The sequence below is a fragment of the Primulina tabacum genome, chromosome 16, assembly GCF_025594145.1.
Source record: "Primulina tabacum isolate GXHZ01 chromosome 16, ASM2559414v2, whole genome shotgun sequence".
Lineage (NCBI taxonomy): Eukaryota > Viridiplantae > Streptophyta > Magnoliopsida > Lamiales > Gesneriaceae > Primulina > Primulina tabacum.
Window position 1 is genome coordinate 4824301 of NC_134565.1, and position 72089 is coordinate 4896389.

A 72089-nucleotide genomic window follows, 5' to 3' on the forward strand; every position below is an offset into this window, starting at 1 on the left:
GTTCTTGCATGGGCTCGAGTTTACGTCTAGAAAATGATTATAAATATGTTTTGAGGTGTTTTAATAAGTTCGGTTGGCTTCGGGTCGAAATTTTGAGGTCCACGAGTAAAATGGTCAATTAGGGTTTTCAGGGACAAAATGGTCAATTTGCACACGGGTCGAGCTAGCAGTCCTGGCAGCGCTCTGATAACCAAAATTGTGTTTTTAAAATGTATATAATTAATATGAATATGAATTTTTATGAAATTATGTTGGATTCTTGGTTTTAAGAAAATGTATGTATATGTATGAATTTTATAAGTGATGAATACGGTGACATGTTTTTGAATGAGGTGAGTTGGTTGTGACAAATACGAACGCAAACATGTAAGGTCAAGGCTCAGTGGATGGGTAAAAATGTCTCTGATATCCCCAACGCCGGATTCTATGGATATACGTAGATGAATCCATCGACTTAGAGCTGATAACAAAGTCACAACTAATGATCTGAATTCAATTTAAGAAAAGAATATGTATATGATTTGATATGAATATGTTTACGTTTATGTTCATCTTTTGAAAGATCATGAAAGTTACTTTGTTTACAGTACTTTTCACTGTTGCATGATATGTATATGTATTTGTTATATCGATTCACGTGTGTTGAGTCTTTAGACTCACTAGGTGTGATCGATGCAGGTAATCATGTGGATGAGGAGACTGGTGGCGCTAAACACTGAGTAGGCTGGGTTGGGGGTGCACGTGAAAACCCGAGGACCTTGCATTTCTTCTGCATAATATGATTTTTGAGACATGGGTTTAAAAAACATTTTTAAATGTGTTTGAATCTTTATATACGTTGTTAATTTGTCAGACTTTTGGTAGTGTGTTCGAGATTCTCTTTTAAAACAGTAGACTAGGAGATTGATTCCATTTTAAGATTTAATTAACTGTAATTATTTTTATTTAGTGGATGGTTGACTTATTTTTATGTATAAGAGTACGTGTGCATTTTCGGGCGTAGCTTGTTTTTTGAAAAAAATAATAATAGACGTTTCAAAAGCATTACCAGATTCCAAGTTGCTCTTGAAAAACTAAGTAGAGCACAGGTAGAATTTAGCCAAGGTTTAGGTCACCCGACTAGGGTCATCTTGCCCGACCAGGGTTCATATTGCCAGGCATGGTTCAGATCACCTGACCAAGGTTCATCTTGCCCGACTAGGATTTAGGTCGTCCAACCAGGATTATCTCGTCCAACCAGGGTTCATCTCTTCCTCAACCAGGGTTCATGTCACCCGATCAGGGTTCATCTCATCCGACCAGGGTTATCTCATCAGGCTAAGTTTCATTTTGGCCGACAAAGATTCATGTCACTCAAAATGATTGAGATACCATATGACTCAAAGTTATCAACATTCATAACTAAAGACACCATTAGAGAACTAGAAAGCGAGATAAAAGTTAATATTTAAAATGTATAAATGTAATAATTTACTATAATTTTGCAATATAAATTCATTTTTGTAGTTTTTTTTCCAACCACATATTTATTATAATAATAATTATTATTATTATTATTAAAAATCTCTATAATAAAGATAAAAAAATGGTGTTTGAGTATTTTTGATTTTTTTCTTTTTAATTTTATTATTTGAAATTGTAGTTTAGTCTTTTATTAACTTTTATAATTATGATATGACTTTTATTTAAAATAATAATTTCAAATTACATTATGGTCTCTCAATTTCCCCTCATTAATTTTAACAATTATGATATTAACCCTATATGAATATAAATCAAATTGATTTTAAAAAAAACATAGTACAAGCACATATATAACACGTGCACAGATATACAAGTGTGTGTATATATATCAATCACAAACTATCATTTTTTAAATTTCATTTGTTTTAACCCAAAATAATCATAACTACTATAAAATTGGAAGTATATCTCATGTAATCCGACAATATTGTTAAGACATAACCATTGATTATATCATGTAAGTTAAGAAAATGATAAAAATATCTCTGATATGGCCAAAAATATAATCATATAACTTTTCATCAAGTATATATTTTGGCATTGAATCAAATTTCTGCACGTTAACAAGAAAAGTTTCAATAATTAGAGCATATATTCAATAGATAGTAGAAACAAATAGCGCTAATTTGAAAATGAGGCCATGTAGTTCAGCTAAGTAGGCTTCATTTGTCAGCACTGAAATAAATTGTAGCCATCAGAAGAACCAACAATTGGCTTTTCACCTTCAGCCTCACTTCGGCATTGCGAATTCCAAATCCCATAATGCTCGGTCGAGGCGCTACTGTTACTACTGGAGAAGCTAGATAAACCCAGATGTAAAGGCAGAACAAAGAATAAGATAGCAAAATTTATAAATCTGAATAAGTTGAGCGGGAATAACTTGAAGGTTAGAAAATTTGCAAACCTGCAACTGTTGAATTCGGTCTTGCCCCGAGGGAAACTTGAGCACCAGGGGAAGTAGATGGCAAGGAAGCTCCTTGAAACAAAAAACAAATTAATAGAGTATCAAAATAAAGCTTATAAAAGTCGCTTGCTGATTTTTCTTGCTTCATTCTTTGCATTTTTCATTCTAATACTGTATGCCACTGGCCTTTTTAATGCATCAATTATCTTTTTTTTTCCTTAAGTTTAGGAAAATAAATGTTGCATTAAACGTTTGGTACTGCATTAAGTTTAAGAAAAAAAAAAGAATGGAATTAAATAATTTGATTATGAAGTGGGCATTGAAAAGCAATCCAAAATCTTAGATTTCAAGATGGTGCTGCATCTTCTTTTCTGTAAATGCGAATGGACTGTATGGTCCTTCATTTATAGGAAGGAATTAAATAATAATTTAATAAAAATTTGACATACATACCTCCGCAAATAGAAGGGTCTATTTGGAGATTGCACAGCTGAGGCAACTCTAGAGCAAGCGTTGTGTTGATAGGAAACGAACTCAAGGCAGACGGGTCATTGAGGAATGGACAAAGGCAAGTATGCTTCTGGCCGTAGAGTTGGTTAAGACTATCACAGCATGACTGCACTTGTGAAGCTTCCACGCCTTGCACGAACGGCGCACATGGATGGGGCTAAAGTTAGCAATGGCCTTTAGGGAAACACAATGGAGAAACACAAGAAATTAAAGAGCGATGTGGGGAAAAGAGGGAGACGAAAATGCATTGCACAAGTTAGGTCGGTAATGCGAGTTTTTCTTGTGAGTTTTGAGGCGAATTCGCCATTGATTTTCATGTTAGCTAAATAGACGAAGAGTGCATTATTTGGGCATGAACTGCAGAGCCATGCAATACATAGGTTTGTGATTCCTTGACACACTTTTGTATGACCTCTCTCAAGCTACTGTCTAGTTTTCACTACTTTTTCATTTCTCTGTTGTGTCTATCATTCATATTTTCAGGTAAAAAAAATGTGTGGGACATGAAGTTTAAAAAAACCAGACAGCTCATTTAAGTATCGGTAGAAATATTTTTTCAAAATTTTGTGTATCATCAATAAAGATTTGTCACGCGTATTGATTATGAGAAGTTCAAAAAAATCACAACTCATTAAATTTGTTACAACTTGTATATAATTAAGAATGTTACGAAAAATGATACAGAGAATGTCACGAAATATTTGGACTCTTAAACCATACACATGTGTGATTTCATGATGTTCTATTTCCACCTCAACTATTTTATTCTACAATTATTTATCGATAATAAGAATTTACGTGTTTATCAGGATAATGAAATTATTATAATTATTGAATAATTAAAAAATTTCATGTTCTATTAAAATAAAATAAGGGCTTCAGTATTTAATTAATGATTTGTATGATATTTTTAATTAAAATTTTAATTATCGAATTAAATTTAATAGAATAATGAGCATTTGAGGGAGCAACGAAGGGCTTCAAATCCTTTACTACACTTCTTGCTAGGCCAATAAAACCTATTTTTTCCTAATTAGTTGTTATTTATTTGTCAACCTTTATAAAATCTTCCTATTTTTTAGGGATTTAAAAAAAAATGTGTTCCATTAAATATTAATAATCATCAATAACATAAATTATTTAAATTTTGAATATTATACATAAAGATATTAATATCTTTAATGCAATAAGAAGATCATCTGAAATAAATAATTGTTCTGATAGAACCTTTTATTCTAATACATAAACTGGCCATAGATAGATGAACAAATCATAATTCTTTTCTATTCTTTTTATTTTATTTTGATTATCACCATTTTTAAGAATCATTAAATCCTATAAACGATATATCATATCGTCCGAATTCCAAAAAAAAAAAATTGTGGGCTGTCTGTGTTTCTGGGAGGCTTTATTTTATGCTTTGGATCTACTGCATGATGTGTTAAGAAATAACATTTTAATATATTTTGATCTTTTAAATTATTGTTTATTAAGCAAAAGATTTTAAGATATGATTTTTAAATTTTCGATTATGCAGTAGATTTTAAGATATGGTTTTACGTAAGAGTTTAAATCTAATAAAATAGTCATCAAATAAATATAATAATATCTTACGAGCCAAACTTTGAAAATTAAAAAACTGTAAACCAAAAAATTTTTTAAAACTGATCCAACAATATTCTTTAAGATATAAAACTTATCTTTAATTTATCTCTAAATTCGAATAGAATGCTTTTTATATATCTCTATATATATATATATTCTTCTATTGATTTTTCTTTCTCTCACGAACTTGGCCTAGATCAATAACTTAGTTTCAACATGCAGCAGCAGACGATGATTAATCCGGTCACGGTGGGGCTTCGTTTCAATCCCACAGACACAGAACTCATGCTCCTTCTAAACAAGAAGATCAATAACCAGCCACTCACATGCGACTATATCCGCACCGTAGATGTTTACAAGTATAATCCGTGGGAGTTGGCCGGTACTTTCTTCTTTCTTCAGTCTGTATTGGATTAGATTATAAAATAGATTTGTGATATATTGTGTGGTGTGTGCATGATCGTGATCAGTGGGTGGATTGTAGAAATTTTGTTAGAATTAAGGAGGGCGGTTTACTTTGTTATATATGCTTGCATGTGTGTTTTGATGTTTTTTGACTAACTAATAAAGAATTTTATGTTTTCAAAAAATATTTTTATCTGTTGCAGATACTAATACAAGTTGGGGGGATGATGGATTAATGTACTTTTTTACCCCGAGAGACCGGAAGTATATGAATGGCAGTCGACCGAACCGAGCCGCCGGTGATGGATTTTGGAAGGCAACGGCGATTGGTAAAAAAATATTTGATAATAATGAATGTATTGGATTGAAGAGGACCTTGGTTTTTTACCAAGGGAAGGCCTCCAATGGAAAGAAGACTAACTGGATAATGCACGAGTACACTATTAACCAGCCTCCGAGACATCCGACGGGATCCATGCGGGTAAGAACTCTCTCAACATGTTTTTGTAAATATGGCCGGTCCTTTTTCCCGCAATTTTCTCAAGTCCGATCCATTCCGACATGTTTTTTTATGCCGTGTTTGTTCGCCACTTTTTCAGCTAGATGACTGCGTTCTGTGCCGGATTCGTGAGAGAAAACCGGCCGCCGCCGCTTCTGATTCTTGTAAAACCATACGCGAGACTTCTGAAAGTGAGAACCTGACATCCCACAAGCGTTCGAGAACTGAATCTGATCAGCAGCACGACGTTCCAGCGCAACACCATCTTCACCTACGACAGCCGGATCTTCCATTAATGCACCAACAGTTTCAGCAGCGACAGCCGGATCTTCCATTAATGCACCAGCAAAATCAAACTGCTCTGCAATACACGAGTCAGCAGCACGGTAGTGTTCCACAGCAACAACAAAATCAGCCTGGTGGAGAGCTCGATTATTCTGTCCAGAGAAGATTAGAAGAAATAGAACATTTTCTTATGGATGATCTAGAAAACGACGACGAAGGTGTACTGATCGACAACTAGTTTGAACGACTCTATCTTCGTGATCAAATCTTGGATTTAGCATTGCTGCCATAGTGCCCACTTCATAATTATTTTATTTGTAATTTTAAATTTGGAGTTATAACAATTTGTAAATAAAATTTTGCTTATATTCATATTATTTTAATATTTTAATGTGATTTTGATTAATGTAGTTTGCTTAGTTATACGTGTGATATTTGCATAAATTTTAATGAAACAATTGAATTTTACGAGAAGTGTTTCTTTAATCGTGTTTTATCAATTGCTCAACATTAATGATATTAGTTGAATCTTCGATTTTCTTGTCTATCTATATATATTTCATTTTCTCTTTGTTGTTATTGTTTTCCGACTTATTGATGTTCATGTTTTATGTCATTTTTGGAAATAAATTTAAATTATTAGTTTCAATCAAATTTTAATAACTTGACTCATTTTCAATTTTGGTATTGAAAATTTTAATTGAATTTTTTTTCACTTAATTTTTAGGCATGCAAACTTATTTATGTATTTGTATGTAATAATAACTTCAACAAAAGTTAGTGTTATCTAGTGGATAAAATAAATTAACTGTTTATCATGCTTTCATCTCTATTACTTTATTGCGATAAGCGTTTAGTAGTATTATTGTTGTCACCATGATCATTTCATAAAATTTTATTTATATTAATTCAATGTTTTTGTGATAGACCTTAAATTGAAAAATACAAAAAGAATCGAGGAGTTTCTAACTAAATTTTAATAGTTATATTTTTTAAAAAAATATTATTATATTTATTTGTGAAATAAAGATATTGGAAAGAAGGAATCATGCTGGGTGTCATTTAGATTACTTTATATATATATATATATATATATATATATATATATGTATATATATATATGTATATATATATATGTATGTTTACACGTATGTGTGTAAAAAAAGAATAAGCAAGAACAAGTCTACATAAAATTCAAGTGAAAAAGCGAAAAATTGAAAGGTAAAGTATTATCTTGCCTTAAGTAGTGAAAAATGCTACAATATAATATATTAGGAGATAAATAAATTATCAGTTATTATATAGTTGGTGGTTATAAATTATTAATGTATTTTCCAATTGAAGGTTACAAACAATTTTTCTGATTAGACATCTGCCCATGCATTATCTTTTGAAGGCTGCTCATGTAATGTCCCGAAAATTTGAAAGTCCACGTGAATCACATGTATGCAAGTTATTAAATTTCTTTGGTATTTTATTAAATTGTTTTAAAGCATTAAATGCATGTTTATTTTATTAATTCGTGATTAATTATTTTTATGCATAATTATTGCATGGTAGAATTTAATTCATGAAATTTTAAAAGTTCATGCATTAGGGTTTCTAAGTGTATTTCACGTTCGATCGAGGAACGGAGACCGGAGAATTCTCAAAAAAATTATTTCATTACATGATTTATTTTTATAAATTAATATAAGGTGTTTTTAAGGGTATTTTTCAAAATGGGATTTGATTGGGTATTTTTACCCGCGTGATTTTATTTTTTAAATGTACGCAAATTTAATCGAATCGGGTGACGTTCTGAGGTTTCGACTTATATTTTCAACGCGAAATATTTTTCGGGAGTGCGTTTGGATTTAACGGGCCTACTTTTAAGCTCATTGGGCTTAAACATCTTTTAAAATTTTAATTAACATGATTATTGTCCACTAATCTTCTAATTAACAATATCATTTAATCCTAAGCATCTCTTTACCTACCCGTAATCCCCCCATCAGCCGATCACCCCTTTTTCCATTCAAAAGCCTCTCGGTTTCATCAAATCTCAGCTGAATAATTCGGTCATCCTCCATTCTTGCAAAGGAAACTTTCGACTACACCAGTCTTGGCAAAGGATAAATCCTCTCGGGTCTCCCTCTTCTTGCTTTGTTCACCAAATCATCCCCAGGCACGCTTGTTACTTTGTTTTGCTTCATACACGTCAATATTACTGTTGTGTGTACGAACCTTCATGAAATCATTTGATCTAGTTAAGCACATGGATAATATTTCGGTTTTTGCACCATTTCTATGCATTATATGTTATGTTATTCATATTTTCACGTTGAGTGCAAGGGGGCTGTCTCATGGCTTGCTGAATGGGTCCCTTTACTTGTGAGGTTGCTGTCTTTGGGTTGGGAACGATCTGTAGGGGGTGGGGACTAAAAACCGTGAGTTTACAGCAAGGGGGTTTGGATGGTTTCGGTGGATCGCGCGCAAAGGGGTAAGATCGGGCTGTGCATGTGCTCAAACCCAACCCAGCCATGTTTCAGACGGTGTAGAGCCTAGTGTGTTGTTAGGAGGGAGTCATAGAATTTTGGTTGAGGGAGAAGCTCGGTCTTCAGAGGCTTGGTGTGAGTTGGGAAGAAGGTGATAGTTTCGGCCGTTACGGGTGGTGCAGCAGCTGGTTGCTTGGGTTAGGCTTAGTTAAGAAGAGTAGTTAGGTCCTAATGGTGAGTGTTATCGGCTGAACAAGTGGTGGAGTGAGAGAGGACCGAAAGAAAATATGGTTTGGGGTGACATGTGTTGAGATGAGAGCAAGGGAAGGGGATGGCCGAGGGTGGCAAATTTCTTGGAAGTTTGAGCCGTGGTTTTAGGAGCTTGAGTACATGTTTTAGGAGCTTTAAGTGTATTTAAGATATGGTAAACAAATTGGGAAAAATTCGGTCAAGTTTCGAGTCGATTCGGGTTAAAATCGAGACCTCGGTCCAAGTTTTAATAGTAGGAGCAATATTCACCTATGTGAGCACCGTTGAGGTATCAATCACCTATTGGATGTGATGAAATATAGAAAAATTGTGCATCCAATGGGTGAGTGACACCTCATCGGTGCTCACATAGGTGTTTTCAAAGTTTGGCTCATAAGATATTAATTATTATATTTATTTGATGACTATTTTATTAGATTTAAACTCTTACGTAAAACCATATGTTAACATAATCAAAAATTTAAAAATCATATTTTAAAATCTTTTGCATAATAAACAATAATTTAAAAGATCAAATTATATTAAAATGTAATTTCTTAATACATCAAGCAGGAGATCCAAAGCATAAAATTGGGCCTCCCAGAAACCCAGACGTCTCGGCTCACAATTTTTTTTGGAACTCGGACGATATGACCGATTGTTTATAGGATTTAATGATTCTTAAAAATGGTTTTGATAATCAAAATAAAATATAAAGAATACAAAAGAATTATAGTTTGTTCATCTATCTACGACCAGTTTATGTATGGTAGAATAAAAGGTTTCATCAGAACAATTATTTATTTCAGATGATCTTCTTATTGCATTAACTGGAAATTAACAGTATCTTCTAATACGAAGATATATAGATCCAAAGGATTTAATTTTAAATCTGACTATATTATAAAAACTATTGAAGAAGCTATTCCTCTAAAAGGAGATTATGATTCTTTTAGTCTGTTATCTCAAAATCTTATAAATATTCATATGAAATCTTATAGATTTATGCATTTGGGTATGATTCAAGTAGGTTTAAAACCACTCACCAGATTAGGTTTAAATACTTCGGCCTTAATTTTAGTAAGAGATCAAAGGCATAACAAATTCGAAGATTCCTTATTAGGAATAGTAGAGTCCTCATTATGTGAAGGACCAATACATTTTAGTTGTTTTCCTAATTTTTCGATTTCTCTTTCTGATCCAAATATCATGAAAGCTCTCACTTTAAACATAAAGACTGAAGGCTTCGACATGATAGATGGAACAGAAAATGTTGTTCTATTATATAGGATATGTTATAAAGTAATGAATTCTACAATCTCTAATTTTAGAATTAATACTAATCAAATTAGTTCTAAAAGAGGTGAAACTACACTCTTTATTACCGATATTAATAAAAGTAATATTATGATTCCCAAAACAATAAATTGGAATCAAGTTACTTTACCAGAAATCTGGAAAATGGAGAATATTGCTCCTACTATTAAAGAAGAATCTAGAAAGGTAGAAAGTATAGTTCAATATGTAGATGGTGATGTTGAAATTAAATTCTCATCCCAACGACATTTACGAATTAAACTTCCAGAAGAAAGTAGAAATTCTACTTCTTCTATATCTGATTTTGAAAAAATTAGTACATCTGGTCTTCAAAAGACTAATGATAATATATCTCAACCTGAATATAAGGTTGATCTTCCTGAATCTAGTACTTCTCGATTTCAAAGAAGTTATTCTGTTAATAATAGAAAATCAGATTCTCCTACTTTTTCAGATATGGGTTATAATGTTATGGTTATTAATAATAACAATTCTATTCAACAAAGTTTAGAAAAGATTAAAAATCTAAATAAGAAAAAATGGTTTTTAAGTTGTTTAAACTCAAAACAACAAAATCTATATTCTTCTAGATATACCGAATGGGTTGAAGAAACTAGATTAAATTTGGATTTCTTCAAATGGATGGAAAAATTATATTTTCCAGCTAGAAATAAAATATTTTCAAATTTTAAAGATGAGTCTTTTATAAATATTCTTGAATCAACATATAAATTATATGTTAATGAAACAGGAGAAGAATCTTTTGAGTTTCATCCTCCATTTACTACTCTCCAAATTGAAAAGGGCAACAAAGAAATATTTGCTGCTCCTATAAAATCCGAATTAGGAAATGGTAATTTTGACCATATAATTCAGCAAAATAATTTTACCAATTTAACTTTACATTCTTTAAGAAATCAAACTACAAGAATAGAAGAGATTTTATCTAAATCTAAACAACAAATTTCTTGTGGAGAAAGTTCAAAAACTTTGATGATAAAACCCCCTCCTAATCTTAAACAAGAAAAATTTCTTTTCAGTTCTAAAAAAGATGAAAATTTTATGGAAGGTCTAATAGACAGATTACAAAAAATAAATATAAGAGAAAATGGTTCTATTTCGGTAATTACCAAAGATGAACAACTTGAAAATTCTTCAAGTTCTTCTGAAGAAGAAATGCAGATTAATAAAATGCATAAAGTATCAATTGCAAAACCTTTTTATAAAAAAGCAACACCTATTGATCTTCAAATTGAAGAAAAGAAAGATTATGTTCAGTTTAATGGTGAAGCCATTACTGAATGGAATATAGATGGTAAATCTGAATATCAGATTAAAACTGTTATTAAACAAATGTTAATATACTCTTCTGCCGCAAAAATAAAAGGTAATAATGATAGGCAAATTGCTCAAGCCATTATTACTGGTTTTACTGGCCAACTTCAAGGTTGGTGGGATTTTTATCTCTCAAAAGATGCAAAAAATAAAATTATTAACTCTTCTATAATTGATCTTAATGGAAGAGAAGAGTCTGATGCAGTTAATACACTGATTTATACCATTCTATCTAATTTTATTTGAGCTAATAAACTTCAATTAGATAGATCTCAAGAACAATTAATGAATTTGAGATGTCCAACAATATCTGAATTTAGATGGTATAAAGATGTGTTTATGACAAAAGTTTTAATTAGAAATGATTGCAATGCAAATTTCTGGAAAGAAAAATTTATTTCTGGACTTCCAGTTCTTTTTGCTGAAAGAGTTAAAAATAGATAAAAATCTAAATCTCCAACAAACTCTATAGATTGCAGTATTCTTACTTATGGAGATTTATCTGCAGAAATAACTGCAGAAGGTATAACTCTTTGTAATGATATCAAGTTAAAAAGGCAGCTTGATATGCAAAAAGAAGAAAACCGAAATATTATTGGTGACTTTTGTGAGCAAATATGCTTTCAACCAATACAATATCCTAAAAAAGACAAGAAAAGAAAAAGATTTCATTTTAAAAGGAAGAAACATTATCTAAAAGATAAAGAAAAATCTAAAAAATATTCAAAGAAAAGATTTAAAAAACTTATAAAAAATGATTCTACTAAAGTTCCAGTATGCTGGAAATGTGGAAAAATTGGACATAAGGCTAATAAGTGTTATGTCAAGAAAAAGATTAATAATCTTAATATAAACAATGATTTAAAAGAATCATTGATAAATATTCTTCTTAATAAAGAAGAAAATTTAAAACAAAAAGATTTTTATATCAATATTATTGATAATGAATTCTCCGAATATTCTAATAGTAGTTCAGATAATGATTCTGAAATATCAGAACATAAAATCTGTGAATCAGATTGTGATTGTGATACTTGTCTTATAAATTTTATGGGCTTAGAAATAAATGTTATGTCAAATGAAGAAAATTTCATTTTAGATCTTATAGATCAAATAAAAGATCCTATAGAAAAAAAAAAGCTATAGAACATTACTTAAATATGGCAAATCATAAGCCTACTAAACTTATACAAAATACGGTACAAGAATATGAATTATATTCTTATAATAAAATATTAGAAAAAGCTAAACAAAAAGAAAGAGAACCTACGATATCCGAATTAAAAGGAGAAATAGATCAGATAAAATCTGAGATCAAATATTTAAAAGAAAGAGTAAATACTCTTAGTATTAATAATAATCATATTTGGGAAAAAGATTCTACTTCTGATGAAGAAGAAGAAATTTTACCCAAAGAGGATAATGATAATGAAATAAATCAAATGATTTGGATCAATAAAATCGATCAGATTATTTCTCAAAAATGGTACTCAAAGGTAACATTAATTATTAATAAAAAATTTAAAATTACGATTGAAGCATTATTAGATACAGGAGCTGATGTAAATTGCATCAGTGAAGGAATAGTTCCTTCTAAATGTTATAAAAAGACCACTCAGTTTATAACAGCTGCTAATAAGCAACCTCTCATAGTTAATTACAAATTGTCTGAGGTAGCAATATGTAATTCTGGAGTTTGTTTAAATACAACTTTTATTCTTATTAAAAATATATCTACTCCTGTTATTTTAGGAACTCCATTTTTCCAAATGTTGTTTCCCATTAATAAAATTAATGAAAAAGGGTTATATACCAACATCAAAGGAAATGATTTATTTTTTCCATTTACAACAATACCAGTTTCAAAATCTATCAATATTTTGCAAAAAATAGTAACTAATAAAGAAAATTTTGTTACTTCATTAAAAGATGAAGTTCTTTTTAAACATATTAAAGAAAAAATAAATTCTGATGAAATTCAAGAAAAAATTTTCAGAAACCATATCTAAAGAGATATGTGTATGTTCCTAATGCCTTTTGGAATAGTAAAAAACATCAAGTTAGTCTTCCTTATACTGATGATTTTAATGAGGATAAAATTCCTACAAAAGCAAGGCCTTTTGCTATGGGACCTAGACTTTTAAACTATTGCAAAGAAGAAATAGACAGTCTTCTTAAAAAGGATTTAATTAGACCAAGTAATAGCCCTTGGAGTTGTCCAGCTTTCTATGTAGAAAATGCAGCTGAAATAGAAAGAGGAGCTCCTAGACTTGTTATTAACCGCTTAATAAAGCATTAAAATGGATAAAACATCCATTACCAAATAAAAGAGATCTATTAAATAGATTATTTAAAAGAAAAATATTTTCTTCTTTCGATTTAAAATCAGGATTTTATCAAATTCTTCTAAAAGAAGAAGACAAATATAAAACAGCTTTTACTGTACCATTTGGATATTACGAATGGAATGTAATGCCATTTGGATTAAAAAATGCTTCAATGGAATTTCAAAATATAATGAATGAAATTTATAATTCGTATATTGATTATATTATAGTCTATATAGATGATGTCCTTATTTATTCTGATAATATTGATCAGCATTTTAAACATCTTAATATTTTTATTCAAGTTACTAAAAAAGCTGGTTTAGCAGTAAACCAGAAAAAGGTAAAACTATTTCAAACTAAGATAAAATTTTTAGGACACTATATTGAAAATGAAATAATAATTCCTATTGAAAGAGCAATAGTTTTTGCTGATAAATTTCCTGATAAAATCATTGATGTAAATCAATTACAGAGATTTCTTGGAAGTCTTAATTATATAGGAGATTTTTATAAAGATCTCGCACGAGATTGTAAATTATTATTTCAAAGGTTGAAGAAAAATCCTCAACCATGGACTAATAGTCATACTTTGGCAATACAAAAAATAAAAGAAAGAGTTAAAGAACTCCCTTGTTTATCTATTGCTAATCCTGAAGCATTTAAAATAGTTGAAACAGACGCCTCTGATATTGGATATGGAGGAATACTTAAACAAAAAATAGATAATACATATAAAGAAATTCTTGTCAGATATACTTCTGGAACTTGGAATAATACTCAAAAGAATTATTCTACAACAAAGAAAGAAATTCTTTCAATTGTTAAATGTATTACAAAATTTGAAAGTGATATTTTAAATAAGAAATTTTTTATTACGAGTTGATTGCAAATCTGCCAAAGATATTCTTTTAAAAGATGTTAAAGTTATAGCATCGAAACAAATATTTGCTAGATGGCAAGCCATATTAGCTTGTTTTGATTTTGATATTGAACATATATCTGGAAAATCTAATTCTTTACCAGACTTTCTAACTAGAGAATTCTTGCAGGGATCAGCCTTGGAAGACAGTCTTAAAAAGACCAGCCACCGGGAAGAAACCAATGAATAAACCACCTTTTAAAAGAGGTGCCACTATTCCTCAGCCTAATATGGCTACCACAGAAGAAGAAAAATTTGATCCAATTAAAGAATTTACAGAAGATCCTACTGCATATGAAATACATTATTATAATAATGCTATATTTGCCTTAAAGGGATCAAAAGAAGAATTAAAATATCCCTATCTAATTTCAGGATGCCTTAACTGTTGTTCTGATGATAAAGACCTTAAAGGTCTATCACCTATTCATATAGCTCAAAGCTATTTAATTAAAAATTTACAACCCATATTGGGCAGAAAAATCAGAGACTACTTTGAAACAATTTTAGTAGAAACTGGCTCAATTGAAATTCAACATATGGATCGCAATCGCAATTACGCATTCTCTAAAATGATAATAAAAAAGATTATCCCAGCGGCTAATTGGGGTTTACCTCTTAGCCAAGCCAGACAATTAAACACTTTTCAGGCAATGCCTAATATGTTTAATTATCATAATTATATTATGGCTTGGGATACCATTGTATTATATGAGAATTCTCAAAGAAAACACTCTTGGTGGATGAAATTCCAATTAGATGATATTCATCAATTCATACCTACATGGTTCAAAACTTTTTTCTTCTCATGGGGGGTAATGCCCTCAATCCTTCCACGAAATGTTAAGAACATATGGATTAAGTTCCAAAATGCCAATACCCAGTTTGATGGTTTAACAGCCATGATTCAATTTGCCATTAATTATAATGTTCCCTGGATTATTCGATGGGAATATAGACTGCAAGACCTGACTAAAGAAAAGTTTGAAATCAAATTTGCCCCTACTGTATTAATTAGAAAAATTCTTATAAAATGGTGGGGAAAAGAAGACTTCTTTGTAGAAGGCAAAGTTTATGATCGACAGGGAGTAATAGCTCTGGGAGTTGCCAGAGAAACTATGAGGAATTTGAATCATGACACCCCAACACAAACCACATTGCTAAAAGAACTTTTTCAACATTTAGACAAGGATACCATTACTTCTATGTTCACAGAAGTTTTTGGTGAAAAATCAAATCTATCCACTCAAGAATCAACCTCCTCAAAAGGAAAGGAAAAAATGGAAGATGATACACAGATGACCGATCAAGATGATCTACAAGATGCTCAGGACCCATATGAGGGTGAAGACATATTCGCATTATTGAATGCATGAGACAATGGATGTGTGAGCTGGAAGTCACGATCTTTGTGAACTGTGTCTCGACTAAAAGTCATGCATTATTGTTGTGTATTATTAAGTTTTTATGCTTATCTTTTAGGTATTACGTGTCATGTGTTTATAGGTAGAAGGTGGAACTACTGTTTTAGTTTTTTGGTTATTTAAGGAGTGGATTCCCTTTGTGATCCACACACCAAAATTATCTACTACTCTCTCTGATAATAAGAGTTCTGAAGTTTTCTCCAGTTCTTCAGTTTTCAAGTTTCTTCATTTCATCAAGATTTATGTAAGTTTATGTCATACGATTATATTTATGATCCACCTTTCGATTATATCATGTCATCTGCAAATTATCTGTTGAAACTTAAAAAGAAGATTAAATTAATAAAATCTCAAATTGAGATTCTTGAAAATCAATTAAAAGATCCGGAAGTCAATCTTGTTTATAAACAGTGGTTCACGTATCCCAGTTTGGAAAGATCCAAAATTACCTTAAAGGCATTCGAAAAGCAGAGCTCACAGCTTGCTGCTTAAATATGAAGATTTAATTAAATTTTCTACCTTTATTAAGGTTTATTGTTGTAAATTGTAAAGTGGTTTATTGTTGTAAATTGTAAAGTGGTATAAAGGCTGACAAACAAATAACAACTAATTAGGAAAAAATGGTTTTATTGGTGTAGCAAGAAGTGTAGTGAAGGATTTGAAGCCCTTCGTTGCTCCTTCAAATGCTCATTATTCTATTAAATTTAATTCGATAATTAAAATTTTAATTAAAAATATCATACAAATCATTAATTAAAAACTGAAGTCCTTATTTTATTTTAATAGAACATGAAATGTTTGTATTATTCAATAATTATAATAATTTCATTATCCTGATAAACACGTAATTTATTATTGTCCATAAATAATTGTAGAATACAATAGTTGAGGTGGAAATAGAACCTCATTAAATCACACATATGTGTATGGTTTAAGAGTCCAAATATTTTGTGATATTCTCTGTATCATTTTTCGTAACATTTTTAATTACATACAAGTTGTAACAAATTTAACGAGTTGCGATTTTTTTTTAACTTGTCATAATCAATACGCATGACAAATCTTTATCTATGATACACAAATTCTGAATGAATATTTCTACAGATACTTAAATGAGCAGTCTGGTTTTTTTAAACTTCATATCCCACACATTTTCTTTACCTGAAAATATGAATGATAGACACAACATATAAATGAAAAAAAGTAGTGAAAACTAGACAGTAGCTTGAGAGAGATCATACAAAAGTGTGTCAAGGGATCACACACCTATTGCATGGCTGTGCAGTTCATGCCCAACAAATGCACTCTTCGTCTATTTAGCTAACATGAAAATCAATGGCGAATTCGCCTCAAAACTCACAAACAAAACTTGCGTTACCGACCTAACTTGTGCAATGCCTTTTCGTCTCCCTCTTTTCCCCACATCGCTCTTTCTTGTGTTTCTCCATTGTGTTTCCCTAAAGGCCATTGCCCAGAACACAATTGCTGAGTGTGGGCCGAATTTGCTAACTTTAGCCTCATGTGCGCAGTTCGTGCAAGGCGTGGCAGCTTCACCAGTGCAGTCATGTTGTGATAGTCTTAACCAACTCTACGGCCAGAAGCCTACTTGCCTTTGTCCATTCCTCAATGACCCGTCTGCCTTGAGTTCGTTTCCTATCAACACAACGCTTGCTCTAGAGTTGCCTCAGCTGTGCAATCTCCAAATAGACCCTTCTATTTGCGGAGGTATGTATGTTAAACTATTATTTAATTCCTTTCTATAAATGAAGGACCACCATTCGCATTTACAAAAAAGAAGATGCAGCACCATCTTGAAATCTAAGATTTTGGATTGCTTTTAATTCAATGCCCAGTTCATAATCAAATTATTTAATTCCATTCTCTTTTTTTCTTACATGAATGGAATAAAAAACCAAAAGTCTAATGCAACATTTATTTTCCTAAACTTAAGAAAAAAATAGATAATTGATGCTTAAAATGTGGCATACAATATTAGAATGAAAAATGTAAAGAATGAAGCAAGAAAAACCATCAAGCGACTTTTATAAGCATTATTTTGATATTCGACTAATTTGGTTTTTGTTTCAAGGAGCTTCCTTGCCATCTACTTCCCCTGGTGCTCAAGTTTCCCTTGGGGCAAGACCGAATTCAACAGTTGCAGGTCTGCAAATTTTCTAACCTTCAAGAAACTCCCGCTCAACTTATTCAGATTTATAAATTTTGCTATCTTATTCTTTGTTCTGCCTTTACATCTGTGGTTTATCCAGCTTCTCCAGTAGTAACAGTAGCGCCCCGACCGAGCATTTTGGGATTTGGAATTCGCAATGCCGAAGTGAGTCTGAAGGTGAAAAGCCAATTGTGGTGTCTTCTGATGGCTACAATTTATTTCAGTGCTGACAAATGAAGCCTACTTAGCTGAACTACATGGCCTCATTTTCAAACTAGCGCTATTTGTTTCTACTATCTATTGAATATATGCTCTAATTAATGAAATTTTTTCTCATTAATTAACTTGCAGATATTTGATTCAATGCCAAAATACTTATGAAAAGTTATATGATTATACTTGGCCATATCCGAGATATTATTATCGATTTCTTAATTTACATGATATAATCAATGGTTTTGCCTTAACAATATCCGATTACATAAGAGATACTTTAAATTTTATAGTAGTTATGATTATTTTGTGTTCTTTTTTTTTTTTTTTTGTAGTTTGATTTACATGATATAATCAATGGTTTTGCCTCAGAATTATATTGATTTTGATGTCCAAACACTTTGGGCAACTGTCTCCATTTGTTGTTTTGATTAAACTTTCATATAATTGTTGTATGTCTCGTACCACGATTTTGTTTTGTTTTCCACTTTTGATATCTTTTCTTCAAAGTAGTAGAGAATATTCTGCAATTGTATTAAGACAAGAAATTAAGATTTAATTTTATTTGTAATTTTAAATTTGGAGTCATGATAAATTGTACATAAAATTTTACTAATACTGATATTATTTTTATATTTTAGTGTTATTTTGATTATGTTGTTACTTAGTTATTGATATTTGCCTAAATTTTAACGAAACAATTGAATTTTATGAAAAGTGTTTCTTTGTGTTTTATTAATTGCTCAACGATGATCTTAGTTGAATTTTCGATTTGCTTGTCTATCTACATATATTACATTTTCTCTTTGTTGTTATTTTTTTCGACTTGTTGATGAACATGTTTAATATCATTTTTTTGAAATAAATTTAAATTGTTAGTTGCAATCAATTTTTAATAACTTTACTCAATTTCAATTTCGGAATTGAAAAAATTAATTGAAAATTTTTTTCACTTATTTTTTAATCATGTAAATTTATTTATGTATTTTTATGTAATAATGACTTCAATAAACGTTAGTGTCATCTAGTTGATAAATAAATTAAACAGTTTATGATGCTTTCATCTCTATTGTTTCATTGCGATAAGGATTTAGTAGCATTCTTGTTGTGGCTGATGATCGTAGTTGTGTGACAACTATAATTTTTTATTTCATTAACGTATTTATATATATTTTTTTGTAAATACGAAGTATGTAAAATATTTCATGGTTTTAATTATCATCTAGATAAAATGTTGATCTCGTGTTGAAAAATGCTATAGTTGCATTATTATTTTCTTTCATTTATAATAAACTTCCTTCGTTTTGTGGGATGGCTTCCCGTAAACTTAATGTTATTGTCTAGTCTGCACCATATATTTTATATTGAATTAATTATCAATTTCGAATATTTAATTCTTTTACGAAATTTACTGTATATTGAGGAGCACAATTTCTCTTCTAAAAACTTGTCTTTTTCCTTCACTCGAGAAACTACTTACGTGGTTGACCTTATTCAGAATTCAAATTATATTTGTTTATATAAATTTTAACTTTAGTTCCATATGATGCAAAACATTTAGAAAATGCTTAACAAATCTTTAGTTATTTTTCTCAATACTTAACAATACTTAACATTGTCTTTTTCCTTCTGCAAATGATTTGAAATTAAATTTTCATATAATATTCGTATGAATGACTAGTTCAACGTCTTCATTGACATTTTGGGTAATTTTTAGTTATTTTTCTCGCATTTATTTCAAACATTTGATATCTTCTGAGCAATTGATTTTGGAATTTGTCGATGATGTTTGAAAATAGAAGACAATGTATCATTTGTCCCTACATATATATAAAATGTTCATTTATCATTATAATGTTTTCATTTTATGAATTCAATCGCATTACTTTTTTTTATCTATGTAAAGTTATGATTATTACCTTATCATCAGCTACTATGAGTTTTCGAATCAATTTTGATTTCTGTTTTGTCCAATATGATTTTTTTGTCAAAGTATTATTACTTGTATCTTTACATCCTTTTGATTTTACTTCAACAAACTTATTGATATATAATTGTCTTTTTCCATTATTGTACACATTTGATTTTTAAAATAAATATTTAGATGATAATGAATTTGAAGTTGGTCTAAAAATTTTCAAACTGTTGAGATATTTATATAGTATATAGATATCTGATTATGTGGCATTAATGAACATCGATTTCAATTTAGTTATCTGATTAGATATTGAGATTTTTTCTTCTTAAATGATTAATGTTAGACTTAAATTTGTTGTGGAGATGCTAGTAAAAACCAGTAGATGCTGGCTTAGTACAAAACCAGTAGATGTAAAATAGCAGAAAACCAGAAGCACTTGTATCGAGCTAAAGACCAGTAGCAGCACTTGTCAAGTACTGCTTCTTAGCTAAAATCATAACTAGAAGGGATACAAAACTCGAAATATACACTAACAGAATTTTGCGTATCTCAAAGTCTTTAAATATTACCGTTGATCTATTAACGTGATACTAGCATTTATTGCTTCCTTAAATGCCATTAAATGTTGTACGAAAACATTTAAGACGGTTTACCATTTTTAGTATAAACTGAGACTGATTGCTTTGATGTATTCTGCATGGTCCATTTTCGGCAATAAAGCTGAACCACTGAAAAGTCAAAAGAGCCGTTCAGATTTTAACGTTGGATAAAGTCTATATATATGGAGACGAAGCACTTTTCAAGAGAGAAGGGGAACGAATCTAAATCAAAGAATATCATTTGAGCATCGCTAGAACTTTCAGTCATCCCAAAAGCTCAACACTGAAAAAGCAGCACACGCTTCATTGCATACTCTTGATCATTGAGATCATATTGTGCTAGCTATTTTCGTTATATCTTCTCAAGCTATTCACTTCACTATTTCATTGATAGAAGAATTTGTAACTGGAAAAGAGACTTTTCCAGAACTTAGGATCATTCAAGAAGTTGAGTTGTAAAACTAAGAGTTTCGATAGGCGAAGGGTAAGTCCTGTTGAAGTGGGTGTGTACAACTGTTGTATTTTATTCACCAAAGTCTTTTAGTGATACCTTCTGGAAACAGAAGAATGGGAGACGTAGAAGATTCATCTTCGAACTTCCAGAAACAAACCTTGTGCCATCTACTGTTTTTCTGTTTCACTATTTTTCACCTACTAACCAACAGATCGTTTCCGCACATTATCTTGTGATCTGCTGGTCTTTAAACTTGAACAAGAATCTGCTAGTATCTTTAACAGGACTCTAGCACATCATTCCGAAAAATTGGTTAAGTTTGCCGTTGAGTTTATTCAACCCCCCCTTCTAAACTCAACCCGATCCTCAACAAGTGGTATCAGAGCAGGTTATTCTTGTTCTGAAAAATATTTAATAGACATGGCTCACTTCAGCGAAATTCCAATGTTCTCAAAAGAAGACTTTGATGATTGGAAAATCAGAATGCAAGCCCATCTTGCAGCTCAAGATGATGACATGTGGTATGTCATCACAGATGGTCCATTAAAGATCTTAAAGCCGAATCTAGTTATTGCTATCACCGAAGGCGCACCTCAGATGCTGGAAAAACCAAGATATGAATGGACAAGTGAGGACAAGAAGAAAGCCAATCTTGACAACGTTGCGAAGGACATTCTGTACAAGACACTCGACAAAAATACCTTCAGCAAAATCAAGATGTGTCCTACTGCAAAGGAAATCTGGGAAAAATTGATTCAGATCTGTGAAGGAAACGAAGAAACTAAGGAAAACAAACTTTCTGTAGCCATGCAGAAGTTTGAGAATATGAAGATGAAGGCTGGAGAAACTATGAATGAGTTTGATGAACGCTTCAGCAGCCTTGTCAATGAACTCACAGCTCTTGGGAAAGATCTTGGCAACAGGGAAGTTGCATTAAAGGTAATGAGAGCCCTACCCAGAGAATGAGACGTCAAAACGATGGCAATGAGAGCTTCCAGGGATCTAAACAAGTTGGAACTGCATGACTTGTTCTCAGATCTGAAGGCATATGAGTTTGAACTTGAAGTTCGAAGTGAAGAAGAGCCCTTAACAATTCCACCAACCAAAGCTCTCGCAGCTACTACTGCTACAGTTGTCCCAAGTTCATCATCTGCTACTGCTATAGAGAATACTTCTGAGAGAAGTGCTGAACAGATAAGCAATGACGCAATGTCATTATTTGTTAAGAAGTTTTCCAGATTCATGAAAAAGAATCACAGAACATTTCAAAGTCCCAACCGCAATTTCAAAAAGGAATCACCCTCTGGAGATATGGCATGCTTTAACTGTGGAAAAGTTGGACATTTTATTGCTGATTGTCCAAAATCAAAGAAGGATGACCAGAAGAAGAAGGGTGTCAAATGCAATGATAAAAAGACCAGAAGAGACAGAAAGGCAATGATTGCAGAAGAAAGTAAGTCCAAATGGGCAGACTCAAGTTCTGAATCTTCTGATTCTAAAAGCCATTCAAGTGAAAGTGATGAAGATGAGATCAAATGTCTGATGGCAAATACTGAGTCAACCTCGACATCCGGAGAGGTATTTGACTTTGACTCTGATGAATTTACACGCACTGATTTAGTCACTGCATTACACGACATGGTAGAAGAGTATTCTAGACTTTCTCAATCATTCGAGGAAGTTAAAATTGAAAATCAGAACTTAAGAGATCAGAACAGTAAGTTAACTTGCTTGCAAGTAAACAGCTGTAATGATCTACAAGTTGAGATGAGTAAATTAAAAACTGAGAATGAAAGAATAATAGCAGATTACCAGACGATGCTTTCGGAAAATCAGAAGCTATCGCTACTGGTGAATGCTTGGAACAAGTCCTCTATTTCACTCGAAAAGATGCAAGAGTTACAAAAACAATCTGGAGACAGGAGTGGTCTCGGATTTTGTAATAATGAAGGCACTTCTGAAACGAATACTAAGCCAAAACTGGATATGTGCAAAGGGAAGTACATTCACTTTGTGAAATCCAGTGTGGTACAGAAACCAGAAGTACCTACTACTTCAATTGAGAGGAATGTAAATCAGATGAACAACGGGATGCATTATGGTCTGGGTTATGTTAAACCTAAGGAAAGAGTTGACCAGAGTTCTGGATCCAGTAGAGGATTCAACTCAGGAAGAAAATTTTCTATGAAGGTTAACAGCTACCAGTACTACAATTCTTGACCTGTTCAAAAGAGATACATGACAGAAAATAGAAACAGAAGGGAAGAACAACTTTTTAAGATGCATAATGTGAGAAATAACAGACACTTCGTTGCACACACCTCCATGGATACCCGAAGTACAAGAATTGTACAAATGTGGGTTCCAAAGGGACTAATAAGGCTTGGACCCAAATAGATTGGGTACCAGATAATAAAATTTGTGTTTGCAGGTACATGTAGAGAAAACCATGATCAGTAGCTCAATATGGTATTTGGACAGTGGATGTTCCAGACATATGACTGGACAGAAAAGTCTACTATCAGAAATAGTGAGTTGTGCTGGTCCAGAAATAACCTTTGGGGACAACTCAAAAGGTAGATACGTGGGTAAGGGTAAGATTATCCATGGTAACATCACTATTAAGGATGTGCTCTTAGTTGAAAATCTTTATTATAACTTGATCAGTATTAGTCAATTATGTGATAGTTGTTTTTCAGTAGCATTCCAGAAGCACACTTGAACAGTCAAAAATGCTGATGACTTTACTGTTCTAACCGGAGTTAGAAAAGGCAACACCTATAAAATTTCATGGAACATAGATCATATCATTGCTCCTACATGTTTAGTTGCATCTCTAAGTGATAAACACTGGCTGTGGCACAAGAGATTGAATCATCTGAATTTCAAGTCTATCAACAATCTCAAAAAGCAGAACTTAGTCGACGGATTGCCAGACATAAAATTTGTTAAGAATCATGTATGTTCTGCATGTCAACTTGGTAAGCAAGTAAGATCTAGTTTCAAAAATAAAGGCAGCAAATCATCCTCAAGATGTTTAGAATTATTGCATATGGACTTATTTGGTCCAATTTCTATAATGAGCTTAGGGGGAATGAGATACACCATTGTTGTTGTTGATGATTTCTCTAGATTTACTTGGGTAATCTTTCTTGCTGGAAAAGATCAAACCAGTAGCCTTCTGATCAAACTTCTGAAAAAGATTCAAAATGAGAAATCGGTCTCTGTCATTAGAATCAGAAGTGATCGAGGTATTGAATTTACTAACAAGGCTCTTGAGATATATCTAGACGAACAGGGCATTCATCATGAATATTCAGCTGCCAGGACGCCTCAACAAAATGGAGTAGCTGAGAGGAGAAACAGAACACTTAAAGAAGCTGCTAGAAAAATGCTAGCAGATGCAGACATCTCTCAACGCTTCTAGGCAGAAACTATTAATACTGCTTGCTATACACAAAACAGAACAATGATCAAGAAGAGAAACAATCAGACTCCTTACGAAATATGGAAAGGAAGTAAAACGAATGTATCTTACTTTCATGTTTTCGGTTGTAGATGTTTTGTGCACAATAATGGTAAAAATCATTTAGCTGCATTTGATTCAAAATCTTACACTGGTTTACTTCTTGGATATTCAGCAGTTAGTAAGGAATTTAGAATTTTCAATAATAAAACACTCAATGTTAAAGAATCTATTAATGTTGTCTTTGATGAAGACAGCAGTGCTCCCGAGATTACTAACATATCTAATCTAAGTAACAGGTTAGACAGGGTTCATCTGGAACTAGACAGTGAAGATGATGCAGAAGCAAGTGTTAAGGATAATTCAAAATCCAGAACTAGACATTCATATAGCAGAACCAGCAGCTGGCACTCCAGAACCAGCAGCTATCATTTGAATTAATTTAGTAAATGAATGACTTAGTTTGTGAATGTGCAGGCATTTATATAGAGTTTCGAGGAAACTAAAGAGACGGCGATCTGACTATACGTATTCCAAGATTCATCCATCCTGTTCTCAGATATCATATCCCTGCATTTATTAGTTGCATTTATCGAGGGGGAACAGTATCTGAGTCAGACTAAGATTTTCTTATCCTTTTTAGAAAACAGATAGAATGTCTGTCTTTTTGATAAAACAACAAGTCTACTGGTTTTAGCAGTAGACGTTACCATAAAACGACAAACTCTCTTCTGCTTTTCTTTTAGCAACCGCCTCGGACAGCCCGCCATTTTTTAAAAAAAAAACAAATTTGAAATGAGTAGAGTAACTGACACACCTGTTTCTCTCTCTATATCAACCTTAAACATATCGACACGTGTCCCTATGTTTACTGACAGATGTACATTTTGTTTTTAACCGTTCATTTTCTTTCATTGCCCTTTACGAACTCAGATTATTTCCTTGCATCTACTGCTTTCTCGCATTTACTGCAAATATACCTCTAATCTCTTTCAAACTTAGAAATGGCCGCAGCTTATACTTTGAATGCTTATCAGGTGAATTTTGCATCTGTTCTCACCATTAAGGATGAGAACCTTGTTAAGATGTTCAAATCATTGGAATAATCTGGACTTCGCCAATTCTTGGAATCGCCTGCTATTATCTACAAGTCTGCTCTTCTAGATTTCTATGCCAAAGCAGAAGTTGTCGAAGGAAAGATTAACTATACACAGGGAGATGCATCAATCTCCATTGATGCTGCATTTCTCGGTTCCACCTTTTTTCTACCGATTTCTGGACCTTCTGAGCTTTCGGATATCACAAAGGAAGAAATGTTTACTGCTTTAACCATCTTTTCAGCTACTGGTGAAGAGCTCTCACCTTCCTGCTTCAAGAAGCTACTGAAAATTGAGTACCAGGTACTCGCTGATATCGTGGCAAAAGCCTTTTTGGTTAAGGCTGGAACATTCGACAAACTGACCAAAGAAAAGGTTCAAGTGATGGTGGCCATCACTTCAGAAAAGAAAGTGGATTGGGGTCGCTTTCTGTTTCAAATTATGAAGGATATGATTCTAAGGAAAGGTACTGGATTTGCTGTGTAAATCAGTAAGATGTTGAAAGATGCTGGCTTTCCTGGCACAACAGAAGAGGATGGCTCTTCGGTCACCATGAATTATGCTGATAATGTGCTTGCCTTAAGGCCAAAGCCAACAGTTGGTGAATTTGTGGCCATAAAGAAGGAGATTAGGGAATCTCAGTTGAGGGGCAGAAGAAAATCAAAAGAAAAAGAGCTGTGGTTTTGTCTGATTCTGACAAAACGGAATCTGGAGAATCAGTAGCACCCACTCAACAAGCTTCACTGCCTCCCACCCCATCCAAGAAGAAGCCTCGCACCACCATCCGCATCAAGAAAACAGCAGCTCTTGCTGAATTAGAGAATGTTCCTCTTCGACAAGTTTTTCCACCATTTGTCCCATCCACCAAAGCTAAAGCCGTTGAATCAGGGCCTTCAACTGCTCCAAGTTTCAGACCAACTTCTGGTGTGGTCATTAGAGAATCTGCTACTAGTTCTTCTGCTTTTAAACCAGTAGTCCCTGCTACTTCTGAAAAAGGGAAAAAAAAGATTACTGAGTTGTCTCAGTCACCGGTGGCAACATCAACCATTCAAACAACAATTGATCTTCATCTGGAAGAAATTGATAATTCAACCAGAAGACATGATATTCTTTGACGATTGGCTCAAGAAGCCATCAATCGCCGAAGCTACATTCTGGATAAAATCAAACAACAGAAGATAGACACTATTCTAACAACGTTGAAGTCAAATTTTGACTCTACTGTTCCTACTGCTTTTCATGATCAGAATGTCATTCAAATTTTGTCGGAGCAGCTGACAATTCTATCTGAGCAAATTGTTACTAAGGAAAAGGCCTTTTCTCAGCCTCCAAAATTCACTGTCACCACTGTCCCCACCATTTTGAAGACTCAGTCAGTTGAGGAACCGGCCAAAGCTTCTTCTGAAGTCAAGGTCTCTAGTACTCCTGCACCTCAAGAAGTTCCTACTCAATCATCCTCTCTGATTTTTGTTCATGATCTGGCATCGGTTGATGAAGTGATCAAATCGATTGTGCAGACTCAAGCAGCACAGGATGACACAATGCCCGTTACTTCTACCTCTGCTGATCATCCTCCAGTCCAATCCATTCCAGAATCTGCAACTGCTACTGTTACGGCTACTACTTCTTCATCTCTTCCAGAGCTTGAGCATTTTTCAGAAGATCATCAAGCTGAAATGGCAACTTTGTTGCATACTTCACCGTCTACTGTTGAGCCACAAGCCATACCTGAACCTGCTGCTGATTTGCAGCAACCAGAAGAAAGGCCAACAGATCAATCTACTGCTTTAGAAGGACCTTCTGCTGAACCAGAACCAGCTGTTATCACTCAAGCAGAAGTTGCACACTCTACTGCTCTTATTATTCCTTCTCTGCAGTCTCCTGAGCGCATCGCCATAATGGAAGACATTAAACAACGATTGCTTGCAAGAACCCCTTCACCAGTTGTGGAACCATTTGATTTAGAGTTTCAGATTGATAATCTACAAAAGGAGCTACAGAATCTTTCTGATATAGTCAAGCGGCTATCTCGTGAGAATGCCGTAGAAATCAGTGGTGCTCAGTTTTTCCGAGATCGTATGTCCAAGGAAATACATAAAACGGCGGAATCTATGCATAAAATGAATGCTGAAACCATTGTTTTTCGACAAGCTATATCCAGAAGTTCCAGTCAGCTCATGATTGCTCAATCTGACATACTTACCCGGCTCACCGAGCATGATGGCCTTTTTCGCTCAATCTCCACCACCATGGACCTAATGGATGCCAAGATCGATTCTCAATCTCAATCTCTCATCGCTCTAAATGATCGATTTCTAATCAGGCTCCATATCTAGAGATGTTGACTAATGGCATTCACAACTTATCTTGGCGAATGGATGACTTAATTGCTAGGGTCATTGCCGATGATGCCAAAAAGGGGGAAGAAGATAGAACTGGAGATAGAACTGGAGCGAGTAGTAGCAGACCTCATTCTTCTGGAAGGGATCAAAATCCAGATGAAGCTACTTTCAGAGATATTGGAACAAATTAGTTTTATTTTCTTGTCTTAACTAATTTGTGCTTTACGTGATTTTTCTGGATAATAACTGTTTTTATCTGCTTCGTAATCTATTTTATCTATTCATCTTAACGTCTAAGGAACATCTAGGTTTTGGCATCACCACAAAAGGGGAAATTGTTAGACTTAAATTTGTTGTGGAGATGCTAGTAAAAGTGGAGATGCTAGTAAAAACCAGTAGATGCTGGCTTAATACAAAACCAGTAGATGTAAAATAGCAGAAAACCAGAAGCATTTGTATCGAGCTAAAGACCAGTAGCAGCACTTGTCAAGTACTGCTTCTTAGCTAAAATCATAACTAGAAGGGATACAAAACTCGAAATATACACTAACAGAATTTTGTGTATCTCAAAGTCTTTAAATATTACCGTTGATCTATTAACGTGATACTAGCATTTATTGCTTCATTAAATGCCATTAAATGTTGTACGAAAACATTTAAGACGGTTTACCATTTTTAGTATAAACTGAGACTTATTGCTTTGATGTATTCTGCAGGGTCCATTTTCGACAATAAAGCTGAACCACTGAAAAGTCAAAAGAGCCGTTCAGATTTTAACGTTGGATAAAGTATATATATGGAGACGAAGCACTTTTCAAGAGAGAAGGGGAACAAATCTAAATCAAAGAATATCATTTGAGCATCGCTAGAACTTTCAGTCATCCCAAAAGCTCAACACTGAAAAAGCAGCACACGCTTCATTGCATACTCTTGATCATTGAGATCATATTGTGCTAGCTATTTTCGTTATATCTTCTCAAGCTATTCACTTCACTATTTCATTGATAGAAGAATTTGTAACTCGAAAAGAGTCTTTTCCAGAACTTTAAGATCATTCAAGAAGTTGAGTTGTAAAACGAAAAATTTCGATAGGCGAATGGTAAGTCCTGTTGAAGTGGGTGTGTACAACTGTTGTATTGTATTCACCAAAGTCTTTTAGTGATACCTTCTGGAAACATAAGAAGGGGAGACGTAGAAGATTCATCTTCGAACTTCCAGAAACAAACCTTGTGCCATCTACTGTTTTTCTGTTTCACTATTTTTCACCTACTAACCAACATATCGTTTCCGCATATTATCTTGTGATCTGGTGGTCTTTAAACTTGAACAAGAATCAGCTAGTATCTTTAACAGGACTCTAGCACATCATTTCGAAAAATCGGTTAAGTTTGCCGTTGAGTTTATTCAACCCCCCTTCTAAACTCAACCCGATCCTCAACAATTAAATTAAATTTAATGATTAATTAATATAAAAGTGTTACGTATTTTTTGTTAGTGAATTTGTATCATTTGATACATTTTTTTAAACAAGATTTTTTACAATTTTTTAGGCAAATTTTATTTTACTATTATTAATGTTATTATTGTATTATCAAATTTGTAATTATTAGTTCATTATTTAATTAATTTAAGTGAGATTTATTGTATTTGTCAAAACATAACACTTTTATAAATAAAACACTATAAAAAGTTGTCAGATAATTGGTGGGTGTAAATTACATACATTATTAAAAACTTTATCAACAATTATATATATAAATATTTAAAGGATGCATGTTTTACTTATATTATCTAATCGAATGTTCGAATGATATTAAAGAGCAATTTAGTTAGAACTAAATAAGAAATTAATTAATCTAATAGAAAAGAAAAAAAACATGTTTGTCCAAACACAGTCTAATTTCATTGCATCTAAGTTAAATTTAATAATTAATAAATATAAAAGTGTTATGTATTTTGTTTAGTAAATTTGTATCGTTTGATACATTGTTTTTTTTACACAAGATTTTATACATTTTTTTTACTCAAATTTTATTTTTATTTAAATTATTTTTTTTATTATAGTTATTATTTTTATTATAAATTTTGTAATTATTGGTTCATTATCGAATTAATTTCAGTGACATTTATTTAATATAAAAGTGTTATATATTTTGTTTAGTGAATTTGTATCGTTTAATATAAAAGTGTTATATATTTTTTACTCAAATTTTATTTTTATTCAAATTATTATTGTTATTGTGAGGCCCATTTTGCTCTGATGACAATTAATGATCTAACAATAATGGTTGGACTTAAAACTGCAGCGGAAAAAGGCTTAAAATACTTTAAAACGGACCTTAGGGCCTAGAAAAATTTCGGCATGACCTCCCCGTAAATAAGACATCCCGAAAAACTTAAGCAGCAATTTATATCAAAATATACTCCCACCAGAGTCATTAAAACAAAACCGAAGTTAAACAACCTATAGCCGCACTGGCCAGGACTAAACATAAATTAAAACTTACCAAATACTCACCAGATCATAAACATCACAGAGTCGACTCATAACGTCATAAAACAACCAAATACTACTACAAATACACGGGGCATCTCCCCGGCAAATAAAGTACATTACAAGACTGAAACAAACTCAAGACATACATATAGACTAACTGGGAGACTCCACTGAACAGAACCAAGCAATCCAACCTCAATCCCGAGCTCCACTGGCGGAACCTCGGCCTGATGCTGCAAAATGACTCGGGAGATCTACCATGGTGCCCAAAAACAACCACAGCAGCCCCACAGTAAGCATCTGAGGTTAGGATTTTGGTATGAAACAGTCCAACAATAACAACAATAACATAAATCATGCATAATCATATAATGAAATGTAATATGCAATGCATGAAAGGCTCAACGAATACTCGGGATAACAGGAGCCAACAAACGGTACGATAACAACTGGAGTAATGCTCGAGCAACAACACAGGAGAGCTACATCATCATACAGCTAAACCGCCCTACCAAGTATGCGAGGTATGCCAAGCTGTGCTGAAATAACACCACTGACTCGGCCTCCATACAGCTGATACGATATAACAGGAATGCACAACATAACGAATTAGATGACACAACCCCAACGCTCACTTCAAAAGGCTGTACTAACCACAGGATTGTTCAATCACATCTACGGTCTCATGTGTATAGGCCTATCAGCCACACAATGATCCCGAGATAAACAACAGTGCCAGATAACAACGGATATCAACAATGGCTAACAAGAACGATAGGGCTCAACATGAATGTCATAATTGTATGCCCGATGCTAAATGCCAATAATATGTCATATAATAAACATATATCACAACAAAGGCATTTAAGAATTTACAATAGTCAATAAATCATAAACACGATCCATGTAACACAGAATGACAATTAAACATAATTTATGTTTTACCGTCGTATATTACCGAGCTGTAACATATCTATACCACGAAAATGATCTTCAAGAATGATCAACTGAACTCTCTTAGCCTAAAATAATAAAATAAGCCGAATAATTCCACAACTCATCATTATTTACATTCCAACCATTATCAACTCGATAAACCTTAGATTAATTCCAATGATAACAACAATACTATAACATCTTTAAATATAACACAACAATTCGACATAATTAATAGGATCGCCAAAATATACCTCGAAGATTTCCAATGGCCGAACCTACAACAATTATCCAATAAATATGTCAATAAAACGCTATTCGAACGACGAAAACAATTTAAATCGAAATGGGTAAAAATCCAAATTTCGGCAGCCTACTATCACGCTTAGAAGCTGAAATTTTGGACTAGGAACTCACAAGGTCGAAGTTTACTCTAGTCGCTAGCGGTCTCGAGGCGATAACCCACCGGAAACTCGTCGGAGTTACTGTTCACGAGCTGAAAAATTCACAAAACTAGCTGGAAAAATTCAGAAAGCGAGCTGGAGTTAAAGGGAAATCACAAGGCTTAAAACCCACTCCAACACACAACAAAATTCCAAGGAACTAAACTTAAATCTCACCTAAATCGAACCAACAGCAGCAGCTATGAACATGCCTCGATTTGGGCTGAAACGAGCATCAAAAGTAGCGATTCATGGTTCAAAATGAAGCTACTGAAGTAAGGAAGAAAACCCCTCAAACCGTTCGAGATTTCGACGCCGGACGGGAAAGTTATGGCTTCTCAAATTTGAAGGTGTTGAAATTGAGGGAATTGGGTTGAGGGAAATGGGTTTTCTTCTTCTCTCTTTCCTTTTTCCTTCTTTTAAAGGTAAGTTGTGTGGATGTGTGTATATATATATATATTGTGTATTTGGTTACTAAAATAGTAACTCAAGCCAATCTATCCCGGTCTGTATTTATTTTGATCTAGTGTGTTATTTAAACTCTATATGTATTTTATATCGTTAAATTCTCCGATATTCTAAAATACATATTTCTAACACACTTCTTGAATTTATTTGGCATAAATAATTATTTTAATTTACAACTCAATAATTATTCTAATTATGCCAAATTATCGGATAATTAATTACAGGGCCTTACAGTTATTATCAATTTTGTAATTATTGGTTCATTATCGAATTAATTTCAGTGACATTTATTTAATATGAAAGTGTTATTTATTTTGTTTAGTGAATTTGTATCGTTTGATACATTGTTTTTTTACAAGATTTTATACATTTTTTTTACTCAAATTTTATTTTTATTTAAATTATTTTTATTATTATTGTTATTATTTTTATTATCAATTTTGTAATATTGGTTCATTATCGAATTAATTTCAGTGACATTTATTGTATTTGTCAAAACGTAACATTTATATAAATAAAATATTATAAAAAATTGTCAGACAATTAGTGGGCGTAAATTACATACAATATTAAAAACTTTATCAATGATTATATATATATATATATATATATATAAGGGATACATGTTTTATTTATATTATCTAATCGAATGTTAAATATCAAAATTTATAACTTCCCAATAAAGCAGACATACACAAAATTATGAACGAATGGTGTTAAAGAGCAATATAGTTAGAACTAAATCAGAAATTAATTAATCTAACGGAAAAGAAAAAAATGTATGTCCAAACACAGCCTAATTTCATTGCATCTAAGTTAACATTGATATTTATATTGGATTTGACCGCTACAGTTTATTATCATTCAATGTATTTTCGTTATCATATACAAACTACAACTTTGCTCAATAGCCATAATAAACATGATGATGATGAATCTGACCAGGGTCTTCTCGCCTGACCAGGGTCATCTTTTTCGACCAAGGTTCATGTCACCCGACCAAGGTTCATCTAGCTCGACCAGGGTTCGGGTCACCTGACCAGGGTCATCTCGCCCCGATCGACCTGGGTTTAGTTCACCTAACCAGGGGCCATCTCGCTCGATCAAAATTCATCTTCCCCAACAATGGTTCAGGTCACCCGACCAGAGTTCATCTCCTCGACCAGGGTTCATCTCACCTATTCAAAAGGAAAGATCTTTCTAGATTGGGTTCTTTCCCACTTGGGCCGATCGCAAGGAGATGGGCCTGTCAGTATTGGTCATCATTCCTCGAAATCATTAGCTTGACAATCAATACCCTTGACAAGACTAGAATAGTATGGGTCGCCATGCCTACTGACAAAGGATAGGGTGTGGGCAGATGTCTAGTAAAAAATAGTGTCCAGACACCATAATCGAGGTCATATTCTTTTCTATAATTACACAGGTTTTCTCATTACTTTGTTACATGAGATATTGCATTATATTGTATTTAGTAAATTCTCTCTCTACCTAGTGAACCCAGTACTGACTTGAGCGCGAAGTGAACACATTGAAAACCCTTCCGACGCCCTACTGATATTTTATTGTTGAGTGTGTACAGATTTTCTGACCCGAGCTCACCCCATCAGGCCAAGCAAGACCCATCCCACCAGCCACCCGGGCTCATCTCATCAAGCCTGGTCATCCAGTCTCATCTCACCTTGCATGGCCAGATCACCTCGGCTTATCCCATCAGATCAGACCAAGCCTATCCCACCAAGCCAGGTCAGGCCATCATGGCCCATCTCACCAGGCCAGGTCAGGCCACCCACGCTCATCCCATCAGGCCAAGCCAGACCCATCCTACGGAAAACTCGGGCTCATCTCACCATGCCAAACACCCAAGCTCATCTCATCAGGCCAAGTTAGGCCCATCTTACAAAGCCAGACCACCCGAGCTCGTCTCATCAGGCAAGGACAGACTCATCTCATCAAGTAAAAAATCTTCATATACAAAGTACACTTCTTTGCTCACTAGATTGTCGATCAACTCACCTAATCTATCTGGACATCATCTTTAGCATCGTATAAGGAAAATCGATCTATAGACGTAGATACGATTTTAATTCAAATATAAGCCCAAAGAGATGAGGCCCGAACACCTTATTCTAAGCCTGAGACATGAGGTCCCGACACCTTATCTAAGCCTAGGAGAAATGAGGCCCCATCACTTTATTCTAAACCCAAGAGACATGAGACTCCGACACCTTATCTAAGCTCGGGAGGAATGAGCTCCCTACACCTTAGTCTAATCCCGGGAGGCATGAGGCCCCAACATTTTATCTAAGCTCGGGAGACATGTGGCCCCAGAATCCTTCTAAGTTCGTGAGGCATGAGGTCCCGACACTTTATTAAACCTTCGAGATATGAGGCCCCGACACGTTATCTAAGTCCGAGAGACATGAGACTCCGACATTTTATTCAAAGCTCGGGAGAAATGAGTAACTGACACCTTATCTAAGCCCGGGAGACATGAGGCTCTTGCTCCATATTCTAAGTCCGGGAGCGAGAGGCCCAAGTACAATATTAAAAACTTTATCAACAATTATATATATTTTTAAGGGATACATGTTTTACTTATTATCTAATCGAATATTAAATATCAAATTTTAAAACTTCCTAATAAAGCATATCGGAACACAAAATTATAAACAAATGGTGTTAAAGAGCAATATAATTAGAACTAAATCAGAAATTAATTAATGTAATGGAAAAGAAAATAAAATACATGTTTGTCCAAACAATGCCTAATTTCATTGCACCTAAGTTAACATTGATTTTTAAATCGGATTTGACAGCTACAGTTTATTATCATTCAATGTATTTTCGTTAAGTTTAATCGTATACAAACTACAACTTTGCTCAATAGCCATAATAAACATCATGATGATAATGATGAACCCGACCAGGTCTTCTCGCCTTACCAGGGTCGTATTCTTTGACTAGGGTTCAGGTCACCCGGTCAGGGTTCGTCTAGCCCGACTAGGGTTCAGGTCACCTGACTAGGGTCATCTCACCCCAACCATGGTTCATCTTGCCCAACCTGGGTTCAGGTCACCCGACTAGGGTTCATCTCTCCCGACCAAGGTCATCTCGGTCGCCAAAATTCATCTTTCATGGTTCATGTTACCCGACCAGAGTTCATCTCCCTCGACCAGGGTTCATCTCGCCCTACCAGGGTTCATCTCACTTAATCACAGGGAAAGATCTTTCTAGATCGGATTCCTTCCCACTTGGGCCGATCGCAAGGAGACATGCCCGCCAATATGGGTCACCATGCCTCGAAATCATTAGCTTGACAATTAATACCCTTGACAATACCAGAACAGTATGGGCCGCAAAGCTTGCTGACAAAGGACAAGGTATGGGTATATGTCTAATAAGAAACATTGTTCAGACACCATAATCGATATCATATTCTCCCCTATAAATACCCAGATTTGCTCATTCATTTGTTTCATGAGATATTGCATTCAATAAATTCTCTCTCTACCTAGTGAACAATGTACTGACTTGAGTGTCGGAGTGACCACATTGAAAACCTTTCTGACGCCCTATGGACATTTTATTATTGAGTGTGTACATATCGTCTGACCCGAGCTCACCACATCAGGCCAAGCCAGACTCATCCCACCAGGCCACCCTAGCTCGTCTATCAGGCCAGGTTATCCAGGCTCATCTCACCTTGTCAGGCTTGGTCACCTCGGCTCATCCCATCAGATTAGACCAAGCCTATCCCACCAGGTCAGGTCAGGCCAACAAGGCCCATCTCACCAGGCCAAGCAAGGAAAGGTCACCCAAGCTCATCCCATCAGGCTAAGCCAGACCCATCCTACAGGCCAGTAGGGCTCATCTCACCACGAAAGACACCCGTGCTCATTCCATTAGGCCAGGTCAGGCTCATTCCACAAAGCCAGTCCACTCGGACTCGTCCTATCAAGCTAGGCCAGACTCATCTCACCAAGTCAAAAAATCTTCACATGGAAAGTATACTTCTCTGCTCATTAGATTGCTCACCTAGCTTACCCAATCTACCCGGAAATCATCATCATCATCTTATGTGGGAAATCCGATCTATAGACATAGATACGATTTCATTGAAATATAAGCCCGGAGACATGAGGTCCCGACACCTTATTCTAAGCCTGGGAAAGATGAGGCCTGGACACTTTATCTAAACCCCGGAGAAATGAGGCCCCATTACCTTATTCTAATCCCAAGAGACACGAGTCCCCGACACCTTATCTAAGCCCGAGAGCAATGAGGTCATGACACCTTAGTCTAAGTCCGGAAGGCATGAGGCCCTGACTTTTTATCTAAGCTCTGGACACATGTGGCCCCAGAATCTTTCTAAGTTCGAGAGGCATGAGATCTCGACACTTTATCTAAGCCTGAGATATATGATGCCCTGGCACGTTATCTAAGCCCGAAAGACATGAGGCTCCGACACTTTATTCTAAGCACGAGAGACATGAGTCACAGCACCTTATCTAAGCCCGGGAGACATGAGGCTCTGACACCATATTCTAAGCGCGGGAGCCATGAGGCCCGAGTACCTTACCGAAATCCGAGAGTAATGAGGCTTCGACACTTATTTTAAGCCCATGCGGCATGATGTTCCAACACTTTATCTAAGACCGAGATATATGAGGCCCAACACTTTATCTCAGCTCGGGTGACATGAGACCCTAGGACCTTATTCTATGCCTTGGAGGCATGAGACCCGACATTTTATCTAAGTCCGGGGGACATGAAGCCCCGACACCTTAGTTTAAGCTCTGGAGGCATAAGGCTCTGACATTTTATCTAAGCCTGGGAGACATGAGGCCCCAACACATTATCTAAGCTTAGAAGAAGTAATGCCCCGACACTTTATTTTAAGCCCGCGAGACATAAGGGCCCGACACTTTGTCTAAGCCCAGGAGACATGAGGCATCGTCACCTTATTAATAAAGCCCGAAAGGCATCAGGGCCGTGTTACTTTTCAACTCTTAGAAAATTTTACAAAGTGTTGGGGCTAACTAGTCTTCGATCAGTGGTCAAGACTGCCCTGCTAGACCGATTAACTAGCGAAAATTCAAGAAAGAATCAATGGTCTTGTCTATATTGGAGAAGTCTTCCATGTCTCCAGAGAGAAATTATTGAGCCATAAAATGAATATTTTCATAACTAACTGAACAAGTACAGTGGAGGGGTTAAGACCTAGAGTCGGATCATCATCAAAGAAAGATCAATGGTCTTGTCTAGATTGGAGAAGTCTTCCATGTCTGCAGAGAGAACATCATCCTCTTCAAATTGCTCTTTTTTATTTGTAAGAGCCGATCGTAAAACAAGAATTAACTATCTTCTTGACGGAGTCCAAGCATGACTAATCGGACAGTGAGTAACCCCACTATTTAAAAAGATAGTAGTGATGCCATGAAAATGTCCGGGTCATCCTTGGACTCGAGTAAGAAGAAAGGAGCAAAGCATGATCAGATTCCAAGTTGCTCCCTAAAAACTAAGTAGATCACATCTAGAAGTTAGCCAGGATTCATGTCACTTGACCAGGGTCATCTTGCCTCACTATAGTTCATCTTCTTCAACCAAGATTCAGATCACCCGACCAAGGTTCATATCGTCCGACCAGGGTTCATCTCGTCCGACCAAGGTTCATCTACCTCGGTCAGGGTTCAGGTCACTCGATCAGGGTTCATCTCATCTGAACAGGGTCCAGGTCTCTCGACTAGGGTCATCTCACCTGACTAGTCATTTTTGCCAACCAAGGTTCAGGTCACCCGATCAGGGTCATCTCGCCCGAGCAGAGTTCATCTTCCTCGACCAAAGTTCATGTCACCCGATCAGGGTTAAGGTCAGGGTCATCTCGCCTGACCAGGGTTCATCTCGCCCAACCAGGGTTCATCTCGCCCAACCAAGGTCATCACGCTCGACCAAGGTTCATCTTCCTCGACCAGGGATTAGGTCCCCTGAACAGAGCCTTGGTAGGTGGATTCGACAAGGGCTCTTCTCCACTTCTTACTTCCAATTCAAACTCATAAGCTTTCAAATCCGCAAACAAGTCATGTAGCTCCAACTTGTCCAGATCTTTTGAGACTCTCATAGCCATTGTCTTAACATCTCATTCCCTGGGTAAGCTTTCATCACTTTGAGTGTCACTTCTCTATTGCCAAGTTCCTTTCCCAAAGCTGCTAGTTCATTTTCTAAGCTGCTGAATCGCTCATCAAATTCACTTGAGTTTCTCCAGCTTTCATCTTAAGATTTTCAAACTTTTGCATTGCCACGAACAGCTTGTTTTCTTTTGTCTGTTCATTTCCTTCACAAATTTGGATGAGTTTCTCCCAGATCTCTTTTGCTGTAGGACACATTTTGATTTTTCTGAATGTATTCTTGTCAATTGTTTTGTAAAGAATATCCTTAGTAACATTGTCTAGATTTGTTTTGTTCTTGTCCTCGCTTGTCCATTCATTTCTTTGCTTTTCAACCATTTGTGGTGCACCATCAGTATCAGCAATAGCTATATTAAGCTTTAGATTTTTCAAGGGACCATCTATGATGACAAACCACATATCATCGTCTTGGGCTGCAGGATGGGCTTGCATCTTAATGTTCCAATCATCAAAATCCTCCTTTGATAACATAGGGACTTTGCTGAAACGTGTCATTCCTATTGTAGATTTTAAGAACAAGAATAACCTGCTCTGATACCACTTGTTGGGGATCGATTTAGAGTTTAGAGGGGGGATGAATAAACTCGTTCCTTTCTTTGACGTATTTGCAAAGGTGCTAGAATCCTGTTAGAGATTATAGCTTACTTTGTTCGAATATATTTCCAGCAGATCACAATAACTTGTGCGGAAACGATCTGATGGTTTGAAGTGAAAAAAATAAAACAGTAGGCAGTAGACAATAGTTGTTTCTGGAAGTTCGAAGACGAAATCTTCTACGTCTCTCCTTCTTCTGTTTCAAGAAGGTATCACTAAAAGACTTTGTTTTTTACAATACAACTCTTGTACACACCCACTTCAATAGGACTTACCCTTCGCCTACTGAAATTCTTAGTTTCAAAACACGATATAATGAAGACAACAATGTTCTGGAAAAGAATCTTTTGCATATTACAAACTCTTCTTTGTAGGAAGTAATAAGGTGAATATCTTGTGAAAAGATAAAGAAACAGCAGCACAAGACGATCTCCGAGGATCAGATATCTGCTATAAAGAATGTGCTGCTTTTCTTTATATTGAGTTTGAAGATAAAGAGTAGTTCTTGATTCCTCAAAACAACGTTGGAATGATAGACAGAGAATGTGTTCCTTGTTAATAATAATTGTTGTCGTCTATATTAGATTGATCCTTTAATATATAGAAACCTTGAATCCAAAGTTTATAAACAAAACGGCTTCTTTGACTCTGAATGAATCAGCTTTATCACCGAAAAAGGGTCATGCAAAAAGCTTCAGAATAATCAGTCTTTGTTTTATACCAAAACTAGTAAGGCGTGTTAAATGTCTTCGTATAGCATTAAATGGTGCAATTAATACTAGTACTATCAGAGGTAACGGTAACATGAAGACTTGTAACGATCAAACGAAAGACGTTAAGTTCTGCTTCTGATTTAGCTACGTTCTGCTTTTGCTACGTTAAGTTTCGCTAAGAAAAACTCGATAAGTACTGCTTCTGTTTTAGCGAAACGAGTGCTTCTGCTATTTATATTTTTCTCTATTTTTACTATCATCACCTATTGGTTTTGACTCTCATCACCACAATTAAAGTAAGTATAACAAACTGAAATCTTGTACACAGAACAATTTAGTTGTTCTGCTGTCAGTTGAATTCAAAACCCTGCAAGCTGCTTAAAACAACAAAGTTAATGAGTCGAAAGAAGTGGCTACAATGTTAGTTACAGAGCCAAGAATCTTTTCTCTTCTCATGTCAAACGCATAGAATATTTAAGAGGATTTTGAAATCCATTTTAAATAACATTTTAAAACATATTTTAAAATATCATTTTTCAAATATCCTTCATAGAACAACTAGCTCTGATACCAATTAAAGGATCGCTTGTTGGGCACCGTGAGGTGCTTCAAAAAAAATATTCTCCAAGAGCTGCAATAGCTCGTGTTCTAAGAATGTGTACACCGATGAATTAAATCGAGTTTGGTTTTTCAAACCAAGCGGAAGACACTCGAAATAATCATTCATTAAGGAACACATATATTTTTTGTATCCTGTGCATCTGAATAACTGAAAACTACATGGGATCAGTTCTGAATTATATAAGTTCAGTTATAGATAGAACTGAACTGATATCAGCTGAACTGATCAAATCAGTTAAGAGCAAAAACAAGCAGTTTAACAAAAATAACACAAGATATGTTTATGAATGTTCGGAGACTTCAACTGCTCCTACGTCATCCCTTTTACCTCCTCGGATAGGATACATCTAAGACTTTGATTAATTACAACAAGTGTAATAACCCACCCAGCTTAGGACTTACCCACTTTCTAACTGAACTCCTAGTCTAGACTGAAGGCAGCACCTTTTAGCCAACACTTGTTTAACGTCTGTGTGTCAAAGACTACATACACAAGTTTATTGTCTTTGTGCAAGACTGTATTTGAGTGGTGGTGAGTGTGAGTGTGTGAAAACTAATATCTGAAAACTACCCGAAAGTGTTCTCACACACTGAGGGAATTGTGCTTCTAATCTAAGCTGATAATACGATGAAGTGTTCCCTCTGGGATGATTGCTTCTTGTAAGCTGTTATGCAATATGCATGCCCTCTTTGTTTTTCACACTTATGTTCACTCTGATTGCTGATGGTCTTGAGCTTGCATTTATAGAGGCATTGAGACCGTACTCCAAGATTCATCACAAGCGATCGTTGCAGCTTAAATGCGTTCCTTGATATATGTGTCTTGACTTTACTGACATGTCTCCAGGAATCTCTCGGCTTTAATCTTTGCTGCAGCGTCCATTATTGTACCTTCGATAGTACAGATGCTTTTGTACCCTTGTGTGTAGCTAAAATCCATTAAGATAACTTGTCTTGATCTGCAACTGATTGATTCCAAACCGATGTTCCTAACTGGTCATCTTAACTGATCTTCAGTTGGGCTGGTGAAATCAGTTGACTCGTAAGTTGAACTGGTCAGCTGGGTTCTGTAAGTTGATGTTTTCAGTTAGCATCTCGATAGCTTCAGTTTCGGCTCGTTTAACTGATCAGTTCGAAGCCTGATCAGTTCCAGCTTCCTGCGCATTACGGTAAATCATTAGAAACAAAATATCAAATTTTTTTAACATCAAAATCAAGACTGCGAACATGAAATATTCCAACAGAAATGATTGAGCTAGAAAATGAATATTTTCATCAATAGCAGAACAAGTACAGTGGAGCCGATCGGAAAACAAGAATTATCTGCCTTTTCGACGGAGTCCAAGCATGACTAATTGGACAGCGAGTAAGACTCTAACCCCACTATTTAAGGATAGAGTGTTGATGACCTAGAAATGCCCGGGTCATCCTTGGACTCAAGCAGGAAGAAAGGACTAAAGCATGATCACATTTCAAGTTGCTCCCGAGAAACTAAGTAGAGCACAGTTAGAAGTTAACCAAGGTTTAGGATACCCGAACAGGTTCATCTTGCCCGACCAGGGTTCATCTTCCTTGACTAGGATTCATATTGCCCGACCAGGGTTCATCTCGCTCAACCAGGATTTAGGTCGCCCGACTAGGGTTATCTCGTCCAACCCGGGTTCATTTTCCTCGACCAGGGTTCAGTCACCTGATCAGGTTCATCTCGTCCGACCAAGATCCAGGTCACCTGACCAAGGTCATATCACCTGACTAGGGTTCATTTTGGCCTACCAAAGTTCATGTCACCCGATCTGGGTCATCTCGCCCTATAAGGGTTCATCTTCCTCGACTAGGGCTCAGGTCACCAGACCAGGGTCATCTCGTCCGACTAGGGTTCATCTTTCTTGACCAAGGTTTAGGTCACCCGACCAGAGTTCATCTCTTTCGACCAAGGTTTATCTCTCCTGACCAAGATTCAGATCACTCGACCAGGTTTCAGGTTACCCGACCAGAGTTCATCTCCCTCAACCAAGGTTCATCTTGTCCGGACAAGATTCAGGTCACCCGACTAGGGTCTAGGTCACCCGACCAGGGTTCGTCTTCTCTGACCAGGGTACAAGTCACTCAACTAGGGTTCGTCTCGCCTAACCAGGGTTCATCTCACTTAATAATCGGAAAATATCTTTCCAGATCGGGGTCTTTACCACTGGGCCGATGGCTAGGAGACGGGCCTGCCAGTATGGGTCACCACGACTCGAAATCACTAGCTTGACAATCAGTGCCCATGACAAGACCAGAACAATATGGGTCGTCATGCCTGCTGACAAAGCACAGGGCATGAACAGTTGTTAGAGAACATGACATGAGCAGCCTTCAAAAGATAATGCATGGGTAGATGTCTAATCAGAAAAATTGTTTGTAACCTTCAATTGGAAAATACCTTAATAATTTATAACCACCAACTATATAATAACTGATGATTTATTTATCTCATAATATATTATATTGTAGCATTTTCCACTACTTATGGCAAGATAATACTTTACCTTTCAATTTTTCGCTTTTTCACTTGAATTTTATATAGACTTGTTCTTGCTTATTCTTTTTTTACACACATACGTATATACATACATACATACATACATATATATCTATATATATATATATATAAAGTAATCTAAATGACACCCAGCATGATTCCTTCTTTCCAATATCTTTATTTCAGAAATAAATATAATAATAATATTTTTAAAAATATAACTATTAAAATTTAGTTAGAAACTCCTCAATTCTTTTTGTATTTTTCAAATTAAGGTCTATCACAAAAACATTGAATTAATATAAATAAAATTTTATGAAATGATCATGGTGACAACAATAATGCTACTAAACGCTTATCGCAATAAAGTAATAGAGATGAAAGCATGATAAACAGTTAATTTATTTTATCCACTGGATAACACTAACTTTTGTTGAAGTTATTATTACATACAAATACATAAATAAGTTTGCATGCCTAAAAATTAAGTGAAAAAAAATTCAATTAAAATTTTCAATACCAAAATTGAAAATGAGTCAAGTTATTAAAATTTGATTGAAACTAATAATTTAAATTTATTTCCAAAAATGACATAAAACATGAACATCAATAAGTCGGAAAACAATAACAACAAAGAGAAAATGAAATATATATAGATAGACAAGAAAATCGAAGATTCAACTAATATCATTAATGTTGAGCAATTGATAAAACACGATTAAAGAAACACTTCTCGTAAAATTCAATTGTTTCATTAAAATTTATGCAAATATCACACGTATAACTAAGCAAACTACATTAATCAAAATCACATTAAAATATTAAAATAATATGAATATAAGCAAAATTTTATTTACAAATTGTTATAACTCCAAATTTAAAATTACAAATAAAATAATTATGAAGTGGGCACTATGGCAGCAATGCTAAATCCAAGATTTGATCACGAAGATAGAGTCGTTCAAACTAGTTGTCGATCAGTACACCTTCGTCGTCGTTTTCTAGATCATCCATAAGAAAATGTTCTATTTCTTCTAATCTTCTCTGGACAGAATAATCGAGCTCTCCACCAGGCTGATTTTGTTGTTGCTGTGGAACACTACCGTGCTGCTGACTCGTGTATTGCAGAGCAGTTTGATTTTGCTGGTGCATTAATGGAAGATCCGGCTGTCGCTGCTGAAACTGTTGGTGCATTAATGGAAGATCCGGCTGTCGTAGGTGAAGATGGTGTTGCGCTGGAACGTCGTGCTGCTGATCAGATTCAGTTCTCGAACGCTTGTGGGATGTCAGGTTCTCACTTTCAGAAGTCTCGCGTATGGTTTTACAAGAATCAGAAGCGGCGGCGGCCGGTTTTCTCTCACGAATCCGGCACAGAACGCAGTCATCTAGCTGCAAAAGTGGCGAACAAACACGGCATAAAAAAACATGTCGGAATGGATCGGACTTGAGAAAATTGCGGGAAAAAGGACCGACCATATTTACAAAAACATGTTGAGAGAGTTCTTACCCGCATGGATCCCGTCGGATGTCTCGGAGGCTGGTTAATAGTGTACTCGTGCATTATCCAGTTAGTCTTCTTTCCATTGGAGGCCTTCCCTTGGTAAAAAACCAAGGTCCTCTTCAATCCAATACATTCATTATTATCACATATTTTTTTACCAATCGCCGTTGCCTTCCAAAATCCATCACCTGCGGCTCGGTTCGGTCGACTGCCATTCATATACTTCCGGTCTCTCGGGGTAAAAAAGTACATTAATCCATCATCCCCCCAACTTGTATTAGTATCTGCAACAGATAAAAATATTTTTTGAAAACATAAAATTCTTTATTAGTTAGTCAAAAAACATCAAAACACACATGCAAGCATATATAACAAAGTAAACCGCCCTCCTTAATTCTAACAAAATTTCTACAATCCACCCACTGATCACGATCATGCACACACCACACAATATATCACAAATCTATTTTATAATCTAATCCAATACAGACTGAAGAAAGAAGAAAGTACCGGCCAACTCCCACGGATTATACTTGTAAACATCTACGGTGCGGATATAGTCGCATGTGAGTGGCTGGTTATTGATCTTCTTGTTTAGAAGGAGCATGAGTTCTGTGTCTGTGGGATTGAAACGAAGCCCCACCGTGACCGGATTAATCATCGTCTGCTGCTGCATGTTGAAACTAAGTTTTTTATCTAGGCCAAGTTCGTGAGAGAAAGAAAAATCAATAGAGGAATATATATATATATAGAGAGATATATAAAAAGCATTCTATTCGAATTTGGAGATAAATTAAAGATAAACATGATGTGATTTGTTTATATCTTAAAGAATGTTTGATCGGTTTTAAAAAATTATTTGGTTTACATTTTTTTTTCAAAGTTTGGCTCATAAGATATTATTATATTTACTTGATGACTATTTTATTAGATTTAAACTCTTACGTAAAACCATATCTTAACATAATCAAAAATTTAAAAATCATATTTTAAAATCTTTTGCATAATAAACAATAATTTAAAAGATCAAAATATATTAAAATGTTATTTCTTAATACATCAAGCAGTAGATCCAAAGCATAAAATTGAGTCTCCCAGAAACCCAGAAGTCTATGCCCACAAAATTTTTTTTTTGAAACTTGGACGAAATGATCTATTGTTTATAGGATTTAATGATTCTTAAAAGTGGTGATAATCAAAATAAATTATAAAGAATAGAAAAGAATTATGATTTGTTCATCTATCTATGGCCAGTTTATGTATCAGAATAAAAGGTTCTATGACAACAATTATTTATTTCAGATGATCTTCTTATTACATTAAAAATATGAATATCTTTATGTATAATATTCAAAATTTAAATATTTTAAGTCATTGATGACTATTAATATTTAATGGAACAATTTTTTTTTAAAAATCTCTAAAAAATAGGAAGATTTTATAAAGGCTAACAAAGAAATAACAACTAATTAGGAAAAAAGAGGTTTTATTGGTGTAGCAAGAAGTAGAATACAATAGTTGAGGTGGAAATAGAACCTCATCAAATCACACATGTGTATGGTTTAAGAATCCAAATTTTTTGTGACAATCTTTGTATCATTTTTCGTAATATTCTTAATTATCTACAAGTTGTATCAAATTTAACGAGTTGCGATTTTTTTAACTTCTCATAATCAATACGCATGACAAATCTTTATCTATGATACACAAATTCTGAATGAATATTTCTACCGATACTTAAATGAGCTGTCTGGTTTTGCTAAACTTCATATCCCACAATTTTCTTTACCAAAAAATATGAATGATAGACACAACAGATAAATGAAAAAAAGTAGTGAAACCTAGACAGTAGCTTGAGAGAGGTCATACAAAAGTGTGTCAAGAGATCATGCACCTATTGCATGGCTCTGCAGTTCATGCCCAACTAATGCACTCTTCGTCTATTTAGCTAACATGAAAATCAATGGCGAATTCGCCTCAAAACTCACAAGAAAAACTTGCGTTACCGACCTAACTTGTGCAATGCCTTTTCATCTCCCTCTTCTCCCCATATCGCTCTTTCTTGTGTTTCTCCATTGTGTTTCCCTAAAGACCATTGCCCATAACACAATTGCTGAGTGTGGGCCGAATTTGCTAAGTTTAGCCCCATGTGCGCCGTTCATGCAAGGCGTGGCAGCTTCACCAGTGCAGTCATGTTGTGATAGTCTTAACCAACTCTACGGCCAGAAGCCTAACTTGCCTTTGTCCATTCCTCAATGACCCGTCTGCCTTGAGTTCGTTTCCTATCAACACAACGCTTGCTCTAGAGTTGCCTCAGCTGTGCAATCTCCAAATAGACCCTTCTATTTGCGGAGGTATGTATGTTAAACTATTATTTAATTCCTTCCTATAAATGAAGGACCATACAGTCCATTCGCATTTACAGAAAAGAAGATGCAGCACCATCTTGAAATCTAAGATTTTGGATTGCTTTTAATTCAATGCCCAGTTCATAATCAAATTATTTAATTCCATTCTCTTTTTTTCTTACATGAATGGAATAAAAAACCAAACGTCTAATGCAACATTTATTTTCCTAAACTTAAGAAAAAAAATAGATAATTGATGCTTAAAAAGGTGGCATACAATATTAGAATGAAAAATGTAAAGAATGAAGCAAGAAAAACCAGCAAGCGACTTTTATAAGCATTATTTTGATACTTGACTAATTTGGTTTTTGTTTCAAGGAGCTTCCTTGCCATCTACTTCCCCTGGTGCTCAAGTTTCCCTTGGGCCAAGACCAAATTCAACAGTTGCGGGTCTGCAAATTTTCTAACCTTCAAGAAACTCCCCCTCAACTTATTCAGATTTATAAATTTTGCTATCTTATTCTTTGTTCTGCCTTTACCATCTGTGGTTTATCCAGCTTCTCCAGTAGTAACAGTAGCGCCCCGACCGAGCATTATGGGATTTAGAATTCGCAATGTCGAAGTGAGTCTGAAGGTGAAAAGCCAATTGTGGTGTCTTCTGATGGCTACAATTTATTTCAGTGCTGACAAATGAAGCCTACTTAGCTGAACTACATGGCCTCATTTTCAAACTAGCGCTATTTGTTTCTACTATCTATTGAATATATGCTCTAGTTAATGAATTTTTTCTCATTAATTAACTTGCAGATATTTGATTCAATGCCAAAATACTTATGAAAAAATATATGATTATACTTGGCCATATCCAAGATATTATTATCGATTTCTTAATTTACATGATATAATCAATGGTTTTGTCTTAACAATATCCGATTACATAAGAGATACTTTAAATTTTGTGTTCATTGGGTTTTCATGTGTCTTTCATTTTTCGTTCTTGTATTCCCTTGACTGTCGTTTTCTACATTTTCTTTGATTCATCTTTTTCTTCTACTACACCTTTTGTTTTCTGCAGTGCATGTATTATAACTGATTGGTCATCCTTTTGATCTTCACTATATCTGGTTAATCTAAATATAAATTTGTATTTTTGTGTTTGTGTTTCTTCAAGTTGTTCAAGTAGTCATTTTGAATGTTTGGCTCTGATTAAATGCACTTTATTATTTTGTTTAATTATTTTAAATGAATTATCATGATTTATAAAAACAAAATAAATATTTTTAAATTTTAAAAATGGGATAATTTGTTACCTTTTGGATGAAATCCTTGACTGGTATCTAACTAACATTGTAGTAGTATCTTCAAGCAACGTTACTTTTGTAATATGCTCATTTTCTTGGACTGATAATGTCAAATGATATCTACAAAATATATTACTGTTAATATTATTATTGTTTAGGTTTTTTAATTGAACTCTATGTATTATTCATTATGATATCCTTAGAATTATATTGATTTTGATGTCCAAACACTTTGGGCAACTGTCTCCATTAGTTGTTTTGATTAAACTTTCATATAATTGTTGTATGTCTCGTACCACGATTTTGTTTTGTTTTCCACTTTTGATATCTTTTCTTCAAAGTAGTAGAGAATATTCTGCAATTATATTAAGATAAGAAATTAATATTTAATTTTATTTGTAATTTTAAATTTGGAGTCATGATGATTTGTACATAAAATTTTACTAATACTGATATTATTTTTATATTTTAGTGTTATTTTGATTATGTTGTTACTTAGTTATTGATATTTGCCTAAATTTTAACGAAACAATTGAATTTTATGAAAAGTGTTTCTTTGTGTTTTATTAATTGCTCAACGATGATCTTAGTTGAATTTTCGATTTGCTTGTCTATCTACATATATTACATTTTCTCTTTGTTGTTATTTTTTTCGACTTGTTGATGAACATGTTTAATATCATTTTTTGTAATAAATTTAAATTGTTAGTTGCAATCAATTTTTAATAACTTTACTCAATTTCAATTTCGGAATTGAAAAAATTAATTGAAAATTTTTTTCTCTTATTTTTTAATCATGTAAATTTATTTATGTATTTTTATGTAATAATGACTTCAATAAACGTTAGTGTCATCTAGTTAGTTGATAAATAAATTAAACAGTTTATGATGCTTTCATCTCTATTGTTTCATTGCGATAAGGATTTAGTAGCATTCTTGTTGTGGCTGATGATCGTAGTTGTGTGACAACTATAATTTTTTATTTCATTAACGTATTTATATATATTTTTTTGTAAATACGAAGTATGTAAAATATTTCATGGTTTTAATTATCATCTAGATAAAATGTTGATCTCGTGTTGAAAAATGCTATAGTTGCATTATTATTTTCTTTCATTTATAATAAACTTCCTTCGTTTTGTGGGATAGCTTCCCGTAAACTTAATGTTATTGTCTAGTCTGCACCATATATTTTATATTGAATTAATTATCAATTTTGAATATTTAATTCTTTTACGAAATTTACTGTATATTGAGGAGCACAATTTCTCTTCTAAAAACTTGTCTTTTTCCTTCACTCGAGAAACTACTTACGTGGTTGACCTTATTCAGAATTCAAATTATATCTGTTTATATAAATTTTAACTTTAGTTCCATATGATGCAAAACATTTAGAAAATGCTTAACAAATCTTTAGTTATTTTTCTCAATACTTAACCTTGTCTTTATCCTTCTGCAAATGATTTGAAATTAAATTTTCATATAATATTCGTATGAATGACTAGTTCAACGTCTTCATTGACATTTTGGGTAATTTTTAGTTATTTTTCTCACATTTATTTCAAACATTTGATATCTTCTGAGCAATTGATTTTGGAATTTGTCGATGATGTGTGAAAATAGAAGACAATGTATCATTTGTCCCTACATATATATAAAACGTTCATTTATCATTATAATGTTTTCAATTTATGAATTCAATCGCATTACTTTTTTTTATCTATGTAAAGTTATGATTATTACCTTATCATCAGCTACTATGAATTTTCGAATCAATTTTGAATTCTGTTTTGTCCAATATGATTTCTTTGTCAAAGTATTATTACTTGTATCTTTAAATCCTTTTGATTTTCTTTCAACAAACTTATTGATATATAATTGTCTTTTTCCATTATTGTACACATTTGATTTTAAAAATAAATATTTAGATGATAATGAATTTGAAGTTGGTCTAAAAATTTTCAAACGGTTGAGATATTTATATAGTATATAGATATCTGATTATGCGGCATTAATGAACATCGATTTCCGTTTAGTTATCTGATTAGATATTGAGATTTTTTCTTCTTAAATGATTAAATTAAATTTAATGATTAATTAATATAAAAGTGTTACGTATTTTGTGTTAGTGAATTTGTATCGTTTGATACATTTTTTTTAAAACAAGATTTTTTACAATTTTTTAGTCAAATTTTATTTTACTATTATTAATGTTATTATTGTATTATCAATTTTGTAATTATTAGTTCATTATCTAATTAATTTAAGTGAGATTTATTGTATTTGTCAAAACATAACACTTTTATAAATAAAACACTATAAAAAGTTGTCAGATAATTGGTGGGTGTAAATTACATACATTATTAAAAACTTTATCAACAATTATATATATATATATATATATATATATATATTTAAAGGATACATGTTTTACTTATATTATCTAATCGAATGTTAAATATCAAAATTTATAACTTCCCAATAAAGCAGAACCATACACAAAATTATGAACGAATGATGTTAAATAGCAATATAGTTAGAACTAAATCAGAAATTAATTAATCTATTGGAAAAGAAAAAAAAACATGTTTGTCCAAACACAGTCTAATTTCATTGCATCAAAGTTAAATTTAATAATGAATTAATGTAAAAGTGTTATGTATTTTGTTTAGTGAATTTGTATCGTTTGATACATTGTTTTTTTTTTTTTACAAGATTTTATCCATTTTTTTACTCAAATTTTATTTTTATTATTATAATTATTATTTTTTTTTATAAATTTTGTAATTATTGGTTCATTATCGAATTAATTTCAGTGACATTTATTTAATATAAAAGTGTTATGTATTTTGTTTAGTGAATTTGTATCGTTTAATAATTTTTTTTACAAGATTTTATACATATTTTTTACTCAAATTTTATTTTTATTTAATTTATTATTGTTATTATTGTTATTATCAATTTTGTAATTATTAATTCATTATCGAATTAATTTCAGTGACATTTATTTAATATAAAAGTGTTATGTATTTTTGTTTAGTGAATTTGTATCGTTTGATACATTGTTTTTTTTACAAGATTTTATACATTTTTTTACTCAAATTTTATTTTTATTTAAATTATTTTTATTATTATTGTTATTATTTTTATTATCAATTTTTTAATTATTGGTTCATTATCGAATTAATTTCAGTGACATTTATTGTATTTGTCAAAACGTAACACTTATATAAATAAAATATTATAAAAAATTGTCAAACAATTAGTGGGTGTAAATTACATACAATATTAAAAACTTTATCAACGATTATATATATATATATATATATATATATATATATATATTTAAGGGATACTTGTTTTACTTATATTATCTAATGGAATGTTAAATATCAATATTTATAACTTCCCAATAAAGCAGAACCATACACAAAATTATGAACGAATGGTGTTAAAGAGCAATATAATTAGAACTAAATCAGAAATTAATTAATCTAACGGAAAAGAAAAAAACATGTTTGTCCAAACACAGTCTAATTTCATTGCATCTAAGTTAACATTGATATTTATATTGGATTTGACCGCTACAGTTTATTAACATTCAATGTATTTTCGTTATCATATACAGACTACAACTTTGCTCAATAGCCATTATAAACATGATCATGATGAATCTGACCAGGGTCTTCTCGCCTGACCAGGGTCATCTTTTTCGATCAAGGTTCATGTCACCCGACCAAGGTTCATCTAGCTCGACCAGGGTTCGGGTCACTTGACCAGGGTCATCTCGCCTCGATCGACCTAGGTTTAGTTCACCTGACCAGGGGCCATCTCGCTCGATCAAGATTCATCTTCCCCAACAATGGTTCAGGTCACCCGACCAGAGTTCATCTCCTCGACCAGGGTTCATCTCACCTATTCAAAAGGAAAGATCTTTCTAGATTGGGTTCTTTCCCACTTGGGCCGATCGCAAGGAGACGGGCCTGTCAGTATTGGTCACCATTCCTCGAAATCATTAGCTTGACAATCAATACCCTTGACAAGATCAGAATAGTATGGGTCGCCATGCCTACTGACAAAGGACAGGGTGTGGGCAGATGTCTAATAAAAAACAGTGTCCAGACACCATAATCGAGGTCATATTCTTTCCTATAATTACCCAGGTTTTCTCATTACTTTGTTACAGGAGATATTGCATTATATTGTATTTAATAAATTCTCTCTCTACCTAGTGAACCCAGTACTGACTTGAGCGCGGAGTGAACACATTGAAAACCCTTCCGACGCCCTACTGACATTTTATTGTTGAGTGTGTACAGATTTTCTGACCCGAGCTCACCCCATCAGGCCAAGCAAGACCCATCCCACCAGCCACCCGGGCTCATCTCATCAAGCCTGGTCATCCAGTCTCATCTCACCTTGCATGGCCAGGTCACCTCGGCTCATCCCATCATATCAGACCAAGCCTATCCCACCAAGCCAGGTCAGTCCATCATGGCACATCTCACCAGGCCAGGTCAGGCCACACAAGCTCATCCCATCAGGCCAAGCCAGACCCATCCTACAGGAAACTCGGGCTCATCTCACCATTCCAAACACCCAAGCTCATCTCATCATGCCAGGTCAGGCCCATCTTACAAAGCCAGACCACCCGAGCTCGTCCCATCAGGCTAGGCCAGACTCATCTCATCAAGTCAAAAATCTTCATATACAAAGTACACTTCTTTGCTCACTAGATTGTCGCTCAACTCACCTAATCTATCCGGACATCATCTTTAGCATCGTATAAGGAAAATCGATCTATAGACGTAGATACGATTTTCATTCAAATATAAGCCCAAAGAGATGAGGCCCGAACACCTTATTCTAAGCCTGAGACATGAGGCCCCGACACCTTATCTAAGCCTAGGAGAAATGAGGCTCCATCACCTTATTCTAAACCCAAGAGACATGAGCTCTGACACCTTATCTAAGCTCGGGAGGAATGAGCTCCCTACACCTTAGTGTAAGCCCGGGAGGCATGAGGCCCCAACATTTTATCTAAGCTCGGGAGACATTTGGCCCCAGAATCCTTCTAAGTTCGGGAGGCATGAGGTCACGACACTTTATTAAACCCACGAGATATGAGGCCCCGACACGTTATCTAAGCCCGGGAGACATGAGACTCCGACATTTTTTTCAAAGCTCGGGATAAATGAGTAACTGACACCTTATCTAAGCTTGGGAGACATGAGGCTCTTGCTCCATATTCTAAGTCCGGGAGCCAGAGGCCCAAGTACAATATTAAAAACTTTATCAACAATCATATATAATCGTATACAAACTACAACTTTGCTCAATAGCCATAATAAACATCATAATGATAATGATGAACCCGACCAGGTCTTCTCGCCTTACCAGGGTCGTCTTCTTTGACTAGGGTTTAGGTCACCCGGTCAGGGTTCGTCTAGCCCGACCAGGGTTCAGGTCACCCGACTAGGGTCATCTCGCCCGCCAAAATTCATCTTTCATGGTTCATGTCACCCGACCAAAGTTCATCTCCCTCGACCAGGGTTCATCTCGTCCGACCAGGGTTCATCTCACTTAATCACAGGGAAAGATCTTTCGAGATCGGGTTCCTTCCCACTTGGGCCGATCGTAAGGAGACGTGCCCGCCAATATGGGTCACCATGCCTCGAAATCATTAGCTTGACAATTAATACCCTTGACAAGACCAGAACAGTATGGGCCGCAAAGCTTGCTGACAAAGGACAAGGTATGGGTATATGTCTAATAAGAAACAGTATTCAGACACCATAATCGATATCATATTCTCCCCTATAAATACCCAGATTTGCTCATTCATTTGTTTCATGAGATATTTCATTCAATAAATTCTCTCTCTACCTAGTGAACAATGTACTGACTTGAGTGTCGGGGTGACCACATTGGAAACCTTTCTGACGCCCTCTGGACATTTTATTATTGTGTGTGTACATATCGTCTGACCCAAGCTCACCACATCAGGCCAAGCAGGACTCATCCCACCAGGCCACCCGAACTCGTCTATCAGGCCGGGTTATCCATGCTCATCTCACCTTGTCAGGCTAGGTCACCTCGGCTCATCCCATCAGATTAGACCAAGCCTATCCCACCAGGTCAGGTCAGGCCAACCAGGCCCATCTCACCAGGCCAAGCCAGGAAAGGTCACCCAAGCTCATCCAATAAGGCTAAGCCAGACCCATCCTACAGGACACTAGGGCTCATCTCACCACGAAAGACACCCGTGCTCATCCCATCAGGCCAGGTCAGGCTCATTCCACAAAGCCAGTCCACTCGGACTCGTCCTATCAAGCTAGGCCAGGCTCATCTCACAAAGTCAAAAATCTTCACATGGAAAGTACACTTCTCTGCTCATTAGATTGCTTACCTAGCTTACCCAATCTACCCGGAAATCATCATCATCATCTTATGTGGAAAATCCGATCTATAGACATAGATACGATTTCATTGAAATATAAACCCGGAGACATGAGGTCCCGAAACCTTATTCTAAGCCTGGGAAAGATGAGGCCTGGACACTTTATCTAAACCCCGGAGAAATGAGGCTCCATTACCTTATTCTAATCCCAAGAGACACGAGTCCCCGACACCTTATCTAAGCCCGAGATCAATGAGGTCCTGACACCTTAGTCTAAGTCCGGGAGGCATGAGGCCCTGACTTTTTATCTAAGCTCTGGAGACATGTGGCCCCAGAATATTTCTAAGTTTGAGAGGCATGAGATCCCGACACTTTATCTAAGCCTGAGATATATGATGCCCTGGCACGTTATCTAAGCCCGAATGACATGAGGCTCCGACACTTTATTCTCAGCGCGAGAGACATGAGTCACAGCACCTTATCTAAGCCCGGGAGACATGAGGCTCCGGCACCATATTCTAAGCGCGGGAGCCATGAGGCCCGAGTACCTTACCAAAATCCGAGAGTAAAGAGGCTTCGACACCTTATTTTAAGCCCATGAGGCATGATGTTCCAACACTTTATCTAAGACCGAGATACATGAGGCCCCAACACTTTATCTCAGCTCGGGTGACATGAGACCCTAGGACCTTATTCTACGCCTTGGAGGCATGAGACCCGACATTTTATCTAAGCCCGGGGGACATGAAGCCCCGACACCTTAGCTTAAGCTCCGGAGGCATGAGGCTCCGACATTTTATCTAAGCCTGGGAGACATGAGGCCCCAACACATTATCTAAGCTTAGAAGAAGTAATGCCACGACACTTTATTTTTAGCCCGCGAGACATAAGGGCCCGACACTTTGTCTAAGCCCAGGAGACATGAGGCATCGTCACCTTATTAATAAAGCCCGAAAGGCATCAGGGCCATGTTACTTTTCAACTCTTAGAAAATTTTACAAAGTGTTGGGGCTAACTAGTCTTCGATCAGTGATCAAGATCGCCCTGCTAGACCGATTAACTAGCGAAAATTCAAGAAAGAGTCAATGGTCTTGTCTATATTGGAGAAGTCTTCCATGTCTACAGAGAGAAATTATTGAGCCATAAAATGAATATTTTCATAACTAACTGAACAAGTACAGTGGAGGGGCTAAGACCTAGAGTCGGATCATCATCAAAGAAAGATCAATGGTCTTGTCTAGATTGGATAAGTCTTCCATGTCTGCAGAGAGAACATCATCCTCTTCAAATTGCTCTTTTTTATTTGTAAGAGTCGATCGTAAAACAAGAATTAACTATATTCTCGACGGAGTCCAAGCATGACTAATCGGACAGTGAGTAACCCCAGTATTTAAAAAGATAGTAGTGATGCCATGAAAATGTCCGGGTCATCCTTGGACTCGAGTAAGAAGAAAGGAGCAAAGCATGATCAGATTCCAAGTTTCTCCCTAAAAACTGAGTAGATCACATCTAGAAGTTAGCCAGGATTCATGTCACTTGACCAGGGTCATCTTGCCTCACTAGGGTTCTTCTTTTTCAACCAAGATTCAGATCACCCGATCAAGGTTCATATCGTCCGACCAGGGTTCATCTCGTCCGACCAAGGTTCATCTACCTCAGTCAGGGTTCAGGTCACCCGATCAGGGTTCATCTCATCTAAACAGGGTCCAGATCACCCGACTAGGGTCATCTCACCTGACTAGGGTTCATTTTGGCCAACCAAGGTTCAGGTCACCCGATCAGGGTCATCTCGCCCGAGCAGAGTTCATCTTCCTCGACCAAAGTTCATGTCACCCGATTAGGGTTCAGTCACCAGACCAGAGTCATCTCGCCTGACCAGGGTTCACCTCGCCCGACCAAGGTCATCACGCTCGACCAAGGTTCATCTTCCTCGACCAGGGTTTAGGTCACCCGACCAGAGCCTTGGTAGGTGGATTCGACAAGGGCTCTTCTCCACTTCTTACTTCCAATTCAAACTCATAAGCTTTCAAATCCGCAAACAAGTCATGTAGCTCCAATTTGTCCAGATCTTTTGAGACTCTCATAGCCATTGTTTTAACATCTCATTCCCTGGGTAAAGCTCTCATCACTTTGAGTGTCACTTCTCTATTGCCAAGTTCCTTTCCCAAAGCTGCTAGTTCATTTTCTAAGCTGCTGAATCAATCATCAAATTCGCTTAGAGTTTCTCCAGCTTTCATCTTAAGATTTTCAAACTTTTACATTGCCACGGACAGCTTGTTTTCCTTTGTCTGTTCAATTCCTTCACAAATTTGGATGAGTTTCTCCCAGATCTCTTTTGCTGTAGGACACATTTTGATTTTGCTGAATGTATTCTTGTCAAGTGTTTTGTAAAGAATATCCTTAGCAACATTGTCTAGATTTTCTTTGTTCTTGTCCTCGCTTGTCCATTCATTTCTTTGCTTTTCAACCATTTGTGGTGCAACTTCAGTATCAGCAATAGCTATATTAGGCTTTAGAATTTTCAAGGGACCATCTGTGATGACAAACCACATATCATCGTCTTGGGCTGCAAGATGGGCTTGCATCTTAATCTTTCAATCATCAAAATCCTCCTTTGATAACATAGGGACTTTGCTGAAATGTGTCATTTCTGTTGTAGATTTTCAGAACAAGAATAACCTGCTCTGATACCACTTGTTGGGGATCGATTTAGAGTTTAGAGGGGGATGAATAAACTCGTTCCTTTCTTTGACGTATTTGCAAAGGTGCTAGAATCTTGTTAGAGATTATAGCTTACTTTGTTCGAATATATTTCCAGCAGATCACAATAACTTGTGCGGAAACGATCTGATGGTTTGAAGTGAAAACAATAAAACAGTAGGCAGTAGACAATAGTTGTTTCTGGAAGTTCGAAGACAAAATATTCTACGTCTCTCCTTCTTCTGTTTTCAGAAGGTATTACTAAAAGACTTTGTTTTTTACAATACAACTCTTGTACACACCCACTTCAATAGGACTTACCCTTCGCCTACTGAAATTCTTAGTTTCACAACACGATATAATGAATACAACAATGTTCTGGAAAAGACTCTTTTCCATATTACAAACTCTTCTTTGTAAGAAGTAATAAGGTGAATATCTTGTGAAGAGATAAAGAAACAGCAGCACAAAACGATCTCCGAGGATCAGATATCTGCTATAAAGAGTGTGCTGCTTTTCTGTATATTGAGCTTGAAGATAAAGAGTAGTTCTTGATTCCTCAAAACAACGCTGGAATGATAGAGAGAGAATGTGTTCCTTTTAATAATAATCGTTGTCGTCTATATTAGATTGATCCTTTAATATATCAAAACCTTGAATCCAACCTTTATAAACAAAACGGCTTCTTTGACTCTGAGTGAATTAGCTTTATCACCGCAAAAGGGACATGCAGAAAGCTTAAGAATAATCAGTTTTTGTTTTATACCAAAACTAGTAAGGCGTGTTAAATGTCTTCATATAGCATTAAATGGTGCAATTAATACTCGTACTATCAGAGGTAACGGTAACATGAAGACTTGTAACGATCAAAGGAAAGACGTTATGTTCTGCTTCTGATTTAGCTACGTTCTGCTTTTGCTACGTTAAGTTTAGCTAAGAAAAACTCGATAAATACTGCTTCTGTTTTAGCGATACGAGTGCTTCTGCTATTTATATTTTTCTCTATTTTTACTATCAACACCTACTGGTTTTGACTCTTATCACCACAATTAAAGTAAGTCTAACAAACTGAAATCTTGTCCACAGAACAATTTAGTTGTTCTGCTGTCAGTTGAATTCAAAACCCTGCAAGCTGCTTAAAACAACAAAGTTAATGAGTCGAAAGAAGTGGCTACAATGTTAATTGCAGAGCCAAGAACCTTTTCTCTTCTCATGGCAAACGCATAAAATATTTAAGAGGATTTTTAAATCCATTTTAAATAACATTTTGAAACATATTTTAAAATATCATTTTTCAAATATCCTTCATAGAACAGCTAGCTCTGATACCAATTAAAGGATCGCTTGTTGGACACCGTGAGGTGCTTCAAACAAAATATTATCCAAGAGCTGCAATAGCTCGTGTTCTAAGAATGTGTACACCGATTAATTAAATCGAGTTTGGTTTTTTCAAACCAAGCGGAAGACACTCGAAATAATCATTCGTTAAGGAACACCGATATGTTTTGTATCCTGTGCATCTGAGTAACTGAAAACTACATGGGATCAGTTCTGGCTTATATCAGTTCAGTCATATGTAGAACTGAACTGATATCAGCTGAACTGATCAAATCAGTTAAGAGCAAAAACAAGCATTTTAACAAAAATAACACAAGATATGTTTATGGATGTTCGGATACATCTAAGACTTTGATTAATTACAACAAGTGTAATAACCCACCCAGCTTAAGACTTACCGACTTTCTAACTGAACTCCTAGTCTAGACTGAAGGCATCACCTTTCAGCCAACACTTGTTTAACATCTGTGTGTCAAAGACTACATACACAAGTTTATTATCTTTGTGCAAGACTGTATTTGAGTGGTGGTGAGTGTGAGTGTGTGAAAACTGATATCTGAAAACTACACGAAAGTGTTCTCACACACTGAGGGAATTGTGCTTCTAATCTAAGCTGATAATACGATGAAGTGTTCCCTCTGGGATGATTGCTTCTTGTAAGCTGTTATGCAATATGCGTGCCCTCTTTGTTTTTCACACTTATGTTAACTCTGTTTGCTGATGGTCTTGAGCTTGCATTTATAGAGGCATTGAGACCGTACTCCAAGATTCATCACAAGTGATCGTTGCAGCTTAAATGCATTCCTTGATATATGTGTCTTGACTTTACTGACATGTCTCCAGGAATCTCTCGGCTTTTATCTTTCCTGCAACGTCCATTATTGTACCTTTGATAGTACAGATGCTTTTGTACCCTTGTGTGTAGCTAAAATCCATTAAGATAACTTGTCTTGATCTGCAACTGATTGATTCCAAATTGATGTTCCTAACTGGTCATTTGAACTGATCTTCAGTTGGGCTGGTGAAATCACTTGACTCGTCAGTTGAACTGGTCAGCTGGGTTCTGTAAGTTGATGTTTTCAGTTAGCATCTCGATAGCTTCAGTTTCGGCTCGTTTAACTGATCAGTTCGAATTCTGATCAGTTTCAGCTTCCCGCGCATTACGGTAAATCATTAGAAACAAAATATCAAATTTTTTTAACATCAAAATCAAGACTGCGAACATGAAATGTTCCAACAGAAATGATTGAGCTAGAAAATGAATATTTTCATCAATAGCAGAACAAGTACAGCGGAGCCGATCGGAAAACAAGAATTATCTGCCTTTTCGACGGAGTCCAAGCATGACTAATTGGACAGCGAGTAAGACTCTAACCCCACTAATTTTATTTGTAATTTTAAATTTGGAGTCATGATGATTTGTACATAAAATTTGTAACGTCTCGCTCATTTTTAAAAATGCGGAAACATTTTTTTTTTATCATACGTAAACATAAACGTATAAAATTCTTAAAATCGTCAACATATAAAAATATTCATCTCCTCTCAATCTCATAAATCGTAATGCAGAAAACATGTGGTCCTCGGGTCGTGTCACTCCACCAAGTCTGCCGCCTACTCAGAGTTCGGCACCTCCAGGTCTCCTCACCATTTAGATCACCTGCATCACACACACCTAGTGAGTCTAAAGACTCAACACGCCTGTACCAGGAATAACAAGTACATATACATAGCACGCAGCAGTGAAAAATATCATACTCAACATATCTTTCATGAACTTAAAAGCATAACGTAAACGTGTTGAGTAAAATCATAATGCCAACATACCTTTCATGAACTTTAAAACATGAACATAAACATGTCGTATAAAATCATGTCGTGTCAAATCATGTCATCTCATATCATCATATACGTGTCAAAACATGTCATCTCATGTTATCATATACGTAAACGTGTCGTATCCTTTCAAAACATGATAATAATCATAGCATGTATCATCGTATCAACATACACGTGTTAAAATCTTAATTTGAATTCCGTTCATTAGCTGTGACTTTCGTATCATCATGTCATCATGTCAGTCGATGGATCCATCTACGTGTAACCGCGGTACCCGGCGGCGAGGGTCATCAGCGACGACATTACCCGCCCACTGAGCCCGGGCCTATCATATCATGTCAATGGAAATACGATCGTCGGGCTCCCTCTGGGGCCTTCTCCCGTAAACGGGCTCCCTCTGGGGCCTTTTTTCTCACGATATCTCCAATCATATCATCGTGTTAGTCACAACTAAATCACTTCCTTCAAAACGTGTCATCGTATTCATCATCACTTAATAAAAGCATGCATATACATAATTTTTCATTTAAACCAAGCATGCACCGTATTTATCATAATTGCGTAAAAATCGTAAACATGATGCATGAACATTTAAAATATCATGAATTTGTGCTCAGGGCGCTGCCAGGACCAAAATCTCACTCCGGGTGCAAAATGACATTTTTGCCCCTCGAACCCAAAAATTATCGTTTAACCCCTGGACTTTTAATTTCACGTTTTTGACATTTTCTTAATTCCATTGACTCTAGCATGTCCCAAATAATTATTTAAGCATACATGAATCTTCCCATATTTTTATTTGGCTTAAATCGATGACTTCTAAATTAATCTTTAACTATAACATATTACTGCGTTTTAATCCCGAATTAAACCAAACCTTAACATAAAATTTTCAAATTAAAAACTTAGACTTCCAATAATTATTTGAGCTTAAAAATAATTCTCCATAATTTTATTAAGCTTAATCTAGGCTTTTCAATTAATTCTTTAATTAATGCTTCGTATGGCGATTAAATCCCAGATAAATCCAAAACTCATCATTTTGATCCGAAACTTACCAAACTCCTAAAAATGTCCCAAAACATATTTAAAAACATCCCTAGACGTAAAATCGAATCCATTTCATAACTTAACCAAATTGTTTTAAAACTTAGACCGGAGTTCCGGTTTTAACCCGAAACAAACCGAAACTTAACCAACTATTTCCCAACTTCTTACCATACTTATTATACATTTCAAAGGCCCTAAAACCTCAAAAATCAGACCTCTAAACTTTCGAAAATGACCCTGGACCGTGGTTGAAAAATCCAGCAACCCTCATTTGGAAAAATCCTGCCACTAATCTTTATTCTATCGGTTCCATCTTACAAACTAAATGGTCAATTACCCAACCACCCCTGCTGAACTCAAGACCGAACCCACCAAGCCCTCTTGCACCAACTCTAGCTAACTTACTGCCCAAGAAGCCGCCGCCTCACACAAGCACCCTACGTCCCCCTTTCAAGAACAAGCTACCCGAGTCCCCTCCATTATCTCCTTTGATCTGCCTATGGAACGCGACCAGCTGTGCTCAGCCCCTTCACAGCCCCTTCCACTGACCCAAGAGGGTCGGCTTCAAGGATGGTTTCGAGCCATGCACAGCAACCCATCCAAATCCCTCGATCTTATCCTCAAACGCTCACCCATACTAGACCCGAAGAGTTCCCCTCGAGCTTGGCAGCCAGAAACCCCAGCACTTAGACATCAGAATACACGACTTGCACAGCCCCCTTGCAACCAAAAAAACGCAGCCCCTTGCACACAGCATGAAGGAAACGTGAATGGTTAACACAATGATGCTATACATGGCAAAAATCTTGCATAGAAAGGTGATACAGAACTAGATCGAAATACTACATGCATTTGAATAAAATATCAGCATACTATCAGCGTGTATGAAGAGAAAAGGGTGATACATGCGTGCCTTTGATGATTGAAGCGCAAGAACAAGACGAGAGAACCCGGTAGAATTTTTCCTTTGCAAAGATAAGAGAAAACCGAAAGCTTGGTGGAGAAATGATGCTGAAAATGAGAGGAGTTGATGTGTGATAGGGTGTGTCGGCTGTTGGGGGAAGGGTATTAAGTTTAGTGGAGCCTAGGATATTATTAGTTAATTAAATAATAATATAATGGGTCTTAAATGGTCTTTTAAAAATTAAAGAGAATTTTAAGTCCAATAAATTTAAAAGTAGGGTCATTGAATCCAAACATACTCTCGAAAAATATTTCGTGTTGGAAAGATTTTGAAAATATTAGTCGAACCCTCAAAAAGTCCCCGATTTGATAAAATTTGCGTACCGGTAAAATAAAATCATGCGGGTCAAAATACCCAATAAAATCTCATTTCTTGAAAAATACCTTTAAAACATCTTATATTAATTAATAAAAATTAATCGTGTAATAAAAATACATTTTATACTTTAAAAGAATTTAATAAAATACCAAAGAATTAAATAATTTGCATGCATGTGGTTCACGTGGACTTTTCGATTGTCGGGATGTTACAAAATTTTACTAATACTGATATTATTTTTATATTTTAGTGTTATTTTGATTATGTTGTTACTTAATTATTAATATTTGCCTAAATTTTAATGAAACAATTGAATTTTATGAAAAGTGTTTCTTTGTGTTTTATTAATTGCTCAACGATGATCTTAGTTGAATTTTCGATTTGCTTGTCTATCTACATATATTACATTTTCTCTTTGTTGTTATTTTTTTCGACTTGTTGATGAACATGTTTAATATCATTTTTTGTAATAAATTTAAATTGTTAGTTGCAATCAATTTTTAATAACTTTACTCAATTTCAATTTTGGAATTGAAAAAATTAATTGAAAATTTTTTTCACTTATTTTTTAATCATGTAAATTTATTTATGTATTTTTATGTAATAATGACTTCAATAAACGTTAGTGTCATCTAGTTGATAAATAAATTAAACAGTTTATGATGCTTTCATCTCTATTGTTAAATAAATTAAACAGTTTATGATGCTTTCATCTCTATTGTTTCATTGCGATAAGGATTTAGTAGCATTCTTGTTGTGGCTGATGATCGTAGTTGTGTGACAACTATAATTTTTTATTTCATTAACGTATTTATATATATTTTTTTGTAAATACGAAGTATGTAAAAATATTTCATGGTTTTAATTATCATCTAGATAAAATGTTGATCTCGTGTTGAAAAATGCTATAGTTGCTTTATTATTTTCTTTCATTTATAATAAACTTCCTTCGTTTTGTGGGATGGCTTCCCATAAACTTAATGTTATTGTCTCTAGTCTGCACCATATATTTTATATTGAATTAATTATCAATTTTGAATATTTAAATTCTTTTACGAAATTTACTGTATATTGAGGAGCACAATTCTCTTCTAAAAACTTGTCTTTTTCCTTCACTCGAGAAACTACTTACGTGGTTGACCTTATTCAGAATTCAAATTATATTTGTTTATATAAATTTTAACTTTAGTTCCATATGATGCAAAACATTTAGAAAATGCTTAACAAATCTTTAGTTATTTTTCTCAATACTTAACAATACTTAACATTGTCTTTTTCCTTCTGCAAATGATTTGAAATTAAATTTTCATATAATATTCGTATGAATGACTAGTTCAACGTCTTCATTGACATTTTGGGTAATTTTTAGTTATTTTTCTCACATTTATTTCAAACATTTGATATCTTCTGAGCAATCAGCTACTATGAGTTTTCGAATCAATTTTGAATTCTGTTTTGTCCAATATGATTTCTTTGTCAAAGTATTATTACTTGTATCTTTACATCCTTTTGATTTTCTTTCAACAAACTTATTGATATATAATTGTCTTTTTCCATTATTGTACACATTTGATTTTGAAAATAAATATTTAGATGATAATGAATTTGAAGTTGGTCTAAAAATTTTCAAACTGTTGAGATATTTATATAGTATATAGATATCTGATTATGCGGCATTAATGAACATCGATTTCCGTTTAGTTATCTGATTAGATATTGAGATTTTTTCTTCTTAAATGATTAAATTAAATTTAATGATTAATTAATATAAAAGTGTTACGTATTTTGTGTTAGTGAATTTGTATCGTTTGATATATTTTTTTTAAAACAAGATTTTTTACAATTTTTTAGTCAAATTTTATTTTACTATTATTAATGTTATTATTGTATTATCAATTTTGTAATTATTAGTTCATTATCTAATTAATTTAAGTGAGATTTACTGTATTTGTCAAAACATAACACTTTTATAAATAAAACACTATAAAAAGTTGTCAGATAATTGGTGGGTGTAAATTACATACATTATTAAAAACTTTATCAACAATTATATATATATATAAATATTTAAAGGATACATGTTTTACTTATATTATCTAATCGAATGTTAAATATCAAAATTTATAACTTCCCAATAAAGCAGAACCATACACAAAATTATGAACGAATGATGTTAAATAGCAATATAGTTAGAACTAAATCAGAAATTAATTAATCTATTGGAAAAGAAAAAAAAACATGTTTGTCCAAACACAGTCTAATTTCATTGCATCTAAGTTAAATTTAATAATTAATTAATATAAAAGTTTTATGTATTTTGTTTAGTGAATTTGTATCGTTTGATACATTGTTTTTTTTTTACAAGATTTTATACATTTTTTTACTCAAATTTTATTTTATTATTATTGTTATTATTTTTATTATAAATTTTGTAATTATTGGTTCATTATCGAATTAATTTCAGTGACATTTATTTAATATAAAAGTGTTATGTGTTTTGTTTAGTGAATTTGTATCGTTTAATACATTGTTTTTTTACAAGATTTTATACATATTTTTTACTCAAATTTTATTTTTATTTAAATTATTATTGTTATTATTGTTATTATCAAATTTGTAATTATTGGTTCATTATCGAATTAATTTCAGTGACATTTATTTAATATAAAAGTGTTATGTATTTTGTTTAGTGAATTTGTATCGTTTGATATATTGTTTTTTTACAAGATTTTATACATTTTTTTACTCAAATTTTATTTTTATTATTATTGTTATTATTTTTATTATAAATTTTGTAATTATTGGTTCATTATCGAATTAATTTCAATGAAATTTATTAATATAAAAGTGTTACGTATTTTGTTTAGTAAATTTGTATCGTTTGATATATTGTTTTTTTACAAGATTTTATACATTTTTTTACTCAAATTTTATTTTTATTATTATTGTTATTATTTTTATTAAAAATTTGTAATTATTGGTTCATTATCGAATTAATTTCAATGAAATTTATTTAATATAAAAGTGTTACGTATTTTGTTTAGTGAATTTGTATCGTTTAATACATTGTTTTTTTACAAGATTTTATACATATTTTTTACTCAAATTTTATTTTTATTTAAATTATTTTTATTATCAATTTTGTAATTATTGGTTTATTATCGAATTAATTTCAGTGACATTTATTGTATTTGTCAAAACGTAACACTTATAAAAATAAAATATTATAAAAAATTGTCAGACAATTAGTGGGTGTAAATTACATACAATATTATAAAGTTTATCAACGATTAAATATATATATATATATTTAAGGGATACATGTTTTACTTATATTATCTAATCGAATGTTAAATATCAAAATTTATAACTTCCCAATAAAGTAGAACCATAGACAAAATTATGAACGAATGGTGTTAAAGAGCAATATAGTTAGAACTAAATCAGAAATTAATTAATCTGATCAGGGTCTTCTCGCCTGACCAGGGTCATCTTTTTCGACCAAGGTTCAGGTCACCCGACCAAGGTTCATCTAGCTCGACCGTTCGGGTCACCTGACCAGGGTCAACTCGCCCCGATCGACCTGGGTTTAGTTCACCTGACCAGGGGCCATCTCGCTCTACTAGGGCCATCTCGCTCGATCAAGATTCATCTTCCCCAACAATGGTTCAGGTCACCCGACCAGAGTTCATCTCCTCGACCAGGGTTCATCTCACATATTCACAAGGAAAGATCTTTCTAGATTGGGTTCTTTCCCACTTGGGCCGATCGCAAGGAGACTTGTCTGTCAGTATTGGTCACCATTCCTCGAAATCATTAGCTTGACAATCAGTACCCTTGACAAGACCAGAATAGTATGGGTCGTCATGCCTACTGACAAAGGACAGGGTGTGGGCATATGTCTAATAAAAAACAGTGTCCAGACACCATAATCGAGGTCATATTCTTTCCTATAATTACCCAGGTTTTCTCATTACTTTGTTACATGAGATATTGCATTATATTGTATTTAATAAATTCTCTCTCTACCTAGTGAACCCAGTACTGACTTGAGCGCGGAGTGAACACATTGAAAACCCTTCTGACGCCCTACTGACATTTTATTGTTGAGTGTGTACAGATTTTCTGACCCGAGCTCTCCCCATCAGGCCAAGCAAGACCCATCCCACCAGCCACCCGGGCTCATCTCATCAAGCCTGGTCATCCAGTCTCATCTCACCTTGCGTGGCCAGGTCACCTCGGCTCATCCCATCAGATCAGGCCAAGCCTATCCCACCAAGCCAGGTCAGGCCATCATGGCCTATCTCACCAGGCCAGGTTAGGCCACCCAAGCTCATCCCATCAGGCCAAGCCAGACCCATCCTACGGGAAACTCGGGCTCATCTCACCATGCCAAACACCCAAGCTCATCTCATCAGGCCAGGTCAGGCCCATCTTACAAAGCCAGACCACCCGAGCTCGTCCATTAGGCTAGGCCAGATTCATCTCATCAAGTCAAAAATCTTCATATACAAAGTACACTTCTTTGCTCATTAGATTGTCGCTTAGCTCACCTAATATATCCGGACATCATCTTTAGCGTCGTATATGGAAAATCGATCTATAGACGTAGATACGATTTTCATTCAAATATTAGCCCAAAGAGATGAGGCCCCAACACCTTATTCTAAGCCTGAGAGACATGAGGCCCCGAAACCTTATCTAATCCCAGGAGAAATGAGTCCCCATCACCTTATTCTAAGCCCAAGAGACATGAGACTCCGACACATTATCTAAGCTCGGGAGGAATGAGCTCCCTACACCTTAGTCTAAGCCCGGGAGGCATGAGGCCCCAACATTTTATCGAAGCTCGGGAGACATGTGGCCCCAGAATCCTTCTAAGTTCGGGAGGCATGAGGTACCGACACTTCATTAAACCTACGAGATATGAGGCCCCAAAATGTTATCTAAGCCCGGGAGACATGAGACTCCGATATTTTATTCAAATCTCGGGAGACATGAGTAACTGACACCTTATCTAAGCCCGGGAGACATGAGGCTCTTGCTCCATATTCTAAGTCAAGGAGCCATGAGGCCCAAGTACCTCATCTAAACCCGAGAGGAATGAGGCGTCGACACCTTATTCTAAGCCCATGAGACATGATGCCCCAACATTTTATCTAAGACCAGGATACGTGAGGCCCCAACACTTTATCTAAGTACGGGTGAAATAAGGTCCCGACACCTTATTCTAAGCCCGGAAGACACGAGACCCGAGGACCTTATTCTAAGCCCGAGAGACATGAGACCCGACACTTTATCTAAGCCAGGGATACATGAAGCCTCGGCACCTTATCTAAGCCCAGAAAAAATGAGGCCCCGACACCTTATTATGAGCCCGCGAGGCCCGAGAGCCCGACACTTTATCTAAGATTGGGAGACATGAGGCCACATCACTTATTCTAAGCACGAAAGGCATCAGGGCCAGGTTACTTTACAACACTTGGAAAATTTTACAAAGTGTTGGGGCTAACTAGTCCTCGATCAGTGATCAAGACTACTTTGTCAAACCAAATAACTAGTGAAAATTCAAGAAAGAAATGATTGAGCGAGAAAATGATTATTTAATCGATAGCTAAATAAGTATAGTGGAGGGGCTAATGCCAAGAGTCGCATCATCATCAAAGAAAGAGTCAATGGCCTTATCTAGATTGGAGAAGTCTTCCATGTCCGCAGAGAGAACACCATCCTCTTCAAATTGCTCCTTTTTATTTGTAGGAGCAGATCAGAAAACAATAATTAACTATCTCTTCGACGGAGTCCAAACATGACTAATCGGACGGTGAGTAAGACTCTAACCCCACTATTTAAGCAGAGAGTGTTGATGCCTTGGATTACCCGAGTCATCCTTGGACTTGAGCAGGAAGAAAAGACAAAACTTGTAGCATCCCAAAAATTTGAAGGTCCACGAGAATCACATTCATGCAAGTTATCGGATTTCTTATGTATTTTAATAATTTATTTTTATTGCATTAAACGCATGATTGTGATTTGAATATGTGTTTTTATTTCTTGGTTCATTAAGATTGCATGATATAAGGCTTTTAGCAGTATTTCACGCTCAAATGAGGAAAGAAGATCGGGGATAGTTAATGAGAAATGTTTTTATTAAATAATTATTTTTAATTATTTAATATATGGTGTAAATAAGTGTGATTTTCGAAAATAGGCCTTGTTAAGGCATTTTTACCCATCGAGTCATATTTTAAGCCAGTATGCGATTTTTAGCAAAACAGAGAATTTTTTGAGGGTTCGGGCAATATTTTCGAAAACGTACCTAAACGAAATATTTTACGAGGGTGTTTTGGGCTTAATGGGACTATATTTATACTTTTGGGCCTAAAATCCTTCACAACCACATTATTTTTAATTAAGTGCCCATTATACACAAAATATTATATCTAACCTTACCTCAAAACCCTAATCACCTCACTCCCATAGTTTCGGCATATCCTCTCGAAGAATTCCATCAGCTTTTTGTTACCTTCAGCAGCTTCCCTACTCAAATTTTGTAAGAATTTTCAAATGAACACTTCCCCGTCCCTTCGGTGTCCGTTCTACGCAATTGTAGTTGAGTTTTCGAGCGTAAATACGCAAAGGAATGCCCTATACCTCGTTTTTCTCATTATTCACATCATTATATGTTTATTTGTGTGTTTATGCATGAAAATATCAGAGCTAACGTTTTATGTGTATATGGATCGAAATTTCATGAAAAATACTCCACTTTTCTTCATGTAATCTCACGACTTTTGATATGGTTGAAGGGCAGCTGGATCTTTGACGTTTAAGGATCATTTTACAGCAATTTTCAAAGAACTCTAGAGGTTATATCAGATCTGGATCGAGGAAGGTAGGGCCGAGGGTGTATGCTCACTACAAGAATTTTGGCATACAACAACGCACATACGACAACGATTTTTCACTAAAACTATTGTCGTATACTTTTTAACAACGATTTTAGTGAAAACTGTTGTCTTAGGTGTGTTTTTTAAGCAAAAGACAACGATTTTCTAAAAACTGTTGTATTTTAGCGTTTTTTGGGGTCAAAGACAACGGTTTTTAGAAAACTATTGTCTTTGAGTGTTTTTTAGGGTCAAACCGTTGTCTTTGAGCGTGTTTTTTTGGACAATCGAGAACGGTTTTAGAAAACTGTGGTCGATTAGCGTGTTTTTTGGACAAACAACAACGGTTTTAACGATGATTTTAGCATCATCGTCGCTAAATATTGCGACGGTTTTTTAAAACTTAGCGACGGTTACCATCGCTAAATATTACGACGGTTTTGTAGATTAATAAACAGCCGTCGCTAATAGTGATGGTGTTCGTCTAACAGTCGCTAATAGCGATGGATTATGAAATTACCGTCGCTATTTGACCAAAATCTGTCGCACATTGTATATAAATATCCACATTTTCGGTCCATTTTCCTCCACACTACTCCACAATACTTAAAAATTTTCTCTCTTAAACGATTTTAGTTTGGACTTAGGGTAAATTTTTTCGTTTCAATTTTTGGTAAATTTTTAAGTGTTAGTTAAGATCATGAATATTTTAAGCATAGTCAGATTGTAAGTTTTTTTTAGATTTATTAAATTATTAAAAGCAATTTTTTTTATTTTATCAAAAAATTTAGCGACGGACATCATGAAAAACCGTCGCTAAGTTTAGCGACGGAATTTATGGATAATCGTCGCTAATTAGCGACGACACTGATTGCAAATAGTATCTAAGACATTGGATACAATCCGTTGTCGTTAAACGCATTTTCAACAACACCCTCAGTTACAACAGTTGTAAAAAGGCTACGATAACGGATAAAATCCGTCGTCGTTTTGCGTTTTTTGTAGTGGCTTGGTTCTAGGGTTCGAGGGACTAGATTAGGTGAAAGGGGAGGGCACCGATGCAGGGGATGTTCCATGGACGTGGAGTAGACCCTGCTGGGTCTGAGACATGGTCTGGAGCAGCTCGTGCATGGCTGGTCTCGGGTTAGGAGGAGATCGAAGAAGCTAAACGTGATTTAGGGTTCGACGATGGAACTTCGGATTCATCGTGTACCATCGTGTGCATGAGGTTAGAGTCCATGGCTAGTCTATCCAGGAAGGTCCAGAGGTTGGCTAGGAAGGGTTGGTTCGAGGATGGTCCAAGTAGGTTAGCCATAGGTTCGATTATTTTGTTCGATAGCGCAACTAGGGTTGGAATGGTTCAGGTTCAGCAAGGTTACAGCAGAGTCCAGCGGGATTTAGAGGGTCATAAATGGCTGGAACTATGACGTTTAGGGACTGGGAGGATGTGAATAAGTTATGGTTTAAATTTGGAAAAATTTGGTTAAGTTTCGGATTGATTCGGGTTAAAACCGGGACCCATGTCCAAGTTTTGGAACGAATTATAGAAGTTCTTGCATGGGCTCGAGTTTACGTCTAGAAAATGATTATAAATATGTTTTGAGGTGTTTTAATAAGTTCGGTTGGCTTCGGGTCGAAATTTTGAGGTCCACGAGTAAAATGGTCAATTAGGGTTTTCAGGGACAAAATGGTCAATTTGCACACGGGTCGAGCTAGCAGTCCTGGCAGCGCTCTGATAACCAAAATTTTGTTTTTAAAATGTATATAATTAATATGAATATGAATTTTTATGAAATTATGTTGGATTCTTGGTTTTAAGAAAATGTATGTATATGTATGAATTTTATAAGTGATGAATACGGTGACATGTTTTTGAATGAGGTGAGTTGGTTGTGACAAATACGAACGCAAACATGTAAGGTCAAGGCTCAGTGGATGGGTAAAAATGTCTCTGATATCCCCAACGCCGGATTCTATGGATATACGTAGATGAATCCATCGACTTAGAGCTGATAACAAAGTCACAACTAATGATCTGAATTCAATTTAAGAAAAGAATATGTATATGATTTGATATGAATATGTTTACGTTTATGTTCATGTTTTGAAAGATCATGAAAGTTACTTTGTTTACAGTACTTTTCACTGTTGCATGATATGTATATGTATTTGTTATATCGATTCACGTGTGTTGAGTCTTTAGACTCACTAGGTGTGATCGATGCAGGTAATCATGTGGATGAGGAGATTGGTGGCGCTAAACACTGAGTAGGCTGGGTTGGGGGTGCACGTGAAAACCCGAGGACCTTGCATTTCTTCTGCATAATATGATTTTTGAGACATGGGTTTAAAAAACATTTTTAAATGTGTTTGAATCTTTATATACGTTGTTAATTTGTCAGACTTTTGGTAGTGTGTTCGAGATT

At 34.8% G+C, this 72089-nt stretch overlaps 2 protein-coding genes, 1 long non-coding RNA gene and 1 pseudogene across 3 annotated transcripts; 2 read left to right on the forward strand and 2 right to left on the reverse strand.

Annotated features, from left to right (window-relative positions):
• Positions 1-2099: 2099 nt before the first annotated feature.
• Positions 2100-3470, reverse strand: LOC142528289 (non-specific lipid transfer protein GPI-anchored 10-like). Its single transcript, XM_075633334.1, has 4 exons — positions 3459-3470; positions 2882-3095; positions 2429-2500; positions 2100-2323 (listed from the first exon to the last, which is right to left on the reverse strand). The coding sequence occupies exons 1-4, from the start codon at positions 3468-3470 to the stop codon at positions 2187-2189; spliced, it is 435 nt and encodes a 144-aa protein (XP_075489449.1). The 3' UTR covers positions 2100-2186.
• Positions 3471-16470: 13000 nt separating this feature from the next.
• LOC142528290 (non-specific lipid transfer protein GPI-anchored 10-like) lies at positions 16471-18187 on the forward strand. Its single transcript, XM_075633335.1, has 3 exons — positions 16471-17508; positions 17873-17944; positions 18051-18187. Exons 1-3 carry the CDS (start codon positions 17109-17111, stop codon positions 18185-18187), a joined length of 609 nt encoding a protein of 202 aa, XP_075489450.1. The 5' UTR covers positions 16471-17108.
• A 12240-nt stretch (positions 18188-30427) lies between these two features.
• LOC142529254 (uncharacterized) lies at positions 30428-31002 on the reverse strand. The gene is made up of 2 exons (XR_012815867.1): positions 30949-31002; positions 30428-30790 (listed from the first exon to the last, which is right to left on the reverse strand). It is a non-coding gene; the product is annotated as an uncharacterized LOC142529254 (long non-coding RNA).
• Positions 31003-46474: 15472 nt separating this feature from the next.
• Positions 46475-47563, forward strand: LOC142528291 (non-specific lipid transfer protein GPI-anchored 10-like; annotated as a pseudogene).
• Positions 47564-72089: the final 24526 nt, after the last annotated feature.

Excerpts from the sequence above, each read along its gene's own strand:
- LOC142528289 (XM_075633334.1), bottom strand. Across the intron at positions 2,501-2,881 it reads AGACCCTTCTATTTGCGGAG|GAGCTTCCTTGCCATCTACT; the intron begins GTATGTATGTCA and ends TTTTGTTTCAAG. Across the intron at positions 2,324-2,428 it reads ACCGAATTCAACAGTTGCAG|CTTCTCCAGTAGTAACAGTA; the intron begins GTTTGCAAATTT and ends GGGTTTATCTAG.
- LOC142528290 (XM_075633335.1), top strand. The coding sequence starts at position 17,109 with ATGAAAATCAATGGCGAATTCGCCTCAAAACTCACAAACAAAACTTGC. Across the intron at positions 17,509-17,872 it reads AGACCCTTCTATTTGCGGAG|GAGCTTCCTTGCCATCTACT; the intron begins GTATGTATGTTA and ends TTTTGTTTCAAG. Across the intron at positions 17,945-18,050 it reads ACCGAATTCAACAGTTGCAG|CTTCTCCAGTAGTAACAGTA; the intron begins GTCTGCAAATTT and ends TGGTTTATCCAG.